The 72,089-nt window shown below is 39.2% G+C and overlaps 3 protein-coding genes across 3 annotated transcripts; 1 reads left to right on the forward strand and 2 right to left on the reverse strand.

Annotated features, from left to right (window-relative positions):
- Positions 1-10,054: 10,054 nt before the first annotated feature.
- Positions 10,055-16,771, forward strand: LOC147863048 (Phospholipid/glycerol acyltransferase family protein). The gene is made up of 5 exons (XM_087320653.1): positions 10,055-10,285; positions 11,040-11,164; positions 15,013-15,098; positions 15,285-15,422; positions 16,245-16,771. The coding sequence occupies exons 1-5, from the start codon at positions 10,119-10,121 to the stop codon at positions 16,563-16,565; spliced, it is 837 nt and encodes a 278-aa protein (XP_087176779.1). The 5' UTR covers positions 10,055-10,118; the 3' UTR covers positions 16,566-16,771.
- Positions 16,772-19,185: 2,414 nt separating this feature from the next.
- On the reverse strand, positions 19,186-42,670 carry ALDH5F1 (aldehyde dehydrogenase 5F1). Its single transcript, XM_087321066.1, has 20 exons — positions 42,517-42,670; positions 40,240-40,365; positions 38,732-38,831; positions 38,125-38,173; positions 36,792-36,879; positions 35,469-35,579; positions 33,597-33,659; positions 33,344-33,454; positions 33,164-33,229; positions 32,846-32,923; positions 32,669-32,746; positions 25,762-25,828; positions 24,942-25,027; positions 22,152-22,184; positions 21,997-22,029; positions 21,556-21,656; positions 20,597-20,682; positions 20,006-20,112; positions 19,630-19,707; positions 19,186-19,547 (listed from the first exon to the last, which is right to left on the reverse strand). Exons 1-20 carry the CDS (start codon positions 42,586-42,588, stop codon positions 19,512-19,514), a joined length of 1,569 nt encoding a protein of 522 aa, XP_087177192.1. The 5' UTR covers positions 42,589-42,670; the 3' UTR covers positions 19,186-19,511.
- Positions 42,671-61,361: 18,691 nt separating this feature from the next.
- Positions 61,362-63,243, reverse strand: LOC147863050 (fasciclin-like arabinogalactan protein 21). The gene is made up of 2 exons (XM_087321579.1): positions 62,655-63,243; positions 61,362-61,651 (listed from the first exon to the last, which is right to left on the reverse strand). Exons 1-2 carry the CDS (start codon positions 63,205-63,207, stop codon positions 61,644-61,646), a joined length of 561 nt encoding a protein of 186 aa, XP_087177705.1. The 5' UTR covers positions 63,208-63,243; the 3' UTR covers positions 61,362-61,643.
- Positions 63,244-72,089: the final 8,846 nt, after the last annotated feature.

The raw sequence follows: 72,089 nt of genomic DNA on the forward strand, positions 1-72,089 counted from the left end.
AACTGGGCAACTACAAGCCATCAATTTGCTCATCAAGAATCTATTACGCCTCATGATGAGTTTAATGTAAGTATAATGTTCAAAGACACAGAGTATGAAGGTCAATGGTTCGAAATAGGAAATTTTCTAAAGACTCAAGAAGCCAACCCATCATGGTCGAAGAAACAATTAAATGAATTTCGAAGACGAGCATTCAAGTTTTTTTTACATGAAGGGCATTTATGGAGGCGTCCAAAAAGGCCAACCGAAAATCCTCTTCGAGTCATTTGTAAGGATGACATTAAGAGAAAATTAATTAATGAATTCCATGATAGTTTGTGGGCAGGACATAGAGGCATATGGGCGACATTTATGAAGTTGAAAGAAAAGTATTGGTGGCCACATATGTATAAAGATGTAACGAAATTTGTGGAAACCTGTGAGGTTTGCCAGAGGTATTCAACTATCCGGTATCGAGATGAGCTAAAACCAACATATTCATCATCAATGCATTATAAATGGATGGTCGATCTAGTGACAATGCCACTTGGGGAAGGTCAAATGCGATATTTAGTACTAGCAAGAGAAGACCTTACAAGCCAAGTAGAAGGAAGACCACTACGACAAAAAACAACTAGAGCTGTATGTAAATTTTTGTTAGAAGATGTAATATGTCGTTATGGGTGTGTTGGTAAAATAATTGCAGATAGAGGAGAACTCGACTCTGATGAAGCTAGAGAATTCTTCAGCCGAATAGGGGTCAAATTATCACTTACAACTGCATATAATCCAGAAGCCAATGGAAAGATTGAAAGAGGACATAGCCCAATAGTTAAGGCGATCGTGAAAAGCTGTAAAGGTAAAATAAGAGATTGGCCACGCATGCTACCTTATGCACTATGGGCGGATCGAACAACTCATAGTTCAGTAACAGGGTACATGCTAGCTGAATTGATACTTGGCCAAAAGCCCATCATGCCGATAGAAGAATCAATTATGTCATGGATATCTATTCCATGGAGAGAAGAGGTGAGCAGAGAAGAATTGCTTGCTTTGCGAATTCAACAATTAGAGCGTCGACCTGAAGATATAGAAATAGCAGCCCAACGATTGAAGGAGGCTCGACTAAAGAATAAAATCCGTTTTGATAAAAGTCATAGAATTCGACCTAAGAAAATAGAAGAAGGAGATTGGGTGCTCGTGTATGATAGCAGTTTAGATAATCAACATAGCACCGTCCGCAAGTTCGCTGAAAGATGGTTTGGGCCTTATATAGTAAGAAAAGTATATGATAACTTTACTTATAAGCTTAGTGAATTGGATGGGACACTAATCCTAAACGTGGTAGCTGGAAAGAGGATAAAAGTATTTAAGAAAAGGTTTGAGCTTGAACCTCCTCCAATAGATCAACATGAAGATGAAAGATAGTGGCACATGCCGGAGGATGTGCAGGTCTAGAGGGGGTGGATGTCGTGAAGTACAAAAGCTTCACATTAAAAGTCTACAATAAGATAAATACATAACTAAAATAACATTTGATAATGTTTTATATAATATTAACAACACATATGATAATATTATATATATGTAAAAAAAAAAAATATATAGATAAATATATTATATTACACGAACAAGAGAGGACTTGAACCAATAACCCCACCCTATGACTCTCAAACCTTACCATTTACTATATACTAGTAATATACATAAAATAAAGCATACTTTATATATACTTTATATTACATAAAGGATTTGCTTCATGATATAAAAATAAAGTTGTATGTTGTATTCAATAGCATTTTGAGACTCGAACCCACAACCTCATACACTAAAGTTGACACACCTACCATTAGGATAGGCCCTTTCTCTTTAAAATTATGTTTTCATGTTTATTGTTATTGCATATATTGTTTCATACATAAAAGCTCAAATGAGCGAGATGTTTATCATGCATCACATGCATTTCATGCACTACATGCATGATTTGTACCCTCCAATGCATCATATGCATGGGGGCACCTATTTAAATGGTGAAAGAGAAGATCAAAGGGGAGATATGTATGAGATATCAATCAAATATATATTACATAAGAGATACCATAAAATAGAGAAAGAAAGGAAGAAGTTCAAGATAAGGGTGGAGCTCTAGCCTGGCGGTCGTGGTGTTCAACTCTTAACAAGAGGGAGGCGGTTCGAGCCTTATCTTCATCAAAATATTGAAGTGAAGATTGTAGTGGTCTACGATCAAGAAAGAGAAGAGCGATTACCTTGCAAGACAAAGTTTGGAGGTTCAACGACGTGTATAACCACTTTTGTAACTCTTTCATCAAATAATTATAAATCTCTTTTATTGCTTCAAATATCCTTCTATATCCTATCTTGTCATATCTTGTTGATCACTATTGATCTATCTCTACTCTTTCGTCTCTTCCGTCCATAATCCCAGTGATTCCTTCCTCACTTTCACGATATCTTTTGTCTACGCAACGCTACGCTTCTAGGCGAGCCACGTCACGACAGCGGAGGAAAAATCGAAGATGGGATTGGAGCGGATCCAGTTCATTGTCCAGGCATGGAGGAACAAGAACAAACGCTTGATTGACGAAAGCTCCGCGCAATGGTGGGACAAATGGGCAAAGCACACAGCCGAGCTCTAGTTGCTACGGGCGGACGCGGAAAACCGGCAGAGGGATGGCGACGACTGCTACATGCTAATGAAGGAGGACTTCACCGCCGTAAGAGATGAGTTAGCCGAAGATTTTGTAACTCTGGCGAATGAACAATCAACAGTGGTCCGGCAACTTGTAGCACAGCTAGATGATGATCGACTGGATGCTCAAATCCAGTTTGAGAGCTATGAGCAGACCAGGCTACGGAGAGGAGAAGCAAATGAGCGGCGACCGTCAACCTCAGCAATGAGGAGCCATCACCAGAGCAAGGACCGGACGAAGACAAGGTCGGGGCGAGTCAACCGGAGTCAAATCCGGCGGAGCAGCTAACGGAGGAATCACTGCCACAACCGCCGGTACCGGGAGCTGAACAGACACCCTCTCAAGATCAACAGTCGGAAGAGCCGCAACAACAACAACAACAACAACAGAGTTCCGAACAACCATTGGATACCCTGGAGCAGAGTATTCTGGATATCTTGGATGAAGGCTAAGGGCCGGATAGTGGGATTCGACGTACAAGGTACTGTCCCACGGGCGTGCCATGTGTTACCCGGCCGACAAAGGAGCAGAGACTAGAATGTGAAAGGGATGGTTATTCGGAATATATTTTAATTAAGTAAAGTAGATTATAATTATGTAGTGAACGGACGGACCGGAATCGGTATGCCGATTCGGATTTGGACCGGTTCCGAACAAGTGCCGGTTGGCACCGTTTTGTACGCAGCACCGGTGACCTATATAAAGGCCTGGTTACAATGTAGAACTTTGACGGAGAATTAATATAAGCTTCTTGTTTTATCTTCACATATTGATTACTGTTCTGCATTAATTGTTATATCTTACGCGTGTATTAAGTGAATGCCTTATTGCTAAGTAGCCCATTAAGTCAGATTAATCGTTGTGTCTTAAGTTATCTCGCTGTAACACCCCTTTGGTGAAGTGTCTTCCGGAGACACCCTATGTTAGGCCATTGTCCGGCCCTAAGGATTAACACATTATTTGTATCATTGCATTGAAGTCATGTTGTCATGCTACCGAACATATGCATTGGTAAGTTATAGTATTAAGATTGTTTAAATATGTTGCAAAAACATTACAATGTAACAATGGTAACATTGCATGTGTGAATTTGACAAGATCAAAACGAATATTACACGTAGGTCAGGCGAACAAATGGTTAGTGCAATTGAGCTTTTTTGTGTTGGTTACTACGACTCAATCACAAAGAAGAAGGTGTGGGCACATGTGAATGAAAGGAGCGTTGTCAATTATATCATGTGCCCTGCCGTGACAAAAAAGTTACACCATATATCCGGCGACAAGAGTTTGGTTAACCCTTACCAAAAAACGCAAAGATTGATCAACCGCCTGATTGAGCTCTTCTCCAACCCAAATGATTGGGTGCTAGATTTGTTCTCTAGCATAACTATAGTGTATAAGTTTAATGGCATATGTTTGGATTATAGTATATGGAAGTTATTGTGGTTTGTGTTAAAGGCTAGGGAACGTAATTTGACCTGCTTTATGATTTTAGGTACTACGACAACATGTGCGCTAAAGATGTTCAGGAACTCCTTTGCACTAGAGAAGAACTCTGAACAAGTCAAAATCATCAAAATGCGGATCCAAGGTATCTGGAATTGTCCTGATCAAGACCAAAAAGTTGGAGCTAAGCATATAAATGAAATTGAAAGATTCCAATTGGCATCCCGAGAACCAATGGAGCCAATTGATGAAGAAGTAGGGGATCTTGCCCGGATCTTGTTGACTTGGAAGACGTATCAGAGTCTGAAAAAATCTTAAATTAGACTACGTGTACCGAAGACGCCAATGAGGATGATCTACAACAACCAACTAGTGTAGAAGAGCCCGTCGTTCCAGACTTATTGACAGATTGATTGCATATGGCTTAATGTAATTGAAATTGATGAATTTGGAACTCATTGACTTAATTAGTGCAAGCTATGATTTTTGTACTTAACTCTTTCTTTCGAATATATAGTCGAGTTTGATGTTAATTTAAGTTGTGATGTATATTTCTTAAGTACATATGTTGTTGCTTAGCTTTATATGGATACATGTATGAGTCAATCGTTCGATAAATGCATAAATTGTTGGTACATATGTTACAATGTTTGTGTTTAACAATCAATAGGAAGGATAGGAAGGCAAAATGTACAATTCTTTATTGTATCAATTCTTGACCTTTACCTCCCTTGGAGTCTAGTATATATATTGTTTGAATCATTGAGAAATGTATATAGTTACATATTAATTGTTGAACTTTGTCACTCCTCGAATCTTCGATAGTTGCATGACTTGATCATAGTTGTTGAATTTTGACACTCTAAGAATCTTCGATAGTAGTGTGACTTGAGACCAAAAGCATAGTCAGAGGAACTTTACGATCTTAGACTCTCTTGGAATCTTAGGTAGCATGACTTAATCTTAGATAGTATGAACTTTAGACATAAAGTATAAGTTGTGCAACTTCGAGTTTAACAGAATAACAAGTTTATGTAATATAGTCTCCATTCAATTTTCTTGGAATCATTTGTTTGTAATGATTGAACAACAATTAGAATGCAAGAGTTTCTAACGACATTTTAGGTGTCATGTGTTTCACCCTGAACCGAGGTAGCATGACTTAATCTTAGATAGTATGAACTTTAGACATAAAGTATAAGTTGTGCAACTTCGAGTTTAACAAAATAACAAGTTTATGTAATATAGTCTCCATTCAATTTTCTTGGAATAATTTGTTTGTAATGATTGGATAGTGACTAGAATGCGCGAGTTTCTAACGACATTTTAGGTGTCATGTGTTTCTTCCTGAACCGAGCTAGCATGACTTAATCTTAGATAGTATGAACTTTAGACATAAAGTATAAGTTGTGCAACTTCAAGTTTAACAAAATAACAAGTTTATGTAATATAGTCTCCATTCAATTTTTTTGGAATCATTTGTTTGTAATGATTGGATAGTGACTAGAATGTGAGAGTTTCTAACAACATTTTAGGTGTCATGTGTTTCACCTTGAACCGAAAGAACCCTTGTTTTAGATGTCTTTCATATTCAGAACCTCTAGAAATGCACTCACAGATGTAGAATTAGGCTAAATCCAATTAATGTTGCATGGATTTTTACTTATTACCGAAGAGTTGGGTAGAAAAACGTGACTGACAGAATATAAGACTATTGGTTTTATTGTCATGAAATGTTACACTTAAGAAATCCAACATATTTTAAGAATAGATGTACGCATTTGCATACCTTTCTGTAAATGTCAAACAAAATTAGGCAATTCTTAATGACTCAACTGGGTATGAAAATGAGAATACGACATATTACTTGTTTCAAATGTACCGGTGTTCATCTTTGCTTAGAGAAAAAATTAGCAAATGGTTCTCCACTTCATTTGCATACATCTTAGCTTTTTCGTAGCAAGGTCGGATGATACATCTCTTTTCATCTTTCACTCCATGGCATCTATTGGTGAAATGTGGAATTGCAAGACCTAAGTACAATGGCTTGTGGTCTGAGTCTGGAGATAGAGAACCAACTCTAAAAACATTCACCAATGATAGATCACATGCCAACATTAATGCGTAATCAACTACACTTCCTCCACCCGAGGATGGTAAACATGTCAACACATTTGTCAACAGGAACACCTTTATACCATTTAGGATAATCAAGTTTGTGCAATTTAGCATATGTATCAAAAGTTTTCCATAATTTGGCATGGCACAATCCTCTACATCATGCAATAGACAATGTTCTACTACATTTTCTTCAAATGTCTCCAAATTTTGGAAATTTCCAACTCTTGCATTGAAGTCTCCCATAATTAAAACTTTACCAAGCTTCTCAAATGAAAGGATATCATGGAATAATTCTGTAAAAGGATCGTCACAATCTAACCCAAACCTACTATAGTAGTTTGAGTCTTTGTGACGAATCTAACATGCAACTATATACAACTTCTCTTTCCCCAAATTAACCTCTATCCATATGTATCTCTTATAGCTATTATGTACTATAATAGTGAGTCCCGAGGAGCATGCTGTCCAACCAACCATGTGTCATTCGAACTTTTGAGGATAAAGAGGAGTGTAGAATGTGCAACGTGTTTGGAAGAGTTGAAGCAAGGCCCACGAGGATAGAGCATCGAAGTTGCAAATCGAACACACAAGAGTGTATAATTGTCCTACTTGATGGCCAACTCAACCACAACACCTAATTGACAAGGAAGGAAGGTGTAGGTATGGCATGATGGTGAGTTGGCTTCTTGCGAATGGTCTAGACATTAATAACCTACCTCCCCTTAGGTACAACCACACGATTGATAACACTTTAATCTCTCATGAGGACCGCAATAAAGTAATACACCAAGAAATATGACAAATTTACACTCGGTATAAATGGATCACCCCACTAGAGCCACTCCCATCTAAAATGTTGTACTATAAGGAACACTTCATGCACTTCTCTAAGTCAAGTTTTATCACGCGAACAAAATATCTAGATGTATTCTTACCACATGCACTAAGGGTTGCCATTGGACAACTTAGAATATCATCTCACCAACTTGAGATTGAGAATGGTTGTACTAATGGAGTCCCTAGGGAGGAAAGGATATGCAGGTTATGCCACATAGAGATAGAGGATGAGTATCACTTTATATGCAAGTGTCCAACCTACGCCGAGATAAGGGCAAAATACCAAGACATACTTGGTTCCTCTCCCACCCTCCCCAAACTATTAGATACTCAAGATATAAAGAAATTAGGCAAATACATTCTAGAGCTAAAACAACACAAAGAAAATACGTTACAAAATGTTGACAATAATGTTGCTAATGTTCACCAACATGTAGTTACAAATGAAGTTTTTCAGGAACATGGGGAGACAACGAATGTCGACACACCTGCACCACGCGACATTTCCCTTGATGAGGCAGAAAACCAAAGAAGAACCAGACGTCCTCGGGTGCCGGGTTTCAAAGCAACTCGACGTGGTGTAGAAGCAATAATGAAAATAAGGGAACGTGAGCTACATCGCCTAGAAGCCATGGCTAGGGCACTCTCTACATTGGGACCACATGTCACACCCATACCAAGACCCTTTGACCTCCCTCTTCTTTTCGTGAGGCTTGGGTGGAAATAAAATTAGGCTTAGTGTAAAGTCACTTCCTTTATCGAGTATACCATGTTTTGTACACTACTAGAACTCTTTTAGCTTAAGTTCTATTTTTACTTTATTTTATTTTAGTTATGATGACTGGATAACTACTCATTTTGTTGTAAACCAATTGTCTCATGGGCCAATTTTGGCCTTAGAAGACGTTAATATATCTCTTTCTTTCTCCCTCTCTCTCTCTCTCTCACACACACAAGGGTGTGCACATGAGTTGTTTGTTGAACATTTTATACAATCCTCATGAAAGATAGGACCATTCTAAGCATGGATTTGTTGTTTCATAAAGAAAGAACTCACATTACATATTCGCCTCAACAACACCGATGCATCTTACAAGTGACCAACAAGTGAACTTTAGCATAGAGCATGAGCTCAAAATGTTGTCTAATTGCTCTAGCAAAGAACTATTGCCTACGATACACACACATGCTTTAGCAAAGAGCACGTGTGTGCATCACATTAGCCACTTGGTGTAGCAAAGAGAATGCATTCACACCATATCACCCACCTAGTCTAACATAGATAAAGTGCTCACTAATCACTGAGCATATACTACAGCAAAGTGTGTGCGCCCATGCCCACATCATGTTGCGCACTTGTGCTCTCGCATTAAGCATGTGTTCCCCACACAAAACCATACATGTTCTAGCAAAGGCCAAAGATGCTCCCCCTCCCCCCCCTTGGCCCAAAAAATAAAAAATAAAAAATAAAAAAATCAATCTCAAAGGACCTCGATCCTTGTATGAATATCGAGTTCTAGCTACAAGAGGTTGACCACAAGTCCACATGCCACCACTTGATGATGCCAACACAGTTCATTCATCGTTGTGTGATGACAACAACAAGCACAAGCACAAAGAGAACGATATCTTCAACATGTCATCATTAGGTACTCCATCTTCTCCAACGTTCAACCATGCCTTGCCACAATCTTTAAACCACCACGTGTGGGCCTCGACGAAGGAATACATGGAGAGGATCATGGCATTCGTCATCAAACAAAACATCAACCTACATGATATTGACCTCCACGTGATTATCCACATTCTCCAACTACTATGGATCCTCCTAAGTGACTACACTCAAGGCACCCCACTATCACAAGTGCAACTATCTTTATTGGGGTTTAGACTCCAATCTAATGTCAAGCACTCATCTCTTAAACCATTTCATAATGTCAAGCACCCAACTAGATGAGAGGATTTTTCTCTTTATTCATTTTTTGTACTTTACATCCTATGTTCCAAGCTTGTATCGACAATCTATAATCTTGCATATTCTTGACTTTTGTGATATACTTGTATACTCTTCGCATGGCTAATACCTCTATGGACCGAGCATTTGTTCCTAAAAGCATGACAATATGAGAATGTTGAGGATTTTACCCCCAATTGTCTACATTGGAACATTTTTTTGATTTTCTCTATTTCAGTCCATGCACTAAGTGAGACAGTCAACCTACACTTCCACTACATAAAGTAACAGTTGGACCACGATAGCATTGAATAACATAAGTCTCACTTCCCATCCTTGAGTATCAATTTCGCTGCTTTGATTCTCAAACATATAAGAACTACTCCAACCCAGTTGAAGTCAAGACTCATAACATACATTCCACCAACTTGTCGGGAATTAATACCAACATATACGAAGCTTTGTAACACTTGTATGTGTTGGTCCCCCGTTATATGTAAAAGTGGGGCAATGTCTTTGGTTTCATTTTTGGTTTGTTAGAGAGAGAGAGAGAGAGAGCCCAAATGGATGTAGCTCAGTTGGTAAGGTTGCCCAATGGAGACCAGGTGGTCATGGGTTCAACCCCTACATTCTACAGTGGCATCTAGTGAATTAAGAGATATATATGAAGTATATAATAGAGAGGTGAGGAAATTGGGTTTCAAACCCAAGACACAGTGCTTATAGTGTTATCGACTTACCACTAGGGTAAGCTAATTACGAGATAAAGATATATTCAGGTCTCCTAAGACCAAATTTGGCCCATGATACAATTGGTTACAACTTAAAACAAAATGGGATGTGTACTCAATCATCGAAAATAAACAAAATGAGAGAGAGAGGGAGATGCAAGCTCAATGTGGGATTTGTTTCTTCATGTGATTATTCAACTTTTATGATGGCACCTAAACCCTAAAACCCTAGAAACCCTAAAACTGTTTCTGCTACGACAGAGCGTCGTCGTCGTCGTCGGCACAGAGATAGGAGAGAGAGAGAGAGAGAGAGAGAGAATGTGCGAGTGAAGGGGGAAGATGGAGGTGCAGAGGCGTGTGGTGCTGCTGAGCGTGGGAGGCCTGTCGAAGCTGGTGACATCGCTGCTCAACAACTCTGCCGCCCATAACCTGGACACCCTCATCCACCTCGTCCACTCCCGCCCTCCTCTCACCCCTCTCATCACCGTCAGCAATCACATGACCACGTAAGTTCGCCTCCATTTCTCTGCTCCCCCCCCCAATTCTTGTTTTCATAACTGTTTTCTCTAATGCCGTTTTGCTTCTGATTGCTATGGGTAATCCCCTAAAACAAAATTTCAACATGTCCCTCAGTTCCTCTTCTGTTTTTTTTTTCAAATGCATTTATTTATTAGTTGTTATGGAAAATATCTGCAAATTCGACTTTATATCTTTTTGTGTTTTTTTAAATTTTACAGTACATTTTTTTTATTTTTATAGAAAATCTCAAAGGAGAGCACTATTTCCCCTACTACTCTTTTTCTTTATCCTGTGACTCGGGAGGAGAAAAAATGGCCCTGAATTGAGTGATGCTGCAAGTCATTCCATTTTTCTCCTGAGAAAATGTTCCCTTGTTATGGGATGCTGGATTCGTGTGGATGGTCGGATACATACTTATTAAGTCTTAATCACCATTATAAAAACATTTAAATTTAAAATGCACGATATCTTGGTACATCAGTTCTTTGAATGATATGTTAGAGACAGTCATGTGTCAGTGAAATCAAGGACTCAAATCTCATATTTAATATGCGAAGAGACTTACTAGATTTCTATTATAATGCTTTTTTTATAATGCCATTAAGATCCACATTACCCTCCTCACAACTATAATTCCCTGCAATGATTCGAAAGTTCTTGGATCCTCTCTATGTTTTCCCCACTTTTCCTCAACTATTTGGTGTTTGGTAAACTACCTAAAATTATCATGTTCCTTTACAGACTTGATGATCCGTTGATGTGGGGCATAAAAGGTTTCAAATGTGATCCAAAAAAGGCACGTTGGACTCTGGCTGCCGAAGACATTTGCTTTACGAACCCTGTCTTTTCATACTTCTTTCGATTGGGTCAGGAATTCGGAAGTGTCATCATCTTCCCCTTTGTCTGTGAGAGAGAGAGAAAGAGAGAGTCTGCATGTGAGAGAGATGATCAATGTTAACAATTCGCTAAGGCTATTCTCTGTGCAACAGTAGACACGTAATGGGCAAGATCATGTAGTTCAAGAGAAAGGGGGAGGAGGAGACACACCACACCTATGGAGCAGCCATAAAAACCTAAATTTTATTTTCTATTTGACTTAACCTACCTAGTTAGTAATTTATATAGTGCTGATACCTAGTATTAGCAGTTAGAAGTTTATAACTTTACATAACCGCTTCAAGGTTGACCTATACTAGCTAACGTCGTTACTATGGTAGCTATTTCCCATGGTAGTTGCTGTGAACAATCACAGTTACTGAAAGTAAAAAAACTGCTTTTGTTGAGCTTGTTTCCTAACAATCAGCTCATGAATGCTCTCAACAGATGATGCGAGATGCAATCAATGTTCTATGAGGTGCTCCACCGTATGGATCGTGCTTGATCTCGAATAATGATACCATGTATCCTCTGATGTTAACTATGTGCTCCATGTGATAGTGATCATGTCCTCACGTTGCCAAATAAAGTTCTTGGTCAAGAAATCAATCTCTGCAAGGTGCTGGTTGTGTTTTCTTTTGAGGTGTCTTGGCACTGCATCCATTCTCTGCATTTGAACATGCCCTGCTGGCTAGCTACTCTTCAGGAGAGATACACTCTAGTGGAAACTTCTCCAAGCATATCTATGATCATAAAAGTCCTTGACTGGGGATGATTGCCCAATTTCACTGTGAAGAGGCAGTGGAAGCATCCTCTGATCTCATATTAAACTATGCAACAGCATAGGGAGTGCTCCTCATACTTGCCTCAGTATGACTTTATGGATTACCTGCTGCACTGGAGATATACCCTTACCGACCTATCTTCTTTTTCCAACTGATGAGGTGTGGATCTGTCCAATTTGCATCTCAATCTGTGAGACAGTTGGATATTCAGATACACTCTATCTCGTTCTCCTACTGATGAGGTGCAGATCTTTCCAATGCTGCATCTCAATCCGTGAGACGGTTGGATATTCAGATACCCATGCATCTCTTTCTCCAACTGATGAGATGCAGATCCGTCCAATGGTGCATCTCAATCCTTGAGATAGTTGGATATTCAGATACTCATCTATCTCTTTCTCCATCTGATGAGGTGCGGATCTTTCCAATGGTGCATCTCCATCCATGAGACAGATGGATATCCAGATCTCCAGAAAGCAGTATAAACCTACCCCCAATTATGTGGAGAAGATAGTCTCGATAAAAGGCCATCTTCAATTGCCACATTGGTTTTATCCATTATTCATACTAAAAACCGAACCAAACAGTTAAAAATTTATGAAGCCATTTAAACCGAACCGTTTAGAGCCAAACCGTTTAAAAAATAGGAGAAACCAAATCGTTTACGGAAAATTTAGAACCAAACCAAACCAAACCATTTTTGACAGATATTGATCATCATACTTATTATAAATTTGTGTGAGAAAATCATCATAAATTTGGTCATCATACTTATAAAAAGTTTGGTCATTATAAATCAAAAGGAGACTTTGCATATAATGCATATAAAATTTAATAAGTTAAAACTAGGGTTTTAAATTAAAGTTGAAAGTTAGAGCCTATAGGGAAAATTTAGGAGTGTTTTTTAACCTATAAGCCTATAAACCTTTAAACCAAAACTGATAAACAGCTAAACCATGAAATTCAAAACCGAACTAAACGGAAACCAAATGGAACAGTAACATTTGAAACCAAACCAAACTGTTTATTTATCTTCGAACCAATAAACCATTAAGAAGCGGTTTAATAGTTTTGTTCGGTTTGAGCCGAAACTGGACCCATTGCTATCCACACATCCAGGGGGTTGTATAAATCTATCCCCAGTGATGTGGAGAAGATGGTCTCAAGATGAGGCTATATTCATGTGTAGCTACCTCTCTTCCCTTGGGCAATAATCTCCCTACACTCATCATCATACAGATCTTTTGATGGTATATACCTGAATGTAATCTCCTTGTTTGGGTAGGATGTGCTGATGTAGAGTCTGCGTAAAAATCTGTGTCAACTTTGTGAGATGTCATTGGGGATCCTCTCCATTGAACATTTTGTAGATTACCATTTACATCTGTCTCCCTGCAGGTAGTATACCTCAGAAAGATCACCAGTGTAGTTAAGGGTTTTGGTTGTATACACTGATAGCTCATGTATTCAAGGCATTAGTGTGCTGGGAACAATAGTATAACCAACTGGGCTAGTGTCTAGTTGTTATTTATGGAGACCATTCAAAATGGCCAGTCCATGTGTAGATCCCATCACCAAAAGAGATCTTTCATACTCAGTGAAGTCTTCAAAATTTGCAATCTCTGTCTCAAGCTGAACTGCGATGAATCAAGCTCTCCCAATATCTCCTCTGAAGTATCAAAGGAAGAGGACTTGTAGTATGCTGCCCTAGTGTGAAAATCTCTAAGCATGTTCGTATCTCCATTTCTTCATATATTGAGACCCTGCTTTTGTAGTCCTTGATTAACTTGTAGCACAAGGGTTGATGGAGCTAAAGAAAGTTGCATTGGTTCTTTGTTTATGAGCTGCTGTAGTTGTATTATTGTCCTTCCACAACTTCTATTTATGTCTCTTGAGTTCTAGCAAGAACTCCCAAGCACCATTGGTCTTTGTATTCCATTACCTTGCATTGTGGGCCAAAGCCTTATAAGAAGAGGTAGTGGTATATCCCTCTCATCTCATAAAACACTATGGCCGACATAATGTTCTTCTGATTCCTTCTGCCAATGGTACAATTAGCAAATCTGTCCTTCCATAGATTAGCATGCATAACTTCCTATCGCATTTTCTAACCGATGGGAAGAGGTCGAGAGTTGCCTTATCACATGCAAAACACATGAAGTAGATGCATATCCATACAATCAGGCATAATGATAAATGCATCTTGCAGTGTAGAGTGCTTTACAGTCGGCCATCTTCATACCAAGAGATGTTGTTGGGTGCTTTTATTATCCAATTTAATGATATCAGTCCGGATCATTGTATTCTTTTCCACTTTGGTCAATTCGAAGAGGGTGAGCAATCCCACCACTTCATTGTCTCTAAGAGGCCAAAATACTGTTAAAGAGGGATCAATAATGCTGCTGAACTCATTCATAATAAACTAAGAAACTGATCATTAAAAAATATAAATTCCTTGGAGTTAAAAAGTTTCACCTTTGTTGTATAAATCATTTTGAATAGTTATTATACAAACTCTTAAGAGATGTCGAATCAATGAGGATTTCAGATGTCCCTAATAGTCCTAGAACATCCTCTCTTTTTGTTTTTTAGAAGTTAAAAGGCCTATCCAGCCAAAATTCTAGCTACAGTTTTGCGAACTGTCCTGCTCTAACATAGTTTTGTTGTCAGATTATTTTCCCCAAAAGTAATTTTGGTCTAGTTGCCTCATTTTTTTGCACACAATTTTAAATGCATAACATATTGCTTGAGTTTGATGTGTTTTGGCCCTCCAGAATGAAAAAATAAAAGTCATAAGAGAAGAACAATTTGGCTAGATTTGTGTTGATATATTACATTTTATAGCATTTAGTTTTATGTGAACTTTAGTGAAATAAGACTAGTAAAATTCTTATATAAAATTTGGCAGATATGGTTGTATCTTTCAAAAAATGTTGAACCTAAAAAAGGCCGAAACATTTTCAAGAATCTTGCTGAATCAACTAATTTGCCAAATATTTGCTTAATTATTAAGGTTTTGCGATGAAAAAATGGTGTTGATGTTGGTTGTTCAGGAAAGTGTATTCCTATTACGCGCGGTGCTGGTATCAATCAACCGCACATGTATGAAGCCCTTGATAGGCTTAATGAGGGTGAATGGGTAAACGTTACCTTCTTACCTTTTTTCCATCCCATTGAAGTTCACACAAAAATCCACTGATATGGATATAGATTTTTTATAGATTTTGCTGTTTTTTTGCATCATCAGATGCTGTCCAGTCATTCCTTTGTTATTATATTCTTTCATCTGTATTCATATTACATTTTGTTTTTTTCTCATTTGCAGTTGCACACTTTTCCTGAAGGTAAAATCTGTCAAGATAATGCCCCCATAGGCCGTCTGAAGTGGGGGGTTGCAAGTTTGATTGCGAAGGCAAGAGTCCCGCCCATAGTTCTACCTATTTGTCACAGTGGATTTGAGAAAGTAAGTATTTTTGTTCCAGTGAGCATCATTTCAATGTCTATTTACACATTGAGCTCATTGATTATCGTACAATATCTATTTGCTTTCATAGATATCTCACATTGATAAAAAGGTCATATATTCGAGTTATACTGAAGTTGCTGGTTGGGTCTAGAGACTTTTTAGTTTTCTAATCTGTGGATGTGTGTAATTTCTCTCCCGTTTTGTTAGTGATAGAATGATGTGAAAAGCAGTAGTCATTAAGAAAATTATCTTTAAAATAATTTCTCATCAATTAAGTTTCTTCTTTTCCATCCCAGCACTCAATTGAGTTTTTTGCAGCAACATTTTGTGGAAAAAGTTTGGTTTTAAATGGCTTTTTTTTATGTGAAGAGATTATAAGTTTTTTCAGAAGGTAAAACTAGGAGAAAATGGAGAAAAAAGAGATGAAGAAAAATGGAAGATTGCAAAATTCAAATAGTAAAATAATGATATATAAGATGAGCTGGATGAGTATAATGGTTTTTTTTAAGGACTCCTATATATACAATGATATATAAAGGTTATTCAATGAGTTGTTTTATTATGTCTCGTTAGTAGTCATATCCATGATTTAATATGTACTGGATTTTGTGACAGATGCAGTGAGTTTATTAACTTCTGTTCTTGACACTTCAGAGTTTTCTTTTTCAATGTTTGAAGTAATAATAAACAAAACCTTGGGTTTTTATTATTTTTGTTTCATGAGCCAAAAACATTTTTTACGAATTATCCCTGTTTAAAAATAATAATTTCAATCTCAGGTTCAAACCAATTTGAGTGTTTATTTCTTCTTCATTATAGGTCATGCCAGAGAAATATTTGTTTGGAAGGAGACCATTACTACCATTATGTTTCAAAAACATCACCATTGTAGTTGGCAAACCTATGTCCTTTGACATACCAACTTTGCGACACACTGCTCAAGAATTTGTGAAGACGTCATACGATGGTGAAAATCCACGGTTCTCGGCAACCTCAGGGTCTCCTTCGGATTTGAAGCATACTTTGGTAGAAGACAGAGTGTCACTATGGCTATATGCACATGTGGCGGATCAGATTCGCATAGCCATGCAAGAAGTTCTGTGCCAGGCGAAAATCCTCAATAAAAAGATGAGCTCGTAACAAGGTTGTATAAGTTTTCTTACCATTCTCACATCATGCATTTTTTATCATTGTAATTTTTATTGTGGATATCATTTTTGTGGTGCTTCCATGCTATTGATGAATGAATGAGGGCTTGAGTTTAAGCTGCCATTGGTGAGGTTATTGAGAGCCATCATATGGCACTACAAAATAAATACCATTTCTCCTTGTGTTATTTGTGCATAGATTTTTCAACTTTTGTCATGATAAAACGAAAAATCCTGATTTTTGGCATTTCTTTTAACATCTTATTCAGTACATAATTAATAATAGTTTTCTGCATAAAGATTTGGTTACAGTTGAGCGAACGTCTAGTTAAAATTATGGGTCTGAAGATATGAGGTGTCTATAATGTAGGCCATAGAAGCCACTTTGACCTTATTGAAAAACAGGTGCAGATATTTCAATCTATGTATTTATAAGAGTAAAAGTCCTGGTTTTTGGCATTTCGTTTTTCTTAACATCTTATTGAGTACGTAATAAATAATAGTTTTCTGCAGAAAGATTTTGTTACAGTTGAGCGTCTGTCTAGTTAAAAGTATGGATCTGAAGATACGTGGGTGGGGTCTATAATGTAGACATAAAAAGCTACATTTACCTCATTGAAAAACAGTTGCAGATATTTCAATATATGTATTTATGAGAGATGGTTGATTGGGAGCTTTGCAAAATTTCACTTAAGCAGCAATCCACAAAATGAGTTCACCATAATTATGTTTTTCCATTTAGATTTTCTGGTTTTCAGAAGGTTTTAAAGTTGGAATTAGAGATATATCAATATAGGATTCTTTCATTTAATTGGTGTTTTTGTTTTGACTCTTGAGAGGTTCTAAATCAAGGTTAATGGAGTTGTTGAAAGTACCAAGTTTTTTCATGAGATAAAGAAGGCAGTGCGAGTTGAGATGCTTTAATTTCCTAATGTATTGTTGATTTGCATTGAGAATCAGGATTTAGCAGTTATGGGTTGATGAGCAGGCCCTGTGGCACCAACTGAGTACAATTCTAACATCACATGTATAGGGAAAACATAAAATGCCAATGCCAAATTTCTAGGTACATTAACCACCTTTATAAAGAGCTTAAAGGGGATAAGAACACAGAAGGGTTCATATAAAATTGCTTGGGAAAATATCATTAATACTAGTAGTTTATAGAGCTAATCAGTTATGATGTTGCTTAATTATGTTATGGAATTGAATTTGATCTATGGTCATTATGATGTCATTTGTTTTCCCTTTTGTAGTTGGGAATCCCATCATTATCTGCCTTATTAAATTCTAGGTTTAGTAATAAAGAAGATACCTTATCTTTCAATGGCTATATGATTACTGTAAATTAATATTCATGAAATAAATACTATGCTAATGTTTGATATAGCCCATATATGACGAGTCAGTAATTCTTGGATATTTATTTTTATTAATCTGATTAGTTCTGGTCGTTATTGTATAGATATCTCAATTATGTAAAGCCTGAGATTCTTATTAGGATCTCTGTGTTTATTCATAAGATTGGCTTGTGTTTTTCAATTGCATCCATAAATGTGTATTCATGCATGTACATAATATATATTATTGAAACCGATGATACACATTAAAGTAGTCCATAGTAACATTGTTGTCCATCGGTACCATTAAACCAGAAGTGAAATCATAATTTCATCCATGTAAATGTGATGCTCTTGTTGCCAACAACGCAGGAGTTCATGGTTTTTTACCAGTCCATAATAGGTTTTAGGTTTCACAAGTCTATTATTGGGTTTGGACCTTGTTATCCAGCATGCAATTAGTGCATATCCCATTGCTATCTCTAGGCTGGATGTAACAGAGCCACTCAACCCAAACAGGCACCATGATGTGCAGTGTATCCTATCTTCCAAACATTTGTGTCTTGCTTGCATTGATATGAAACTCATGTCTTTGGAACCTTGTTTATTGGCTTCCCCTGCAATTCTAAGAGAGGATATGAGAACTGAGCTAGAACATGGCCAACATTTGGAAGCATCCAAGGCTTGACTCATTGACTCAAGCACAGCAACACATTGACATGAGAGAAGAAAGTGTTTTGAAAGATGTCCTTAGTAAATGCAATTTCCACCTTTATTTAGGGTTTGTCAATTTTAGATTGGCGCAAGAGGCAACTGATCATCTCCTTCACTCTTAAGGGGGTTTCAAAGTCTGTTAATACAATGTTAAATTGACCATGAATAAAATTAAACATTCTCAATCTCTAGAATTTTCAATTATTCATGGTCAATTTAACAAGAGGCAATGATTATGATTCATTCAATTTCATTGGAGGACACCAGAGTTGTAGACACTCAAAATTAAAGGTTCTTGATTTTCAATATGTAGATCTAAAGAAATTGTTTGATATTTAATTGACATCTCATTTTTTATAACAATATGTGTCTGGATTTTCATTAAATTATACCATTAACAAGCAAAATGAAGATTTGTGGACACCCACTATGGACAGTGGGTAATTGAAGGTTCCTGTTGCAACTATATTTTTCAATTATATACTGAAACTATTGTTGCAAAACATAGTAATAGACAACATGGGAGTTCACTAAGCAAAGGCATTAGTTGTTTGAACATCTATAAATATGGACTCCCAATATTTGTTTCATTCTTTAAATTATCAAATCTACATTCAATTCTTACAAATAAGAATACAACCATCTGGAAATGAGTATCTTGGACAATTGTATTTTATTCAAAGTTATTACCATTTTATTTTGATTGCTTGAGGAGTACTATAGAGATGAGCTGGCTTCGATAATCTTCTAATACAAAATTCTAAAGTTCGTGAATCCAAACCTCTGATGAGAGATGGTCTCTTGTAAGCAATTTTTGGCAATACAGTCAATGATGTGAGTCTAAAAACAACAAATTAGGGTTGTCAAAGAAACAAATCACCAACTTACTTCCTTATGTTCCCGAGACATATATATTTCGCCTGCATCAATCCACCGCCGTATTATTAAAAGATGAGGGAAATATGATAATATAATGAAAAAACAGTTAAAAAGGGTACCCACTTCTATATACTCCTCAATGCCATATTTTGATCCTTCTCGTCCAAGGCCTGACTGCTTTATACCACCAAAAGGAGCCACCTATCACAGGAAAAAATGTTGTCATAAATAACATTTTGATTTTTAACATGTTCATCACAGAAGATTACGACTAGGCTACAAACGTAGAATGAAAAAGAAAAAGAAACTGTACGAGTCCAGCCTGTCACTTGTAAATCCATATTTAATGTGTATTTACATATTTCAACATAACATAGTTCATTTACTCAAGTTTGTGAGGTCATTTATATATTTCAACACAACATACATGCATTTGTTACTGTGTTCAGGTATGCTGTGAAGTTAAATTAATGAACGGAGTAGAAGTTTGAAATGGTACCTCTGTAGAGATAATGCCTTCATTTACACCAACCATTCCATATTCTAAAGATTCTGACACACGCCATGCTCGTGACAGATTTTCCGTGAACACATATGTGGCCAAACCTGAAAACCAGTATATCAGTATTTGCCCGTTTATTAGGTGGCCAAACCTGAAAGGTATTTTATTATACTGATAAAAACCTATTGCCAAGAATATGAAAATGACTTTTTTTAAGTGTTTAACCTAGAAACCTATATCAGTAGGCATTTGATACAAGTTTCACAAATTTCCTTCGTTACTAACGCCACAAAATTGATATTTTTTGCTTCAAAGGTAAATAAAAATTACTCCAACAAGAGGTATACAAATTTCCTTCATTACTAAACGCCACAAAATTTATATTTTTAGCTTCAAAAATAAATAAAAATTACTCTGACAAGAGGTATTGAAATAGTTTAGAACATTAGTCTAGAGAGTACAAACTTCATTGTATATACATCTTAGGATGATTAGTTAAAAGTATTACATGAAGTATTATTTCATGCTTTCTATGCCAGACAGTACATTGACAAAAAGTACAGCGGCTAAGAAACTGCTTTCCCTTACCAAAAACTGTATCATTCGCCATTTTTATAGCCTCCTCTTCTGTGTTGAATCGAATCAAAGGAGCAACAGGTCCAAAAACTTCCTCTCTGCACCAAATATAAAAAAAGAAAGAATAAATTTATTGCTTTCGGATCCTTTCTTTTTATAGCCAAAATCTTCAAATAGTAATACATGGCTTCCAGGAAATGCAATAATGGAGAGAACTCTGATCCATGCTTAATAGGAATTTACAAGACACAAAAATAGAGACTTACTAGAGCCAACCTATGATACTCTAATTGATACCATAAATATTAATATATCGCTTCTTCTCTGCTCTGAAACTCCTAATTCCAAACCCTAATATCAGCCCTATAATTGTTCTGATATCCTAAAATCAACCAGCCATTCGGTTTGATGCCAAAATCCTGTTGGAAGGTCATCTAAGAGAACATGGGTGTGAGGCTTTGACGACTACAAAAGGGTATTTATAAAAAATACATAAGTACAAGTTATATGCCATGATAAACTGGGATATGCAAAGCCCAGATAAAGGTAAGAATGGGCTCAAAAATTAGATAGAAAGCAGGGTGGGCAAGGAGATTCTGAAAGAAAGGTCTACCAAATGTAGGCCATTGTACAAAGTGGCCCAACTGGCTTGACATAAATTTCTTATTTCAAATCTTGCATAAAAGGATTTTCTTCTGATGGATGGCTTCTTGCTTGAATGTTTGGCAGCTAGGCAGATTTGTCTGAAATCACTTACGTTTTTACATTGTTTATTTTCTCTATAGCCCTAAACACTGCAGCAGTAGTGGACCATGATTATTGAAATCCAGCTTGCACCAGCAGTGGACCCTGAGATCGGGTTCATATGATTGCAAACAGCAATTCATAATCGAAACAGTTAAAACAATTACAACTGAAGGAACGCCAATCATTTTGCTACAGCTAAAGATTAGGAGGGGAGAATAATTTACCTGAAAATAAGCATATGATTCTTGGCATCTCCAAGAACAGTTGGCTCATAAAAGGTACCACCCAAACTATGTCTCTTTCCACCAAGTAGCACATTAGCTCCCTGTAGCAAAAAGAAACTCAGCATAATCTATTTGAGACAGAACTTTGCACATAAACATGACAATCATAAAAGAAGTCCAACAAAAACAAACCTATTACGAATAAAGACAAATAGATCAGAGATGGTCGATATAGCATAAAAATAGACAAAGAAATTCACTATGACATAAGAAGCACTTATTTAAAGCAAAGATATCATCAAACACTTATTTAAACCGTATGGAAAATGTGTGTCTTGTGAACTGGTTGCAATAAGTAGTTCCATCTCTTAGCAGACATGACAATTAGCTCACCCTGATATAGACATAGATATAGATATAGCTCAACCTCCTAATTCATACCTTCTCTACAGCATCTGTAATGTGAGTCTCAACCTGAAAAGCCAAATAGTTGAAATCATAAGCATACAATTACCACAATTACTTTAATTTTACCCACTCCATTCTCTGAAATAATAGCTCCTGCCCCCATCCCCAAATTACAGCAGCATGATCACCTTCTTTATTGCAGCTTCGTTGATCAAAGGTCCCTGTAATGAAAACCTTTTTTTTCTCTTTTTCACAAACAAACCAAGGCATGTGTCTTTGTGAACTACATCATAAGACTATAAAATTGGTTCACTCACAACCCATCGATACTAAGCTTCCACAAAAGTTTTAAAAGGAGTTGATTCTTTAGTTGATTTCACATAATATGAAAGCCACTAACATTAACAGTCTATTGATTGCTGACAACAATGTGTGGCATGTAGCTTATAGAAAGGAAATCATCTTCTATCTTCTATTCCAGATGTACAACCATTTTCTGGATCTGTTTTTTGAATTAGACTGGAAAATACTATTTTTAGCTTCATCAGAGGAAATTGCCTTAGTCATATAAACTTCAATGAAAGGAAATCGTTCCTGTTGAGAATGATTAAAGTTATAGCCGAACTAGCCCAATGGGTAGCCAGCCCCAACAGCTAGTTATCCCAACAGCCAGATCTTGGCCTTTAAGAGGGATCTTCTCCTCATGGTAAAAGTGATCTCTGTGTTTTTCTCTCTTCTGTTGTGCAATATATGTATATGTTTTTCTCATTTTTCAATATGGTACCAGAGCTTCGACTTGCCATCAAGTCCCATGTCCCGACTTGCCTCGACTTCTGAAATACCTATAGAACTTCCAAACCCAGAAATCACCGGTGAGATGATTTGCTCTCCTTCTCCTATAGTGGTTAGGAGGACCTCTCGCAGTAATGCTGGAGTCCCTCCTGATCGTTATGGTTTTCCTCATGATATTGCTCAGTTTATCTCTTATTCTAACATATCAGCTACACATAGAGCATTCATTGCATCATTCGATTCTGTCACTTTACCCAAGTGTTGGCAGGTTGCTAAAGAAGATCCAAAGTGGAAAGCAGCTATGCAAGAAGAACTTGGAGCTCTTGAGAAGAACAAAACTTGGGAGATTGTATCACTACCACCAGGAAAGAAGGCGGTTGAGTACAAATGGGTGTTTACAATAAAACAGACTCTAGAGGGCAAAATAGATCGTTACAAAGCACGATTAGTAGCTAAGGGATATAGTCAGTCACATGGCATTGATTATGATGAGACTTTTGCACTTGTAGCAAAGATGAGGATTGTTAAAACGCTTATTTCCTTAGCAGTGAATAAGGATTGGAAATTACATCAGTTTGATGTAAAAAATGCATTTCTTCATGGAGAGTTGATGGAGGCAGTGTACATGGATATCCCCCAAGGTTTTGGTACAATTCAAACAGTAGGCAAGGTTTGCAGTCTAAGGAAGTTGCTTTATGGACTGGAGCAATCTCCTCAAGCCTGGTTCAACAGGTTAAGAAGGGCTATGGTGGGTATGGGATACCGCCAGATCAATGCGGACCATATAGTGTTTTTCCGACAACGCAAGGAGCATACTACATTACTTGCTGTGTATGTGGATGATATAATTATCACAGGTAATGATGAAGGAGAAATTGCCCAACTGAAGGTACAACTAGGTAAAGAGTTTGAGGTGAACGATCTAGGATGGCTACGATACTTTCTTGGATTTGAGGTAGCTTGTGGGGCAGAAGGAGTGAAAGACATTACAGTGACAAAGATAGTGTTCTTCGGATTCTACTCCTTGATGACACAATTGGCAAATTCTTTCTTCTAGAGGTATCCATGTATATCTGCCTATCTCAATCTCTAACTGATGTGATGAAGTTTGTAGCTGCTCTATTAAACTGTGCAGCACATAGGATAGATGTATGTATTACATGTATGTCAAAGAAAACAATACACTATGAAGTTAAACTTGTGTATCATGACAGGTATGATAGTAGAAAATATGTAACAATGACTAGCTCCATCCACGTGAAACATGTGGACATTGGTGCATGTAGTAGTACATAGATGGCGAAGTATGTGAGACCTCACATATACCTCTCTTCTCAATGCTTTATTCATGCTAGGTGCATAATCCTCAGATATCTCAATAAGTAATCAAAATGTCTGAAACCCAGAAACTCTTAGTACATGTTCTGTGTCTTGATCTTCACAAAAGTGTTAGTTGGGTTTAAGGGGGTTTGTTGATGTCCCAAAGTGGAGGGTCAACTCTCATGAAATGTTGGATGAACCATAGTGAATGCACTCTCTGTGATAACTCTGCATGGAAAATGGTGTCTTGGATCCCTGTAAGAAATTTGCCCAATGTATTATGGATCATTGGCCTCCATAATCTCTACATGGAAGATCTCTGAGGTGCCATCATATTATCATATCTATCTCTGATATATCCTCATATGGACGGCATCTACAAACATAATGCTCCTTACTATGATCTCTAAATGGCAGAGTCTGCATATCTGTTCCTTCCTAGATAACTCTGGCCGCAGGACAGATCTCCATATCAGCTATGTATACACCTATGTAGCAAGCACTGTCTTTAAATCCCTATGCTCAGATGTTATGTAAATTCTTTTTTAACAATGCTCACTTTCACAAACCATGTCTCAGCTGGAAGGAGAAGTATGAAAGAGTTCATGGGGCACTTGATGTTCTATTACACTACACTTCCCTCAGTTTTAGGTTTGATAGCTTTCTTCAGGTTATATATGACACCTGGTATATTCATCGATGAAAATTTTGACCACACCCTCATTTTAACATTTGTAGTCATTGGATTACTTTTCAATTCCTTTCCTTTCTTCTCCCCCCTCTCTCTAAATCATTGCAAAGCATCATTTGAGTACATAGACAAAAATTATAAACTTGAGACGAAAAGAGAGGGTGAGAAGAATCACCAAAGAAACACCCTTCTCAAAGCCGTTACCAACTTTTAAACCCTCACACGCCTTAACAAAAGCATCTGCAAATTTCTCATAAATTCCTGAAATGGTAAAGTACAGCACGTTGTATTTATTTTCAAAATCTGCAGTGGTGCCTACAAAAATGCTAGGATGAAAATATGGTTTGAAATAAAATGAAGAGTGGTCAGGACATATAACTTAAATTATACATGGATTAAATTAGAATGGGACTGTAACTAAGCACAAAGATTCCCCATTAAAAGTCTCTTCTTTCGCATCTTTCCATATGGTTTCACTGTGCAATGCAGTATATGGAGACACATGTTACACGCTCTTGAAACAATGAGGGAAACCAAAACCTCATCACATCAACAGAGGATTACGATATGGCACTATGTAGAGCTTTTGAGACTGGTACACTGCAATGCAGTATATGGAGATGCATGTTACATGCTCTTAAAACAATGAGAGAAACCAGAACCTCAATACATCAACTGATGATTACGATATGACACTGTATGGCTTTTAAAGATCACACATACTGGAAGTTGAATATGAGAAACGCTATTTATCATTAAGAAGCGGCTAAAGTTCAAAATAAATTAATAGACAAGCTTCCACTATATGAAAAATATTTATCCCTAAACAAACCACATGCTTTATTCCTATTCCCACCATTATATATATGACTTTATATTTGCTATTCACTATTGAGATATTTTTTCAATTATCACATCATCATGATACAGGCCATAATCAATTTGGTAATTAAGCACAAATTATTTAAGCAAAAGAAAGTGTAGCATAATCTTACCACTTTGAACAAAAATCCGATTGACAGCTACACATGCTTGGCCAGTGTTGCGAAATTTTGCATTTATCTACAAGCCAAGAAATAATGGTAGTCTTATTTAGAAAAAGGATGATAATACCTTTTACCTCAAACTGATACCACCTTCCAATCATATATACAATATATATACACTCTTATTTTCTATGATATATAAAGCAAAGACGAATCACAACTACAAAAAAACAAGGACATTCTCCTATATATTCTTCTTTCTCAACTGAAATGGGATTACCTACAATAAAGAAATTAATTCATGCTGAAATGGGGCATCTGTAATAGTTCCCGAACCTTAGTTTGAGTTGTAGCTTCTACACAGCAGATTTGAAAGCTACCAAGTCAAAGATATATAGGACTGGCACTTATGACATCAGACGATTTAGCTGAAAAGGAAATACCCATCCACGAGGAGAAGAATAAGGTGATCTGAATAAGTCATCAAAGTGGATATCACGGGGACATCAATTGGTCCCGCGGCACCACTTCTTGGGAAAGTTTTGTTTCCACAACCATTTGATGGATTTATCACCATGCAATTTATAGTGTGATGGGAACATCAAAACCTTTTCACATCATCAATTAGTGATTGAGACAGGCCAATAAACATAGAGAACTATGCAGGAACAGATATTATATTGTATTCCATTTTATTTTATTATGAATTAGGGGAGATACCACAGCCCCTTCACTCATGACTCTGATCACTATGCATAAAATGGAATCTAAACACCAAGGATACTTGGGATAGATTAGATTACATATTTTTTAATGTCCGTAGAGAGGCCAATATTGACCCATTGGACTGTTCTCGCTGGAAATCAAAGAAATAGAGATATATTGTTAGAAGAAAGAAAACCTTGCTAGTGGTCTAAACTCATGGTTAATGAGGCAATGCTATCTTCCTCTTATTTTATAAAAAACAGTATACTGACAAACATAGTGTTCTCCAGATTCCTCTCTCTGATGACACAATTGAAAATTTCTTTCTTCTAGAGGTATGTGTACATATCTTCCTACCTCAATCTTTAACTCATGTGAAGAGGTTCGCAGCTGCTCTACCATACTGTGCTGCACATAGGATAGATCTATCTCTATATAATAGGGCCTGATTGTATGAATCCATCCTCCAATGCGTTTAAAAAGTGTGCCTTATAGTTGACTATCCAAGAGATGTAGGGCTCATCCATGTTCTTCTATTATACAAATTGATAATATCAATTTGGATCACTATTCTTTTCTGCTTTGGCCATGCTTAGATGGGGACAGTCCAAGCTATGCTGGGAAGGGGGTAGTTCATTTATGCCTATGCATTTATCCAAGATATGTGGAGCTTATCCATGTTCTTCTATTATACAATTTGATAATATCAATTCAGATCACTCTATTCTTTTCTGGTAAGGCCATGTTTAGATGGGGACAATCCAAGCTATGTTGGGAAGGGGGTAGTGCATTTATGCCTATGTAAAACGCATAGAATAGATGTATCTCTATATAGAAGGGCCTGATGATGAATCCATCCTCCAATGTGTAAAAAATGTGCCTTATAGTGGGTCATCTTCCTACCAAGACATGTGGGGTTCATCCATGTTCATCTATAATCCAAGTTGATAAAATCAGTCTGGATCACTCTATTCTTTTCTACTTTGGTCATGTTTAGATGAGTACAATCCAAGCAATATTGGGATGGGGATTTTGCATGTAAAGAATCTAACTCTAGTAGAGTTGAGTATTCAGAAGTGTAGTGTGTGTGTATGAGAGTGAGTGTATAAGCAAGAGAAGGAATCAAAGAGAATAACCAGAAAATAAGAAAACACACAGTAGGGGGATGACAGCTTATGCACTGAAGATCATCAACTAAATAAAATGGGCAAAGGTGGTTTAATAAACAAGTCCTCAAGGGACTGCCATATAAAATGTGTTGGTGGAATCTAACCAAGATATCCACTTGAGTACGATTTTGTCATAAGAACACTCGACAACTACACGGATTACAATAACGTGTGCTCACACACGTTTTCACACATTGTCCTTTTCTTCATAAGCACATGTTCACACAAGTTGAGCTTGATTCTCAACACGCCCCCTCAAGGTCAATTGTGTGTCCTCTAAGCTTGGTTGTCTTGATGTAGTTGAAGACCCGCCTACAATTGGTCGGACTACTAGACCGTGGTTTTCCCATTGTTCCGATGTACTCGATCTTGATCTAGCAAGGTCGATCTTGCCGATCCAAAATTTTGAGCTTGTCAAGGGTGCCAACAAGGTCAGGTTTATGTCTAACTTCAAAAATTCTAGGCTTTGAAAAGTCTTCCTCTAACTTGCCAGGTCAAGTCGGGTTAGATGTGCCAGCCTTACTTTGCTGATGCCGGTCTCACTCTTCCTCTTTTATGGTGCTGATTCTCGATGTTTTCCTTTGTCTTTGTACTTGTACTCCCCCCCAAGCTCAGCATATTGAGTGGTCCAAGGCCTAGATCCACTAAGAATTGTTGTCACTTGTCAAGACCTAGTGCCTTAGTGAAAATATCAGCCACCTGCCCGTTGGTGCCAACGTATTGAAGGTCAAAGTCGCCGGTCAATATGTGGTTAGGGATGTAATGATAGTGCACCTCAATGTGCTTAGTCTGGGCGTGAAACACCGGATTCTTGCGAGCTGGATGCTGGTGAGATTATCGTAGTGGATCAGTATTGGCTTGTTCACCAATTCGTTGAAGTCTTTCAGCAGTCTTTTAAGGCATACAGCTTCGTAGGCAGCTACAATTGCGGCCCTACTTTGCCTCTGTGCTCGATAGAGCCACTGTTGGTTGTTTCTTGCTGCTCCAGGAGATTGCTCCATTACCGAGTGAAAACATAAATCCCGAAGTGGATCTCCTATCAAATGATTTGCCCGCCCAATCAGCATCCGTGAAGCCTTCGAGTCGAAGTGGTACTCCACACTTATAGAAGATACCACTTGCTTAGCGGAACACTTGCTTAGCACAATCCATGTGAATGTCGTGAGGGGGTGGCATGAACTAGCTAAGAAGGGGGGTGGCATGAACTAGCTAAGAAGCCGGACCGGATAGCTGAGGTCTGATCGGGTGATAGTTAAGTAGATAAGACTCCCGATTCTTTGGCGATACTATGTCGGCTCGCAGAATTTTGGGATTGTTCTGGATATACAATGAGTTATCAGATTTTGACATCCGGAAGCCAATGTCATGAAGATATGATGTGATCTTTGAATGCCATGCTCTTGGGGCTTACTTCAATCCATAGAGCGGCTTCTTCAATCGGCAAACTGCATGTGGATGTTTGCTCGATTCGAAGCCAGGTGATTGCATCATGTAAACTTCCTCGAGCTCACCTTGGAGGAATGCATTCTTCACATCCATTTGATGAAATGCCACCCATTTGCTGCTGTGAGTGCAATTACCGTCCTCACAGTGGTCATTTTTGCCACCAAGGCAAATGTTTCCTCATAGTCTATGCCATGGGTTTGAGCATACCCTTTGGCGACTAGCTGAGCCTTAAACCGATTGACCGTGCCATCCGTATTATGCTTTATCTTGAACACCCAGCGGCAGCCAATTGGCTTTTTCTTGATTTCAGATGATGGGACTAAATCCCAAGTATCGTTGTCAAACAACCCGCGCATCTCCTCCCTCATTGCCTTGATCCACCGGGGATCTTGGGCAGCTTCTTTATAAGTCTCGGGTTCTTGGTCTACTGCGAGTCCCATAGATTGACATATTCGCATTCGTGGGGTTTCCCATTCAAATGCAAACGAATACACATATGAATGCATGGTCAAGTATTCGTTTAACCCAAAAAAAAAAAAAAACTCCCTCTTTTTTTAGTTCCTAGGATACAAAAAAAGGGACTTGGACAATAAAAAGGGACATTAAATCTTTGTGATTGTCGGGACATATAATACATCCTTCATGTAGCCCTTGTTGTCATGATTGTTAAGGGCCACATCTCCAATGTGCTCAATTGTGTGTGGAGTCATCAGTGGTCTCCACCACGCCGAGTCTCTCGGGTTCCCTCAAATTCATGAACCATTCTTGATGACTTGTCATGTGATTTGAGCACCCGAGTCCACGAACCAGACATCATTAGGTTGGTAAACACTTGTTATGATGCTATTTGCCCGGTGTCGCATAACGAACATCGGCCATTTGTTATCTAGGTCAGCCATCACAGCATAGTTTGTTTGCTGCCGGGGTGAGGCAGCCGAGTCATTCTTCTTCCACACTCGGCTTCAAAGTGGCCAGGCTTTCCACAATACCAGCACTCAGTTTGCTGGTTCTGCCTGGTTGATGCAGGCTGGTGGAAGCTCCCCTTTTTGCCGGAATTCCCTCGGCTGTTTTGACCTTCTTGCTGCCTAGAATTAAATTGTTGTGAACCTCGCCCACGTCTTCCTCGGCCATTCCTCCCCCTATTTCCATGACATGACCATGACCTCGACTGAGATCATCCTGTTTATATAGCATCTGCCCATCAAATGTTGTGCTTTTCGACTGTGTATGGCTCTCCTCAACCATTAGCATGGATTGCAAGTCGAAATGCGCCATATTTTAGTGCGAGGCCGCCAAGGCAGATATGCACCATCTCGTCATCATCAACTGTGACATTGATGGAGCCAAGTGAATCGCGTAAGTCTTTGATCCGGAGGGTATAGTCTGTCACGGACATATCCCCCTGCCGAATATTGTTCAACTCCTACCGGAGTTGAAGTTTTCTCGCTATCGTTGAAGCCGCAAAAATCTTCTTCAAGTTTTTCCATGCTTCCGTCGGGGCTTTCGCATCTTGAATATAGTTTAACATGTGATCTTGCACACATGTTGCCTTGCTGCCATGTGGGGTAGTTAGGATTTATAATATCGGGGGCTATTTCTTGAGCTCCCTCAATATAATTCCAATACCCTTGCCTGACTAAGTACTAATGTATCTTATATTCCCAAGAAGCGTAGTTGTGCATGTTCAACTTCTCTGTTGGAAGTGCGCTGCCCATCTATGCATTCATCTTTCTGATTTAGCTTGATTCGTATGCTCTTGTTAACGTGATCCTCTTGCCGTGCAACACTACAGCGATGATAGCCAGTTTGAAACAGCGTCTCTAGCTGCTCACACAGTTTCAATGGTAGAGCTCAATGAAGGATCTCTAACCCTCACGTTTTGATACCATGTAAAGAATCTAACTCTAGTGGAGTTGAGTATTCAGAAGCGTAGTGTGTGTGTGAGAGAGAGAGCGTGTATAAGCAAGAGAAGGAATCAAAGAGAATATCCAGAAAATAAGAAAACACACAATAGGGGGATGATAGCTTATGCACTAAAGAGCGCTATATTAATTAACTAAAGATCATCAACAAAATAGAATGGGCAAAGGGGGTTTTATATACAAGTCCTCAAGGGACTGCCATATTAAATGTGTTGGTGGAATCTAACCAAGATATCCCCTTGAGTACGATTTTGTCATAAGAATATCTAATATTCTTTGATTGCATTAACACTCGACAACTACACAGATTACAATAAAGTGTGCTCACACACTTTTCCACACATCGTCCTTTTCTTCATTTTCTTCATAGGCACATGTTCACACAAGTTGAGTTTGATTCTCAACACTACATTTATACTTATGCCATATGATTTGCCTTTCCGCATACCAACAACAATTATCTCGTGTTCAGCAAGTTGTTTTGATGACATAAGATAAGTGCCAACCTTTACCTTCATTTAGGGAGCTCCCAAAGCTGTTGAATGTCGGTCACTCATGGGAATACTGCTTCGGTGCTAGTTCTATATGATAATTTATTTAGGATATCATTCTTGTAATGTTCTATCTATCCTTGAACTTTATATCTCCTTCTCTTGATAACTGCTATGATGAGTCAAGTATCCATCATGGGTGCCTATGCTGGGGAGTTCCTATGATCTCTGCAGAAAGCTTGGGAAGGGCATCAGAGACCACTTGTATCCTCGTAATAATTTCATATTGTATTGATTGCTTGCTCCTGATCACACCTGTTATGATAATCACCGAGGGTTTCTACTTTGTCGTCTTGTCCCAAGCAAAATTTCTTCAAACTTGGTAAAGTGATTGTATTGGTTCCAGGCCTGATCACCCTTCACATCAACAAACCACGGCAATTATTGCCCAGCACAGAAGGTGATTTCCAGCTTCTGAGACCTCTTCATCTTGGACCAGCCCAGAGCTAAGAACTTCTAAAGACAGAAGCTTCAGTCCAGCTTAAGTTCACAATGGTATATGCTTAGTTGAAGGCAAATGTCGGCATTTTTCTCAAGATTACGAAACATTTATGTGCATATCCTCAGCCAAATGCTTGAGGAATAAACAGAGTACCTCAGGAAGGCTTACACATTTATATTTATAGTTAGTTTTCCTGTTTCCAAGATTTGAAAACAAGGCCATTTTGGCGTTTAAGGGACATTAGCAATATTGTTATTTCTTCTTGATTTCAACAAAAGAAACATTTTGTATCTAGAGTTAAAACATCATCTGTCAAGTCAATTTAGCTGTCATCACCCTGATAGCCTCAAGCATTCCAATACAACAATTTTGGTAAGCAAATCCGGCCCCCAAAATTCATTTAGATTGCAGTGGAAGGATACAATTACCTCTAGAGTTTTTGTTTTCAAATAAAGCAGGGTCCAATTTTAAACCTATTGTCATTTTATATAGCATACTGCTTTTGGCATTCTGTTGTAGAATTGAGTGCAACAGAGGAATAAATGGTTGTAATTTGTGCTCCTCTGTATCTTAATTTCACATTATTCAAATAATTTTATAAAATGCTTTCAGAGACAAGAACCACATCCAAGACAAAGAGAAGAGTGAAGGTCAATTAAACATCGAAATTAAAAATCCTACCGTGCCTTTGACTGCTACATCAACATCTGCATCGTCAAAAATTATGCAAGGTGCATTTCCTCCCAATTCCAAGGAAACCTAATTATCATCACAACTCACAACATTTTTTATATGAAATGATTTACCAAAGAAGACAGAAAGTCATATTTATCACCGATCTAAGCATTACTAAAATACCCTCTTTACTGTCCCTGCAGCAGCAGCCATGAGTTTCTTTCCAACAGCAGTTGAACCTGTAAAGGTGATTTTCCGAACCTGGATATACAAAGAAATTGAGGAGACATCATGCTTGAGAAGGGATTTGGTTTTAATAAAGGTATCTCAATTACGCGTCTATAATAAGAAAATACCTCGTTAGTGACATTTATACATAGAAGAATCAGCTCTTTAACAAGTGGAACAGTCTTACATATGGGGTTAGCCATAGAATATGTTCCCATTTGGCAAGTAAAACACCTCAGATAGTCAAAAAGAATTGCTGAAACTTTAACAAACCTCATTGCTTTCCATTAGTGCGTCCCCAATCTGAGGAGCATCTCCCATCACAATATTTAAAACACCCTGCCATATAAGTGTACAAAATAAAGTTCAGAGAACATATCGATGATGATATATTTATACGAATTCAACTGAAAAAATAGCTGCACAGCAATGGAGATGTATAGTGATGAATACAGGAGGAACGCCTGCTTGAAGTGCAAGCTCCGCTGCCGCCAGAGCTGTCAGAGGTGTAAGTTCAGAAGGCTTCACTACAGCAGTGCAGCCAGCTGCAAGTCCTGCAGCAACCTAAGAGAATAATGATGTAATCAACAGTATGAATGTAAACTTAAATATCTTGAATATATGAGAATCATAATAGATGATACTGACGTTTAAATATGGGCAAATCAGAATTTCACATATAGAAAGAACATTAACTCCATTATACCTTGCGTGTGATCATAGCAAGTGGAAAATTCCAGGGTGTTATTGCACCAACTACACCAACAGGCTGCAAAAATGTATAAAATGAGTCACGACAATATTGGGCTCAGCATAATGAAAACGCAATACATTTAATTATCAAACAATACAAGGAAAGTACATCATTACCAAGCAGCAAAAAGAACCTATATTAGATCAATTTCAAATGGACAACAAGATCATATTTGTTTCCACAACACAGCTTAAACTGTGTAAAAAAGGTTCATATGGGTCAATGTCATATTTCTTATTCCTCTTCCCGACTGTTTAGATAATGGGCAAGCAGGCGTTCAAGCAGTGACTGTTCACTAATTGTGTAGATTTACAATCTTCTAAACGGCAGGCGACAGCAGTGCCCCTATAAAGCATATGTCAGACTCCTTGTTCCCTGCCTAACCGCCAATTCAGAAACGCTCGTAACAGTTTCCCGCCATATGGTTCCCCACATCCCATCACGTGGGGGTTCAGGAATACAAGCTCCCCTGCCCTCTTTTCATCGTGTCGTGACGATGCCCATGCAGCCAGCAACTGCCACAAATTGGAAAGCCTTGTTTACCGGGAGCAAAAGATTCATATCACCTATCTGTTTCCAATAACTGACTATATAGAATATTCCTCTACAAAATGTTTTCTTTCTACCTGGGGCTTACTACACCCACAGCGATACTGTATGATAGATGAACCTCAAGAGTATGAGACCCTCATTCATCAATTTATAGTCTCTTCTCAGAGGTAAGCAGACAGTAGGGCCTCTATATATCAGATTTCAGAGTTCTTCAGAAACCCATGCCAACTTATGAAGGAGTAAAAGATTCATATTATCTACCCGTTTCCAACAACTGATGATATTCCTTTAAAAATGTCTATTTCTACCTGGTGCTTAGCACACCCAAAATGATATTGTCCCATAGATGAAACCCCCTTATGATCATGAGACAGCATTTATGATTATTAACACCTTGATCTTGCAAACAAGTACAATACGAGAAAGGATTTTCAAGTGCAATAGGTAATTCATTTCTAATGCATTGCAGAAAATAAAATACGTAGAGAGCTGAAAACAGTGCAAGACACATCAATTCATGCGGACTTCTAATGCAACATGTGTATCTAGTTCCATGCGCTCATTGAAAACATGACTATGTGTTTTTAATGCTAGCAGATACAAGAACTACGAAAACTAAAGAATATCCACAACCCCAAATAACTGTAAAGACCTCTCTAGATTCCCTCATTTCTTCTCTTTTCATCTTATTTACTTTTATATTTACTGTGTAGTATTTATTTTATTTTGATTTGTTCTCAAAGACGAGACAACACTCAAGATGTAATCTCTTATTTGGTCTTATAGGCCATTTTGGCCTCTTAAAAGATGTTAATATATCTTTCTTTCTTTCTTTCTTCTAGATCATTGAAGAAGCCTTGGAAAGTATCCCACTGTCCATTTCCATTGCTAATATTATCACTCAAATTGCTGGGTAACTTTGAAGACTGAGATGACACTCCACCTCTATAATTTTTTTCACCTAGCTTTCTAGACACCGTTTCCTGGTCACCTGTCAAAAGCTAGCGCACATCGCTGCTCTATAATTTCTTGCACCTAGCTTCTAGATGCTTCATGTCATTATTATAAATGTTTTTATACATTAATAAATTTATATTAAGGATAACAACTCTTGTCTATCTCTTATCATCAAGATTTCTAGAAGTTAGTGTAATATCCAATTTTGAATGCGCTTTTACCTTGCATACCATTGGAAAAATATCATAAACTTCAAACACTAAGGCTAATCCAAAATAATTTTATGAACATTGAATTGACAATCTTGAGTTACACCTGCTTCACAACCAACAATCGTCTACCAGTGAATGGAGCTGGAATAATGTCCCCATATATACGTTTTGCTTCCTCCGCAAAAAATTCCACAAAGTTTGCCCCATAGACAACCTGAAGATGAAAATTATTTTGACAAAAATGTATATATTGTTTAATAAAAAATTAAACATAGGAATTATGGTATATAGATATTCTGGAAATATTCAAGAAAATACCACTTTAACCTCTCAAAAGTATTGTTTGAGCATATCAAATTAGCTAGTGTATCCATAGACATGTCAATTTAAAATTCATGTTTAAACAGAATAGAATCATACATTAACATGATATTTTGGGTGATTAAAATTTCAGAAAACCCATAAGAAGAAGCAAAATGTATCAATTTTAAATTTTAAATCATCAAAAGTCGCACAAGTATTGCAGGATCATACAAGAACCAAATTAATGGATTTAAAATTGATTGGAATTACCTGATACCTTGAGTATCAGGGAAGAACTAAGGGGAATATAAACAAATCATGGATTTTATCTAGGAACATAATCTGTATAGCTTTAAAATCATGCATTTGAGCTATATAACTTGATAATGCCTTGCTTGCATAAAACTGAGAATAAGAAATGTAGTTAGCTTCCCTTGAGTGGTGTGGAAACCGCTAGCAACATCACTTGTTGCTGTACATACAATAAATGAGCCATTAAGCCAATGGAGGGTTTTAAGAAAACATGTCCCACCTAGGCAGCTCCAGGACCATCAGACAATGAAGTTGTTAAAATTCACAAAATCAATTGTAACAGAAACAGAAGCTCAGAAAAAGAAGTAGAAGAATAACCAGAGAAAAAGAAGTGTGGGGGAGATGCATTCCACTATACAGCAAATTGTACAGTGTACTCACATAGAATAATTGTGCATGACACATTACGCCATCAATAAAAGGAGAGAGTGAAAGATAACAGGAAGACAATTCGGTAAAATATTCCTCTGATCATGCTATAATTTGACATTAGGATATGAGATATAAAAAAGTTTGCTTATTCAGACCTATTAGATTATTCATATACAGCACTAACAATGGACAAGTAGTCACAAAAAACACAGTTTTCCAATTCAGATTGAACGTTCTTGATCCTGTTTAATGTAAGCATTTAAAGCAATGACAACGTATTCACTGTAATAGTGAAAAAGCATGTGCTGAATGTACTGAAGAATACACTAGAAGTTAATAATATCGATAAAGATGTGAATATTCTTCTGAAAATAAACGTTGAAAAGTGGTACACAGATACACCTGCATATCTGAAAATTGATTATCATTGTACAATTACCTCTCCAAGTGATTCGCCCAAGGGTTTCCCTTGTTCTAATGTAATCAACTGTGCCAGAAGTTGTTTATTCACAGTAAGGAGATCAAACCTTCAAAAATAAAATGGAAAATAAGCAGACTATGGTCAGTACACTCTTCAGCATGCATTCTTCAAGAATCAAAATTCATGGATGCAAAATAAGCTTCAATCATTAACTATTCAAGATTATTACTCAGATCATGCTTATAGATATTATCATTTGATGATTGCTGTTGATTATTCCTGACAAACTACACTAACTCTCACAAAAGCTTGTGATGCCAAACATGTAAAGTTTAAGGCCGCTGCTGCATAAGACCTTGAAATTTGTAGCGGGGCAGGCTCTGTAAAGAGAGCAATGGTATATATTCTGGTGATGGAAGGACCTGATGATAAAAAAGGAGTTGGGTGCAATTATGGTACTGCAGAGCTCAGTCAAACTTGTTTTGCTACACTTTGAACCAGGATTTCTCTGAGAATTCTCTAGACCAATGATCACTTCAATAAAATTACTTTTTTGTTCATTTTCATGCATAGCGAGGTTCAAGGTTCTAATACAAGATATAATATATTCGTGTATTTGTGTGTACATTATACCGCATGTAAGCACAGTATCTTGATGAACCAAGAATTAAACCACCTGGGAAAGACACCATATGAACTGAATTCAAAGGATTGATCCTCTTGAAACTTGGACTCATTTCTCGTTTTCAACTTTCATTTGTGGCATACCAGGCTTCAACTGATTGACGCAGACCTTTCCACAGTGAAGACATTGATGATACAAAATCACACCTATTTTTCATAGGTTTAAGAGTTGATGATTTAAATATAAAGAGGTACTGGCAGCACATGATGAACAATGAGGTTTAGTTTTTTATTTTTGGCAGCATTTCATGCATCATTTTCTTTTATCTTCATGATCAGTTCATAGAATGAACTTGAAAGTTTTGTTGCTTGTACTTTTTTGCTTTAATTTTGTACAGAAACATGCCATGTTTTGGAGCTTTACATTTGAAACAGTTTATTTTCTCTCTATTATCCAATCTTTCACTGCACTTTAATGATCACCAAGGCGTAATGAGAGGGTTCATACTGCTTTAAGGCATTGACGAACATAATAGTCTATCACCTTGCGCACAATATTTCTAATCGCTTCATTATCTTTCGATATCCACAGTGGTGTTAACTCTACTCTTTCTGTTATCTCCTTGAATGAACATCATAAATCTACTTAAAACCACTGTAGTTTCTAAATCTCTAATTTTCCAATTGAACTTGTTCCAAACAAAAACTGTCCATGCAAGGAACTTGCCATTTGCGTAGTATCTTGCTTCGTTCAGAGCCAGTTAATTCACGCCAACCTGAAGTTAACAGAATGAAAGTTTCGTCATCAAATATGCACACGCATTCAAGGTAGCAATATGAAATGCCTCAATAAATCATTCCCTCATTCTCATCAATAAAGATGTATTCCAGATAGACTTTAAAGGAAAACCATAAAAAGGCTCTAGCTCTGAAACTCAGTCACTATGCAAAACAGAGGAGATCCATGTTTTTATGAAAACTGGATTATATAACATCATATATAATTGTGATGTGGATACAGATGCTTCTTTGTTTCTAGCAGTGTGGATCAGGACTCCATTATCAAGAGAATTCTCTCACTATGACCCTTTGCATAGAAACAGATCGTGGTAAGTATTCCTGGTTTCCTTACAAAGTGCATGGGGAAATTCCATGATGTTCAGAGGTGAACCAAGAGAATTGATACTTGAAGCATCCATCTCCATTTAACAATTGAAAAACCTAAGGGTGGACCAATCATCATCTTCCCATCAAAATAGCCAGAAGCCTAACACTCTTATGTAGTATTTCTTTCATTAAAATAGCTTTATATAGAAACCCTCTCAAGATCTTACTTAACAATGCTTCCGATGCTGAGTTGATAGCAGCTTTTGTCTCCATGATACCCATATATGGAACATCTCCAAGAAGTTCACCTGTTGCTGGGTTGTATACCTGCATTAATGACAATACAGAATTATCAAACTAAATGTTTGAATTTATAACCGATGAATGCAGTTAAATTCAAACCCCACAATGAAACAAAATAGCAAGAGGAACTCCAAACAATGTTTTCCCTTCTTCTACGATTTGGAATTACATTTATACTCAATTGGAAGACCACTAGGAATAATATAAACAAAGTTTCCCTGTTGGAGAAAAGATAAAAGCAATACAAACGGATAGATCTGATTGTGTGTTTAGATTTATCACGTGCCATCCCACCAACTATCCAAACTAGCATCACTATCAATTTTTTTCACAGTAATCCTAACCACGACCAGAGATCATAATCCCAACTTCATAACAACACTCTACATTAGTAGTGTTCAGCCCTTGCCAAAAAGGATGTTTCTCTTGGTTTATGGGGAATTCTCATGTACCTTCCTGGCAGCCTGCTTCTCATTCTTTTGTTAAACTATTTTTCTCATTCCTTCCAATTATGTTTGTTTCACACTTTGATTTCTTGCATTTCCCTCTTGTAGACATCATCAACTAGCATAAAATCATAGAGAACTGTAGGTCCATATATTTACTATCATCAACTGTTGATGTAGTGTTCAGCCCTTACCACAAAGAATTCTTTCCCTTGGTTTACGGGCAATTCTCATGTACCTTCATGGCAGCCTGCTTCTCATTCTTTTATTAAACTGTCTCTCATTCCTTCCAATTATGTTTGTTCACACTTTGATTTCTTGCATCTCCCTCTTGTAGACATCATCAACTAGCATAAAATCATAAAGAACTGTAGCTACACATCTTTACTATCACAACTGATGATTTGGCAAATTATTCTAGTTATTCTTTAGATTCTTCTAGTAGCTCATGCAACTTTCCATGTATTCTTCTACCAACTTCATTATGCCCACCACTAATATTGATTTTGATTTCTCATTGAGACCCTGCTCCAACCTTATCATCTTCCATGCCTTTGATGTTTGAATAGACTGAATTCTTATGCATAAATTGGTCATTTTGTGCCTCTAGTTAATTATATCCTGTATTTACACACGTATGCCTACCTGGACTTGATTTATCATTCTTCCAGTTATACCTTGTCTTTGTGAAAAACTGCCATAGTTTACCCATTAGTAAGAATATGCATCAGCAGCGGTGTACCAGTGCCGACATTGAGTGATAAATATTCACTGTTTTCCAAGCATAGAGAAGAAATCGAAGGTCATTGAAGGCACTTATTTTTAACACTTGCTCCTAACTTGAAATACTTAACTTCCTACAAGTCAGAGCACTATTACACTGACATTAAAAACAGTATCTAAACCTAGGGAGAGGAAGAAGGAGAAGAAAAGCTCCTAATGAAGTTGGGATAAGTTGACAAATTCCATATTTTATGAAGACTCACTGGTAGAGTCTTTCCATCATCTGCGCCAACCCACTTTCCTCCAATTAAACCTTTCGATTGTAGCAACCCTGCCTCTTTGATTTTGTGTATGACAGCCTCATCTGATGGGGTTGAGAGATATCGTAACTGTAAAAAATATCAATATTAGAGATAGTATAAGTTGACAGATGTGCAAATGAAGGTTGAGCATAAGTAACACTAAAGCAAAAGAGATAATAATGGCTCTGTTAAGTAAACAGACAAGGGAAAATTCAGGATAGAAATGCATTACATGCCCACAGCAGTGTATAAAATGTGTTTACTTACTAGTATCATGTGTTTTACCATACTTCCTAGTTTGAGTTACTTTTACAAACAATAATGAATTTCCAAGAAAAGAATCTTCTGCTCTAAAAAAACAGTCTCAGCATAAGTATAGCAGAAAAATAAGAATAATATGAAAAAACCAATCGATTGATTAAGGAGGTCATGGAAGTAGATAACTAGAAACTATAAGGATAAATCTGCGGTCTGAAGAAGTTTACCTCAATGAGCAAGACTTTTCAACCATTCTATGTATATTGCCAAGAGTATGTAAAGGTTTATATATGTCAAACATTCCTAAATAGTAACGCTAAATACATGAGACACCACTGCACTCACAAACGAAAAAGTCTAGCACCACGTAAGAAAAAGGTCTTATTTATTAATTTATAGGTATATGTAATAAAATAGATTGTTAAGATTCTCAAAGAATTATCCAAATATTCTCATGCGATCAAATTAATTCTACAGAAAATGGTGATACAATCATGAATGAATAATGTTTACTTCTCATTGGTTACCTCGATCGGTTATTACATGGATAGTACTACAAGCATCAAGCAGCTACATACAGATATGCTTCACAACTATAAATTTTATGTACGCCCGTGCACCCATCATTCACTTCAGAAGCAGTATATATAGGCATATAATGGTAGAATTTCAGACCAAATATGCATTTAACAAATTCTCACAGTGACCCTAAAGTATAGAAATTATGAAATGATATGAGCTCTTATTAAGGGTCACCCATTCAGAAGAGAAAAATACAAGCAGATGTTGCTGCACATGCAACAGATATGTCACTTGGCGGAAGTATAAACTGAATCTGGTGATGTTAGCTCTCTATAAAAAGTGGAAAATATAAGCAATATCTGGGGAGAAATCCATTGTGACATGTGTAATAAACTGAGGAGCATGACAACAACGGAGAAGATACAGTAGAAACTGAGGAGAAACCAGAGACACAACTCATGGAGTGCATCTATGAAAAAAGAGCTATCAGGAAAGATATGTGTGGTTTATTTTAGGTTTTGCTTCATTTCTTTAATTCTTTTTTCTGGAAGCATATGCACAAGAAAACCCTGAGGAAAATAAAAGGTCAAAATCCAAACTATTTGAAGGCTGATAATGAAGAGAAACCAGGTCTGACAATCATGAATTGCATAGGAAAACGACCTTGATTCTTCTTTCACTTGCATAGCATTTCATAGAAAGCTCTTCGGAAGAGGAAGTTCAGTGGCACAGAAATGAATGCACTACCAAATGTTTATATTAAGAGAATTTTGGTTCAGATATGCGTTCCCATATATATTAAAGATCTCAGTTTTACCAAAGAATTAAATGCATGTTGCTGATGATTAGAACCAAATATATGACTGTTTCTTTGTTCCATAAACTCTGTGTGAAAGCAAGACAGAAGCAGATAGCATGCGTACAGATGAGAGGACAGAAGATTGTGATAAAAGAGATACATTTTCCTGCACAATTGATTGAAATACATAAGAGTGACATGAAATTGACCATATCTAGCAGAATGTTCCTTACCACACACACACACACACACACACACACACACACACACCAATTCTTGTCATTGCATCTAGAAGAGAGAAATGTAGGCAGCTCCTGGAGCAAAATTCGGACCAGAAACCTCTTTCCACATGCACGGAAAGAAGACGGTTTGCAAAAGCATGGAGATACATGAGATGTTTGTTGTTTCTTTTCTGGTGCCCATAACACGTTGAGTGCCAAAAGTTCTTCAAATGTGGAAATCGCGAATAAAATCTAGAGGTAATTTGAAACCAAGAAATGCATGTGGATTGCATAATTGAGAGAAAGTGCATACATACAATTTAGAGTGATCATAGAAGGGAGTAGTTTCCACACTCATAGCAAAGCATACGTAGAGTGATGATATATGAGGATACTTTTTCCACCATAGCTACGCATGCATGATGATAGGCAAGTTACCTGTGCAAAGCCTGTTTTGATCGCCATAGAAGCATGGTGAAGAGTTCGGAGCTTGGAGAGGGATGCCTGCATGACGATGGAACTGAGGGGGGGTGAGGAGGAAGGATTGACAGCGGGAACTGCTGCTGCTGCTGCAGGGAAGAAAGAAGAAGAAGGAGAAGAATTAGGTCAGCAGGGGGGCGACACAAGCGCCTGCGCAGTAGAATGGGCAGGAGCAACAGTAGAAGAAGAAGAAGAAGAAGAAGAAATCCATGAGCGAGCGAGCGAGCGAATGAGTGAATGAGTGAAGGTGTGTATGTGTGATGTGTGATGTGATGCTTGCTTGAAAAAGGAAGGATTTGTACGTAAGAATAGTAGAGCAGCAGGCGGCGTCGTCGGCGTCATCATATTTTTTGGTTTCTTCTCCGTCGTTTCCTTCTTCTCTCGTTTTTTCACTTCACCGGTTAATATTATTATTATTAGTATTATTAAAAGTCACTTGCCGGCCGCTACTTATCTATCTCTATCTATGTATGTCCTCTCTACTTACCATTATGTAACTTCTTTTACATTTCAATCCAAGCCCTACCCTACAGAACCTAAAAATAGTCCCCTCTATTACCTACTTTCTGGGCCCAGTGCCCACCCACATGAATAGAATACCCCCCCCCCCCATCAACAGTCAATTCAACCGTCGCATGTCCCATTCGCCCTATTGGCCCTCCATCCTTACATCCATCCCGCTCTTCTCTTCGTGCAACTCCTCGACTTCCGACAGCCTCCTCGTCCACAACGCTTCGATCCTCCTGGGGTTCGTCAGTTAATATTATTAAGTCTCGCCCGCAAGGAATCTGTATGGATCTCGCATGTGTGCAAAACCAATCATGAGCGGCAGACACCACAATCTGTGCATGAGGTCTAATGTTTCTTGGGATTTGCAAATTTTTACCCGGAATTCATCAAGAATTACTCGAAGATGGTTTTGCCTATCACACAATTAGCACAAAAAATCAACCATTCATATGGAATTTAGGTGCAATCAAGGCATTTGCAAGCTTAAACGTGCATTCATGTCTGCCCCTATTCTGATCCATGTTGACCAAGCCAAACCTTTTATTTTAGAAGTTGATGCGTCAATTTCGCACTCAGGAGTGTTCTCTTACAACTTAAAGACAGGTGCACTTACATCTAGTTGTTTTTCATTCATGAAAATTTGAAAGCTACAGAAATTCATTAGGAGATTCACAACAAGGAGCTTTTGGCTATCATGGACTCTTTTGAGCATTGGCACCATTACTTGGAAAGTTCTCCCCATCAAATCATTGTCTATGATAATCACAAGAACCTAACATATTTCCAAAATCCTCGAGTCTTGAGTTGTTGATAGGCTCATTGGGCACAATTTCTTATGCACTATGATTTTTGATTGCGTATTGGCCCAGAATATATCAAGGAAAGGGAGATGCTCTATCTCGGCGTCCCTACGTTGCACATTGTTTAGGGAAACTTGCTTTTGACCATCAAAAACAAGTCCTTCTTGATCATGATCATTCATAGGTGATGGCAATCAATGCCTTTAAGGTGCCAATAGATTCAACACTTATTAGTTAAAATTGTAATGATCATGAAGCATATGAATTTGGACAAGATGTCTTGAATCATATCATTCTAGATCTTCCTTCTTGTTCAAGATCTACGAGTCTCGTAAAGATTATAATCAATTCACTTGGCATAATAATCAATACTTTATGTCCTTGATGGTCGTTCTTGACTCCTAATTTTACAACACAATTCCACGACACGCCAATGGTTGGATATTTTGGACTTCACAAACCTTTGGAATTAATTTCTAGATGTTTTTGGTGGTCGCATCTTCGTAATTATGTTGAGGACTACATTTATAGTTGTGATGCATGTTGTCGGTCCAAGTGTCCTTGGTATCAACCATATGGGTTAGTCCAAACTTTACTAGTTCTTGATGGTCCGTGGAAGTTCGTATCTTTGGATTTCATTATTGAATTTCCATCTTCCAAACGTTTTGATATCATCCTTAATATTGTAGATTGGTTAACTAATATGACACATTTTCTACCATACATAAACAATACTAATAGTCGAGAGACAACATATTTGGTTATGCATGAAGTATTTATTTCGGCATCATGATCTTCCTAATGACATCATTAGTGATTGAAGCACACAATTCATCTCAAAATTCTGGAAACACTTGCTTGGACTACTCTAGATTGATTGTAAACTCTTTTCGATCTATCATCTAGAGACTAATGGTCAAACCGAACGTACCAATCAAACCTTTGAACAATACGTTCAGGGTTTGATCAACGATCAATAGGACGATCAGGTTGACAATTTGCATTTTGCAGAGTTTGCTTACCATAACTCAATTCATTCTTCTACCAAATTTACTCCCTTCTTTGCCAACACGGGTGGCCATCCCCATCGGACAAAGCTTGAGCATCCAATAATCTTGAAAACTTCTATTGCAAAGGATTGTCTACACCGTCTTTAGGAGATCCAAGTTGCTTTTTCTCGTCATTTACATCATGCTCAAGCCACCCATAAGAATTTTGCATATCATCATCATCTTGACTCATCATTAGAAAGACCCAAATTTCGAGTTGGAGATTGTGTATGTATCTTTCTACGTAATGTAAATATCAACATGCCTTGCAACAAGTTGGATTATCAAAATCTTGGTCCATATGTAATCAATCACTAGCTAGATAAATGACATTGCTTTTTGTCTCGATGTCCCTCTTCATATGCTTCTTCATCCAATGTTCCATGTGTGATTCTTGGAACCTTATGCTTTGAGCTCTATTCCAAACCGTGTTGTTCCTCCACCTCCTATTGAGCTTGATGAAGGTCTAGAACATGAGTTGAAAACCATTTTAGACTCCAAAGTTATGCACAACAAATTGTATTATTTTGTTGATTGGTTGGGTTATGTTGAGAATCAAGCTCAACTTGGTCTAGTGTGTGAACTCACCTTGAGAGTGAATAGACACTCCAACGGTCAAGAGTCACCATTATGTCACCTCTTTGTATTCTAGCATTTAGTATGAGTCATAGAATCATATTCTATGACACATAACTTATGAGCTTTCACATTCCCCATGCTCCATGAGTCTTGTAGTTAATGAAGAGAGAGGGTGTCTATATAAAGCACCCTCCTCCCACCTTGTATCAAGTTGACTCTTTCTCCTTTGTTAATATACTTTTACCTTGCGTATTCTCTGTGTATTGTTCCTTGTCTCTCTCACTCACTCTCTCTCTCTCTCTCTCATATACACACACAGTTCACACCTATTCCGCTACACAAGAATCATACCCGATTCTTTACATGGTATCAAAGCGATTTGGTAGCTCGATCTAGCCCATTTGCCTCATCGTGATCGTGTGTTGTCCTCCACGCCGATGACCAAGAACCGACTCATCGCTATCGTAGCTTCGCTACATAGCTCACATTCGAAGAGAGAAGAAGAAGAAGAAGAATCGACATAATGAATACTCAAATGAGGAGCGCTCTCCCTACCCATAAGTTGGATCGAAACAACTTCACATCTTGGGAGTACAAGATGCACCAATACCTTGTCAAACAAGGCTATTGGAGCTACATCAAAGGAGCGCATGAAGACTGACCCTCCGAAACGGCTCCTGGATGTGCGACATGGGAGAAAGCCGCAAGCCGCGTGATGTATTGCTTGGCGACATGTGTTCACAATCACATGCTCGGCTACATTCGCGAAGCCAAGACGCCGAAGGAGGCATGGGAAAATCTACAAAAGATTTTCGCAACGAACACAACCGCAAGAAGGCTTCAACTCCGCCAAGAGTTGAACAACAATCAACAAAGGGACATGTCCATTATGACATACACCTCGAAGATCAAGGAGCTTTGCAATTCGCTCGGCTCGATAAGCATAAATATTGATGATGATGAGATGGTGCAAATATGCCTCAGCGGCCTCGCACCACGGTTCGGCGTGATGCGAACTATCGTTCTAACACGAGAGAAATCTCCCTCCTTCTTTGAGCTCCAATCAATGCTATTGGTCGAAGAAAACCACGTGCGTATAAGGAGCAATGAGTCGGAAGGCCACATGCACTACACGCACTCGAACGGAGGAAGAGGACGTGGACGAGTGAGAGGCCGATTTGGCCAAGGACAAGGCGGACGAGGGCCGACCTACGACAACAACTCCCAATTTCGGCCGCAAAACAGAAGCCAACGAGGAACCTTCACAAGAAGGGGGAGCTTCCACTCCGGCCTGAGCCGTCAAAACGCAACCGAATGCGGATATTGTTGAAAGCTCGGCCACCACGAAGAAGAGTGTCGAAGGAAGATGCGTGAATCGGTTTCCACAAGCCGACAACTCACGAATTACGTGCACAATTCCGACTACGAAGAGTATAGCGGAATGTACGGGCACAACTCCAACTACAAAGATCGTGGCAGAATGTACGCACACAACTCCGACCGTGGCGGAATGTTCATGATGAAACATAGAGCAAACTCTATGTCGGCCTCTACCTCAACTAGTGCCCTCAATCCGGAGGACGTTGTCGTGCCTTTCGGCTCCGGATCGTTTGCGTGAGTCGGGTGGGAACCACTGGGGTTTTGGACTAGGAAGAGGAAGAATTTGAGGCGATTTTAATTATGTATAGATTATTAGAAGCTTGTGAATCCCACAAGTAGAGTTGTTTTAGTTTGTACTAATCATAGTAATAAATTGAAATAGTTTAGAATAGTTTAGAGTAGAAATAGAAAAGAGATCAAACCTTGCGAATCCCACAAGTATTACATTAATCAATAATTATGTAAGAATATGAATTTAGATTGAAAGAGATAGATTATATAAAACTTCGTGAATCCCACGATTATATTAATTGGTGTTTTAGGAAATATATCCAATTTCCCAAATATTTTTCACACACCTATTACATTGTGCTCCCCATCCTTATGTAGTGATGAGGGAGTCCATGCTTTTTTTTTTCTAACTATAGACTCCATGCTTTTCCTATAGATAGACTATATGCTTTATCTAAAGTGATCATGCTTTTTCTAACTTGTGCGTTTTTTTTTATCAACTATAGCGTTCATGCACGCTAGATGTGCATGTGTAGCTTTTTCTTTTAGCATGCGTTTTCTTTTAACTAAAGTTTATCCTAGGTGAACTAAGCTTTCTATGTGGAACATCTATTTTTAAACACAAATGAAATGCTAGTGTAATGGTAAGACATTACATTATTAACATGGAGGTGCAAGGTTCGAATCATGCCCTATGCATGTTATATAAATTTTAATATTTTCTACTATTTATTCATATTTATTAAATTGGTACTTTATAAGTTTTTCACATAGTGTACAAAATACACTACGACAACGTGTGGTTTGTTGACTCCGGAGCCTCAAACCATATGACATCTCATAAAGAATGGTTTCTCGAACTTCGAGAGCCGAAGCGACCTGGTTATGTCGAAATCGGAGATGACACTACGCACCCGATTCGGCACATCGGAAATGTTCCGTTTGGAAAAGAAGGTAAGCAAAATTACATTAAAAATGTTTTGCATGTACCGACCATTACGAAGAATTTGGTCTCCGTCGGCCAAATTGTAGAGCAAGGGATGCAAGTTCGATTTAATCAAGGCGGTTGCTTCATCGAAAAAGAGGGCCGACTCATCGCACGCGGATGAAGAGAGGGCTGAATGTTCATTCTCGACTCACACGAGATGAAATCGGCCATGTTCGCAAAGGGCATGAAAGCCGACTCCGACATAGAGTTATGGCACAAGCGGATTGGCCATATAAATCTCCAAAAACTCAAAGCAATGAAATCGAAAGGAGTCGTCATTGGACTTCCAACATTCAAAGAGAAGGAGATTGAAGGTGTATGCGAAGCGTGCCAATTTGGCAAGCAACACCGACACCCATTCCCGAAAGAACGGAACATGAGCAAAGGTCTACTCGACGTAGTCCATTCCGACGTATGGGGACCGGCGCAGACGGCTACATTTGGCGGATGCCGATATTACGTTGTCGAGCCCTTCGGCTCCGGATCGTTGCGTGAGTCGGGTGGGAACCGCCGAGGTTTTGGACTAGGAGGAAGAGGAATACAACTTAAGGCTAGATATGAATAGTGGAAAGAGAAGTAAGATAGCAATCTCGTGAATCCCACGAGTTTAGTGTAATTAAAACAATATTTAGATTATAAGAGCAATTAGATGGCAAAATTCGTGAATCCCACGAATATATTAGATTGATCAATTCTTCTATATTAATCAACAACCATATACATATTTTTCTCCTCCTTATATAAAAATGGAAGAGGCTAAGCATGGCTTCATGCTTTTTCACCTAAAGTGCCCATGCACACTAAATGTGCATGTGATGTTTTGTCATTTCCTAAATATAGGGCTCGTGCACGCTAGATGTGCATGAGTCACTTTTAATGTCACGTGTAAATAAAATATTCACACTCTAAAGAATACATGATTTTTACCTTTTAATAAAGGTATGTGTAAATAAAGGTCTTATATGTATTAAATCTATATTTATAACACTAAAGATAAGTTATTACAATGGTAAAGTTGGGGTTTATCTACGTGGAGGTGCATGGTTTGAATCTTGCTCTATGCACGTGATAAATTCTTTTGATATATTATTTATTTATTTATATGTATCTAAATTCGGATATATTATTTTATGGTTTTCACGTAGTGTGTGGAATACACTACGACAACGTGCTCTTCATCGACGACTTTTCTAGGCACACTTGGATCTACCCGATGCGGCAAAAGAGCGAAGTGTTTGGACACTTCCAAAATTTCAAGAATGAAGTCGAGAAAGCCACGGGCCGACATGTACGATGCCTTCGATCGGATGGCGGCAAGGAGTACTTCTCGAACGATTTCACGGCGTATCTCCGAAAGGAAGGAATTCGGCGAGAATTCACTTGCCGACACACTCCGCAACAAAACAGGGTAGTCGAGTGCAAAAATCGGCACATCCTCGAAGTAGCATGGGCCATGATGAACGAGAAGCATATGCCCAAGTCATATTGGGCCGAAGCTGCAAATACGGTCGTCTACCTAATGAACCGGTGCACAACATCCAGCGTGCACGAGGTCACTCTACACGAAAAATACTTCAGAAAGAAGCCGGACTTATCGCACATCCGCATATTCGGCGCGATAGCGTACGTGCACATCCCCGACGAGAAGCGTCAAAAGCTTGACCCGAAGTCGGAGAAATGTATCCTCGTAGGATATTCACAGGAGCAAAAGGGGTACAAGTGCTACAACCCCTCAACTCGAAAATCTCGAGTAAGTCGAGACGTCATTTTTTACGAGTCCACATCCTAGTACGCACCAGACACAACTTCGACTCCGACTCCGCTGGACCCGGAATCCGCCGAACAAGAGATAGAGGATGAAGATCGCCTTATGCGCATGTTCGAAGAAAGTCCGATCACGACCCGACTGAGCGGACCACAAGAGCCTTTGAGCGATCAAAGCACATCACGGCCTAGCCCGAAGATGGACAAAGGCAAGGCGAAAATGGCAGATTACGCAGACGATCACTTCGACGACGATGAGTCGACTCACTCACTCGACAGTGAGTTCGGCGGTTTCGAGGTACCAATCGGAGCTAAGAAAGCCCTCATCTCTGCAAATGAAAAGCTTCGCCGATCCACCTGTGAGAAGAACCCCGTAAGACGATTCGGCTACAACGATTACATGGCGTACCATTACACATTTATGATGAAGGTAGCGACAGTACGGGAGCCGGAAACCTTCTCCGAAGCCGCGAAGGACCCGCGATGGATCGAAGCAATGAACGAGGAGATGCAGGCACTACGGAAGAACGAGACGTGGGATCTCGTTCCCACCTCACCACACAAAAACGCGATCGGATGTAGATGGATTTACAAAGTGAAGTACAACGCCGGCGGTTCCGTCAACTGCTACAAAGTGTGACTCGTAGCGAAAGGCTACGCACAAACGCACGGAGTTGACTACGAAGAGACCTTTGCCCAGGTGGAAAAGATGATGACGGTACGAACTGTAATTGCGCTTGCCACGGCGAAAGGGTGGCACCTCCATCAAATGGACGTCAAGAATGCCTTTCTACAAGGCGAATTAGAAGAGGAGGTGTACATGATCCAACCACCCGGCTTCAACTCGAGCACCCATCCAAAAGCTGTATGTCGACTCAAGAAGCCTCTCTATGGCCTCAAGCAAGCACCACATGCTTGGCATTCGAAGATAACGCAATATCTTCATCAAATCGGCTTCCGTATGTCAAAATCGGACAACTCCCTCTACATACGAAGCGATTCCGCAAGTCCGATCGTCATCATCTTATATGTGGATGACTGTTGAGAGACAAGCTCAACATCGGCTGGATTGGCTAAGCAAGCCGAGGACTGGATCGGTTGGGACCGATCGGTTAGGCCGGACCAGTGCGTAAAACGGATGCGTAAACCGGTACGCAAACTGGTGTGTAACGAGAGGCCGTATCGGTGCGTAAACTGAAAGGCCGTTAGAGAGATATTCCTCGGAAAGGAATAATTTTGGGAGTGAGTGTTGAGGTTCATTTATGAGCACTCAAGTATTGTCAGTACTTGTGTCAGCCCGATTGTCAGGGCTTGATAAAAGGTGCTCACTGAGCATGATGTATGTACAGATTGAGTATTATTTTTGAATTAAGTTCGTGTGTTTTACTCTCTCTCTATCTCTCCCGTGTGTACTGTGCAAACTTAAGCTTTCCATTAAACCTGCGTTTTCTGCTGGTTGGTTTCCCATATTGCTTTCGCACGCCATTCTTTTCATGGTATCAGAGCGCGAGGGTTGAGAACCTCTGCAGCCGACTTTGCTTGAAGGAAAAACCAACGAAGAAGAACAAGAAAACCGATGGATAGAGGAATGACTAGCTCGCTTCCGACGGAGAAGCTCGACAAAACCAACTACGCATCTTGGTCCTACAACATGCACTTGTACCTACTCGGACACGGTTACTAGAGCTATGTCGATGGAGCAAATGACATTGCACCTGATTCGACACACAAAGACTTCTCGGCGTGGGAACAATTGGCGAGTAGAGTGTTGTATTGTTTCGCATCTTGTGTGGGCGAACAACTATTAAGCTACGTTCGGGATGCAAAAACGCCGACGGGTGCGTGGGAAAATCTAAAGAAGATCTTCGCCGCGAGCACCACAACCAGGAAGCTTTAGCTCCGACAGGAGTTGAGCAACCTACGACAACGCAATTTGTCGGTGGTAGACTATACCTCGAAGATCAAGGACATATGCGACTCCTTAGCCTCCATCGATGTGAACATCGAGGAAAGCGAGATGGTCCAGGTCCGTCACGGGGGTTTGGCGTCAAAGTTCGGAGCGTTCCGAACTGCTGTGTGTACCCGGGAGAATACGCCGTTGTTTTTCGACTTACAGTCGATGCTCCTTATAGAGGAGAACCACGCGGGTGCGTCGACAAGCACGCTGTCGTGAAGATTTTCGGCAATAGTGTGAAAATCCTATAAAACGTACGAAATCAAGTATGAATCACGTAGTACAATAACTGTGAAGATAACATTTTAAATAGATTTAATATCTAAGTACAAAATGATGGAGGTTTCGAATGTACTTTATTACACGAGAAACGGACAACTAAATGTCAAGATATGAGGGTATAAAGTTTGTGAAAAGAAAAGAGAAAATTGTGAGATATCCCACATAGGCACGACAAATACGGCTCTCATCATATATAAGGTGGAGCAAAAGATATTATCTTTGTGTCTATGTGTGGAGCATAGAGAGTTCAAGGTAACTTGAACTAAGAGTGGAGGTGGCTAGCTACTCGTAAAGGGTTTTGGCCAACCAAAACCGGACCGACGATGGAGCCGGTGATCCGACGGCATCCGACCGCAATCCGGCGTCGTGATCCGGCGGCGGCACCGGTATCCGGCGACGGCATCCGGCGGCGGCACCGGTAGTCCCTGAATTCGGAGTTATGACACATCTCCGGGAAAGACAACGCCATGGCCGACATGCTTTCGAGACCATAGTTCGACGACGAGGGCGACATGGTATCAGAGGACGAGGAAGTCGGCGTAGACTTCTTCGAGTCGGCTTATGTGACGACAAGGGCAGAGAGCACTCTGGCGCTTAACGGGTTCGACGAAGGCGAGTACAATAGGGAATGGCTCCAAATCGGTAGGTTCTTGAAGACAATGACCCCGGACGCAGTGTGGACGAGAGACGAAGCTAACGATCCAAAAGAAGGCGTATTGGTTCTTCCTGCGAGACGGGAACATATGGAAGCACCCGAAAAAGCGAGGCGGCGTTCCACTCCGCGTAGTGGCAGGAAAGGATGAGCGGAAGGCATTGTTGACAGCGTACCATGAGAGTCCTTGGGCCAGACATCGCGGGACATGGGCCACATTCGAGAAGCTAAAGGAGAAGTATTGGTGGTCGGGGCTATACTGGGACGTGCATCAGTTCGTGACGACATGTGAGAGTTGCCAAATGCACCCCACGATCCGACATCGAGCCGACCTACCCGCCGACCGTCCATTTGAAATGGATGGTAGACTTAGTGACGATGCCGATGGGGGTGGGCATATGCGGTACCTGGTGCTTGCGCGAGAGGACTTGACGAACCAAGTGGAGGGTCACACACTACAGAATAAGACGACTGCGATTGTGTGCCGCTTTTTGATCGAGGAGATGGTATGCCGGTACAGGTGTGTGGGAAAGATTGTAGCTGACTGGGGAGAGCTGGATGCATAGGAAGCCGAAGAGTTCTTCGCCCAGTTAGGGGTCAAGCTCTCCCTCACAACGACGTACAATCCGAAGGCTAACGAGAAGATAGAGTGCGGGCACGGGCCAATCGTGAAGGCGTTAGTACGGGCATGTGAAGGGCAAGTCGGGAATTGGCCGTGGCTCCTACCTTACGCATTGTGGGCGGACCGAACTACACATAGTTCGGTAACCAAGTTCATGTCAGCCGAGATGATGTACGGGCAAAAGATGGTCATCCGATGGAGCGGACGATCTCCTCATGGGCCGGGGTGGACTAGAGAGACGAGATGAGCCGGGAATAGCTGTTGGCGGCGCGAATTCGCTAGCTCGAGCGAAGACCGGAGGACGTGGAATGGGCGAAGACAAAGCGGCACGCGGAGAGGGTGAAGAATAAAGGCTGGTTTGACCGCACGCACCGGCTACGACCGAAGAAGATCGAGGAAGGCGACTAGGTTTTGGTTTATGACAACAACCTCGACAATCAGCACAAGGCAACGCATAAGTTCGCGAGACGGTGGTTTGGGCCCTACGTCGTAACGAGCACGAACAACAACGGCACCTACCACCTCGCGGAGCTCGACAGAACGCGGATAGCAGTACCGGTAGCCGATAAGAGGGACAAAGCATTCAAGAAACAACACGAAGACGAACCGGAAAACGACGGGTGAAAACGAGCCGGTTTTCTTCGGTATTTGTCTCTCTTGGCACAGACATGTGGATGTGTGGTTTGGTGGGGGTGGATGTCATGAAGAAAACCGGCCTAAAGAGGAATTAAGGGATAACACACGTGAACCGTCCCCTTTTTACATGGGGACGCATACATTAATAACTTTGCACATGACTAGGAGTAGGTTGGCGTGATGTAAATATACTAGGAAGAATATATTTATTAGCTAGAAAATCGAAGTGTATCTTTGCCCGAAGAGACTGAGAATAACGATGATGTAAACCGGATGTGACAATCCCTCCCCAACAACGTATAAAAGGAAGGGGAGAAGGCTGAAATGGCATCACATTTTGGGGCGAGGACGAAGTGCTGTCAGACTGGGAACTGAGGACAAAGTGCTATTGGAGCCAGTCGAGCACGTGTCTCTATTCTTTTTTTTTTGTACGCAGTTGTGTTATTCATTTACCCAGTGAGCACTACGTGCCTGTGACAAGCACTCGCCGACCTCGTATAATTACTTGCCGGCCCATCGCTTCCGCTCTCTTCTCTTTTCGTCTCTATGCACTCCTTAGTCTAGGGCCCCCGTAGTCCGACCTTAGTTTCCTACGCGCAAGCGAAACAACACAACAACGCCAATCTTAAGCCTCATAGCTATTTTGTACTTACTCTTTACATAATATATCATCTATTATCATCATCCTCTCTCTCTCTCTCTCTCTCTCTCTCTCTCTCTCTCTCTCTCTCTCTCTCGTGAGTCTTACGCAGTCCGTCGTCTTAGTACTAATAGTACTTCCCTTCTCTAGTACTAATTCTCTCTCTGTTTTAGTACTATTCCTGACACCTTCAGTGCGCACATCGAATACTCAAGTATGTTAGCGGCACTAAGGACAGGGGATTGTTATACCAACACGGTCTAACTGAAAAGCTAGTTGGATATACAGATGTTGACTAGGCCGATGACACATCAGATCGTCGGTCCACTTCCGGTTACATGTTTTCTCAGGGTAGCATTGCTATTGCGTGGAGCACCAAAAAGAAGCCGACAGTGACTCTCTGGAGCACTAAGGCTGAGCATCGGGGCGCTACCATCGCCACTTGTGAAGCCATATGGCTTTCACGGCTGTTGCAAGACCTCTGGATCGAAGTACTGACTCCGATCCCGATCTACGGCGAGAACATGAGCAACATGCAGTTGACCAAGAACCTTGTGTTCCTTGCTCAAACAAAGCACATTGAAGTGCACAACCACTTTGTGTGCGAGCAGGTCCTCAGCAGTGAAGTCGAACTTCGGTATTTTAGAAGAGATCAATAGGTTGCCGACATCTTCATGAAGGCACTTGGAACCGACAAGTCGCAACATTTTTTGGAGATTCTCGGATTACAACATCTCGACATGCCGCACTTGAGGGGGAGAACCAGAACCAGAACAGAAACTGACAAAATAGGTAATGGAACCGGACACGCAGCCAGAGAGAAGGAAACTGAAACAGGGGGAGACAAGGACGAAAATGTAGTTGAATCCGAAGAAGTCGGAACAAGCGGCGACGGCTGTAGAGTCAAGAAGGACAAAGCCGACTGGAAGAAGAAGGCCAAGACCCGAATATGGTCTAATGTGGTAAAGGGCCCGAAGATTGAGGATGAATTGAAGACAACCAATTCAGACAAAAGATGAAACGAATCGAAGGCACCCGATTGGGAAGAGGTGTTCGATTCGGAGGAGTCAAATCAACTCAAGGCCAAGCGGACAAGAAGGTGACAAAAGTCGACACCGACACGAAGGAACCAGTGGGTCGAGAAGCGCCGAAGTCACAACATCGAAGGAGCTGAAATGGGCACGTTGAGCAAACATGTCGACCGAGAAGGTCGAGAAGCGTGGAACCAAACGTGTCGTGGAAAGTGGGACTGGACCATTCGAGGAGTGCGAGCACGGCGGGAAGACGCTAGGAGGAGCCGGAGGAAAAGACCAGTGAATATTGACACCACAATCCGACCTCACGTTGAGCTTGAGGGGGAGTGTTGAGCGGACAAGCTCAACCGAATCCGGATGGAGTACCAGATAGGTATCCAAAAAGCTGGATCGGAGAATAACCAGTAGGCCGTTAGAGGCCTATGAATCTAGCCTAGTACATAGGCATATGAGAGTCTATGTCAGTCGCCCATATGAGCATTGAAGTACATGTTATTACTTCTGTCAGTCCTTTTAAGGACTTGTATAAAAAGTGTTCTGTAGGACATTGTATGTACATAGTGATATTTTGAAATTGATTTTATGTTGTTCCGCTCTCTCTATCTCTCCCATGTACTCTCTGTGTGTTTTGAAGCTTCCATTAAACTTGTGTATATTTTCTGTTAACATCCGGTGAAGTCGGTTAGGTCTTCAAGCTTCCACGCGTAATTCTTTTCAATTTATATCTTCTTTATTTATGTTTAATAGTCCATTTAAACTAATAACAACATTCTTTTAACCCCTTAACATGATGCCATTTTAGACTCCAATTAGGAACCTCTACAAAAGTAGTTATTCTTGTGGCTTACATATCATATGGTTAGGTATCATGATGATGACAATATATAAAATAAAAACACTAAATTATATTGTTATTACTTTCACGAATGCAAAATATTATATGATTATTATGTGGTTAATTTCTTTTTTATCTTGAGTTCTATAATTTGTAATATAATTGAATACACAGAATATTTTTTCACTTCTACAATTCATTTGAATATCTGTTATTGAGTTCATATAATTACATAATGTTAATGCTTGTTTTTGTAAAAACAAATTGACCTAATGGTAAAACAATAAGAGCTGGCATTTGCAATATGGTATACAATGGCACTTGTTTTTTAACAAAATTAAATGGAATATTTCAAATTTTACTTTATATATGGAACAATATCACATGTCCAAATACACTTATAATCACTTTCCTTTTCTACTAACAATGAGATAGTTTTTATCATTATCATCAAAGGTAAAACAAAGCTATGGAAATACTAGGTTTAAGTGTTTCGAAAAACTCATTATACTAGTAGCCTTCATATATAACTATTTTAACTAGACCACAAGTGGGTTAGCATAGTTGTGTTACCCGGATAACATTTGTTTTAAAAGAGTACGTTGGGATAAGTAGAGACGGGGTAAAATGGGGTTTATTTCAGTTTAGTTGGGGATAAGTGTCGTGTGAGTTTCGCTAGGTTTTCTTTTTGTTGGCTTTGGAGTTGTTTCTCTATGTTGTATATATTAATCCCACTGTGGATTCAAGTTGAACTTTGTTGTATTTTGTTTGCTAACTAAGGTGACGTAGCGTTTTTTTGGTTTAAAAAAAACAAGTTAACTTTTCCAAAACACAACCAACCATGATTGTGCTGCAATTGTTGACATTATTTACATATTCCTACTTATGTAAACATTTGCCCAATTTGTGTACATGATTAAACATATAAGTTATCTAAGTACATGTTTCTTTCATCGCCCATTTGAAGTTTCTAGTTGGAAAGAGAGCTTATAATGTTTCTTGGAAAACATCCTATTCCAGGGAAACTTTTGTGCATATGTGTGTTTTTGTGTAGGTTAAGATCTCACAAGGAGAAAATGTGATGTAGCCAAATATCACTCTAATGGGCATCAAACATAAGTCGTTTCAACCTGAAGATATCCTTGTATGTATACATGCATACATATACATCTATATATCCATCGTGTTTGGTGGATGGATGGATGGATGGGTCTTGCTTATTCTTGTAGAAAGGAGGGAAGGCACCAACCCAAGGAAGGAGCATTGTTAACATGACATGGCTTTGAAGATAATTGATGTCTTAGAATTCAAATCCAACTTGACTTAATCTCAGTATGGCTTTTTTTCCAACAAGCAATTGTCGTGTTTTTTAGGGCTTGATTATTGCCACAATTTTATGGAATCTATCTTGAGAGTATTAATGTTAACCAATATTAAAATACAACTTAGTAGTGAGACATCATATTAGAAACCTACCCTAAGTGTTAGAACAAAACTAGTGGCATATACAACTCAGTGAGATAAAAGTCAACTCAAGGTAAATAAATGTTTCTTTTTCTTCATAATCTAATGAAATAAGGGAGGAAGTCATTAAAAATACCTAGTAGCGTGGTCAACTATCTAGGAACATGGGAATAATGCTCAAGAGGTAAGGGCATGAGGACAATGTGTGAATGAACCTTGTTGATTCTTGGTAATAGATATGAAGAGGCATATTAGAAACCCCATATTATATCAATGGTACAATAAACCAATCATTAATCAATCTTCTTGGAATTTCCCCATGTTATTCTTTTCCTTCTTGAAGTCTTCTTCACTAAATCCTATCATGGGGATGGAAACACTCAAGCCCCCAACTCTCTAAAGTTCATGTTAATAAATTACTCAAAAAGAAGAAGAACTAAATACGCCAATCAGTAAAAACTTTTACATGTTCCATGTTAAATTTCATATGTTTAAGATTATATCTATTATGACTCAAAATGTTGTCTTTGCAACTTGTATACAACTATTATGATGTCAACAACAAAAAGCCCCAAATGTATATTTGAATTCATGATAATATGCTAAGAACCAGATAGTGTTCAACATGGAAACTAGCAGACGAGAAACCATTCTTAGATACTCTTAGAGTGGGCAATCACAAGATCACACCCTTTATAAAACATAATAGATTCTTTAAATTTATGGATCCAAAGGATGCAATGCAAAAAATGCCCTCACATTGTGTGGAAACGTTTTCTCATTATTTGTGTTGAATCAGCCTTAGTAGACCTAATCGATAGTGAAACATCATTACAAATAGTAATAGCACTATATAAGAATACTTTTAGATTCAATGTTTGGTACACAATTACATTTGGTTAGGTGGGGAGAATCATGTACCCCGGGCAAGGTGACGTGGCGTGTCCTCATTTCACCCAAGTTGAGAATAGGGATGGGGCAAATCAATCCCCTCTCACAGCCCAAATCACTACTTGCCAAATTTGTGTTGTAGGGACTCCAACCAGGGGATGATTGTTGGAAAGTGCTATTGAGACTACCCTTTGCTTACTTTAAGCCAAAGGCATGTGCTAATTGGGCCCTCACATGGAGTGGAATCTAAACATGGATCTCAAAGCAATGTTCTCACACCAAATGGAGGATATATTTAGTGCATCCATGTGGAAGGCATGGTGTGACATAAGATGAGCGCTCTAATGCAGTCAACCTAGCTCCGAACCTACTTGGCTCAATCAATGCATCTTTTGGAACCCATGCATAAGAGATGAATCAGGTAAACCAATTGGATCAAGTATGGGGCTATAACGGGGAAGCATTGCAGAAGGTCCAACAAAGAGCATACAATGTTAGAGACGGTTCATGTCATTGCCATTACAGGATCAAGGCAACATACTACATGGAATCAGGGTGGATGGACTATTAGATCAGAAATTGTGAATGCTCTATTACTTGGGGAAGCTGCTAGTTCAAGGACGATAATGAAGACGTAGATAGGGAACGAGGAGGGATCCTTGATTCCAAAAGGTATGGAACCATTGTATAGGATACAAGGCCACGATCTGCAAGTTAATGAGGAACCAACAACAATGAACATGGCAGTTTGAGTGCTCGCATACACATGTAGTAAGTGGATTGTAGTTCCCAATCCGATCAAAGTACAATTAGAGTGGCACATATGTGTTTGTGAAAACACATGACTACGTAAGGTCAATTGGGACCCTTTGCAATGGACATGGTGTGGTCCATATGAGGGACAAGGAACCAAAGTTATCCCCTTCTTCCAATTCATGACCAAATTGGGTGGCCACATCCTAACTGCTCAAACCAATAGAGAATTGGGTGTTGCAAAGATATGGTGTAGATATCATGTTCCCCCCATGACTATGACAAGTTTTTACAACAATTATGGAAATAGCCACAAGCTAGGAGAATCATCACATTTCAATGGCTATTAATGGATAGGTCACTGTCGATCGGAGCGTGGTAACGCGTGATACTTTGATCTCCTAATTCTGTAGTTTGCCCCAATGAAATAGAATAAATTTGACACGCTCTGTGGGACTGCCGAGAGACTCATCGAATATAGAGGGGGGTTGGCCGAATATTGCATTTATGCAAGTGGGGAAATGCATGTTGGTTATCCTAACAGACCCTAATTGACAAACACGAAAATCAAGAGGGAATGGCATTGGTGGTGCGAAGGGCACAAGAGATTTTGTTTTCCACCACCGATAATGTCAACTCAACCCACATCAATGCCAAAGATCAAGTCGTGATGGAATTAAACAACCTAATAACACCATGGACCATCTAGAAGAGGCATTGTAGGTAGGTCTTCTCCAATCAAATAGTTCACCAGATGATGTAATTGAAGGAGTTATGGAGTGACGTTGTAGTCACGCTAAAGAACCAATACGATGGCATCACAGGCGGATCCGAAGGAGCCAAAATACAACACTTACTCTTCATCAATAATGGTTGTCCTCTCCCTTCCTTGAATCAATGGGCCTCTACATATGATGGAACTATCGAGGCCCTTTTGTGGTATGTATATAACATTCATGGTTGTAAACTTTTATAGCTAATGCGAGTTTTTTGTTTTGGAAAAAGAAAGAAAAAGAATACGTTGAAATTTCGCGGCAATTATAATAACACTAAGAAAAAATAAGCATCACTTTTTTTGTGTATCTACCTACTTTTAATCATTCCTACCCATATCAAACATGTTCTTCAAGTTTCAATGTGCTAAAGCTTATACAATTGTTTTTTTTGTTTGCTAGAGGAATAAAATTATTAGTCCACAACTATTTCAAATATGCATTGATTATTATTATATTCCAATGTATAGCAAACAGACAATATCAAATGGTCCAAAACAATTTCAAATATGTGTCGATTAGATGTGGCGTATAATAATATATGGATAAATCCAATTACTCAACTAGATTATAGGGATTGCTTGATTGGATTTTAACATCTAGCAAGCTTTGCCTTCTTCATATGATTGATCATGATCATTTGGAAGAGTTAGTAGAGACATGTGATTCATGATCTCCAAGTATATGAAAGGTCGAGCATTAATTGCTACAAAAAAGATGATGACAATATAATGTGATGGTTTGTGGATCATTTTTGTAGTCTCTTTATATTTGTAAGAGAATTGGATTAATAATATGCCAATATATTTGTAATCTCTTTATATTTCAAATATGTCATGCATGTTTCTCATATTTTGTTCGAAGCATAAAACATAATCACAATTCCTTACGATCCAAAGATATGGATGTATTATGGGGATTGGAATTGCATGCACAATAATGATAGTCATTTCATACTATTTAGACTATAAATTTAAGATCGAGAGATATAGAAGAAAATGACAACAGAAACCTTCTAGACATTGCCACATGCCACAAAAAATGGGTTGCTGCAATCGTATTTACTCATGTTACAATACATCTCAAATATCTCAAGGCATTGAATGTAAATCATCTCGCCCCAACATGTAATTACAATTTTGACTAATTTGGGACAAGAATATTCTTCCATTGTTGATTTTGAATTCATTCACGATGCTCGATGCAAAATGTAATCCTCTAAGATTCACAAATGCTGCAACTTGAAGCTCAAGAATCTGCACTAGGATGGAGACAAGATTAATAATTCGTTTCTTGGGAGACTTGAGAACAAGTGAAAGTGTAAGGGCAAACCTGACAAGAAGCAAGTAGCCATTGTGTTGAAAAACATCGAGAACAAGCTATTGAATGTGCACTTGCAACTAGTCTATGATTGGCAAAGTATTTTTGTGTCCACCAAGGAAGCGAAAGTATGAGAAAATTTTAAGAGTAAGTATAATTGCTCATGTAGGCTAAGGAATGCAATACAATGTGGTTGCAACTACTCTATGATAAAAAAACTTTGATTGTGTCCCCTACATGTAAAATATGTGACATTGGCTTACAACCAATGGTCACGTCAAAGTAAAAACAACTTTTATTGAAGAAGCTTCATGGTCATTTTCTCAATTTGCTAATGATCTATAATAAGTTTTATGAATTGTTTCACAGATGAAAATGTGGCTGGTTTTGAACTCATGTATGATAACATAAGATTGTCTCTTCTATATCAAAATATGACAATGACTTAAAGATAGAAACATTTTTAGTATGGTGTAGTCAATTTACTAAAATGCTTCTTCCATAGTTAATGATCATCTCCATACATGGTTCATGATCATGAAGAAAGTTTAGGTATTTCACATATGAGAAAGGACAAATTTGCCCTAAGTGCTCAACACACACATGGAATGTGGCAAATCGTAGCTACATCATATATGTTCAAATGGAATGTGGGAATTGTACGCACTTACTAGTAGAACATTATTTTATGCTATATGGCAATTCACACACACACACACACACCTATCATAAATAGCGCACTCTCACTTGTATCTCTTGAATTTTTACCTTTTCATACTACCTATTTCCCTCATTCCCTTAAAAATATGTGCTTTCCAAGGAAGGCTTTTGTGCAAAGGGTATCCAACTCTCATGACAAAGGGAGTGTAAATTGTGGGCTAGTGAAAATTCACATATAAAACTTCATGTTTGCATTTAATTTAGAGAAGAAATCAAGACCTGGAATTGGGGAGATTTTTGAAGCATCCGATGACCGAGACATATAGAAGAAGTCTGGGTCGAGGGCCCTAGAGATGCCATGGATGACAATATTTTCATCGGAATAAAGATCTGGAGCCACGATTTCATGTTCATCGGCAAGAACAGCCATGCCAGAGTTGTTTATTCTAACAGTGCGACCAAGGAGCAAGGTTTGAAGGTCACCCTTGTTGATCAAGAGGAGGTCTTTGAATGTGTATCGAGAAGTAACAATGTGGTAAGCCACTCTATCCAAATCATGAGAAGAGGGGAATGCAACAGCTATGGAGTGGTTTAGAGGTAAAAATATTGTTGCAGAGGAAGGTAGGTTGAGATGATTTGTGAGAAGAATGAGATTGATGAGCAAGACTTGTGCAGGAGGCATGGGAGGGGATGAGAGAGGGAGAAAAGAATAATTTGGGGACGATTTGGAAGAAGAAGAAGAATGCAAAGATTTTGCAAGGCAATGAATGAAAGAGAAGGGGAGAAAGACAAGGCTCCATAGCCATGCCCTTGTAGACATCATCATCCTCATATTTTGAAAACCCAAGAAATTCACAAAAAGATTGCATGGGACTACTTCTATATAATATATAAACCTTTCCTTAAAGCATTTACTATACATTGTTATAGAACACCTAACCTTTTACCCATTTGACAATTGCATACTAATACAAAGCTTATTTCATTTTTGTGAGGGGGAGGGGAAGATGATGGTATATGAATGGAGACATGGAAGAAAGAGAGAGATCCATTGATGTGCTCATCCTTGCCACAACATTCTTGATACAAGCATGCATTCATGTAGAAGAGAAGATCAACCCTCTCCAAAAAAAAAAAAAAAAAAAACAGGACAAAGGTTTCTGTGTTTTTGATGCGATTGTATTAAGATGGCACATATGCAACTAGTTTTAACCAAATGACATTTCCTAGAAGAAAACATGTATTATTTTCACAAACTCAATCTTCATATTTTGATTGCTAATTATATACCCCAAACTATGAGCAATTACTTAACATCTTTGGAAAAGAGGCCCAACAGAAAATACCTGTATTAAGCTCATCGACATGTAATGTGCCAAACGTGGGAGTTAGATGCATGCGTCCTACCACATAAAAGAAATAATGTTTGCATGACAATATCTTAATGGTATTGCAATGGATACTCCATGAGTCCTAAACATTGGAAGAAACTTTTATCATTATCAGAAGGAATTTTCTTGTTTGGAGGTGTTTTTCGTCAGCAAAAAAGAGTGCTTCCTTGTGGAGAAAATGGAAATTTCCTACATTAATCTATGTGTGTATATGTATATGAAAGATAAACCAGATACATAGGTGGCCTACCACACAGGATTTAAAATGCTTGTGTTTCAAACACCTACTAAAATTTTGAACACCTAAAGTAATTTATCAACAAGCTAAGTGTAGGGTTCGACTTGATTGTGTTGTTGATAGTGGAGCATTTTATTTTGTGTAGGATTTTCGGAAAACCAAAAGACATGGTGGGGCAAAGAAGGCCTCCCCAGGTAAAAATGAAAAAAAGTGAAGCATTCAACCAACTATTTGTTGTGAGGTGGAATACTACTAATCATCTATCTTACTTTAAAGAAATGAGATGTTACATTAAGAGTGCACAACTCTCGCATTGCATTAGTGTATTATTCATAAGGATTTCTTATTTCAAGATGCAAACTCGCAACCCTTTCACAAAAGACTATACCATGTTTTGATTTACCAAGTCAATTAGTTGAATTAAGAAAAGACCAAACAAAAACTCCAAGATTGCAACAATGTTATTCATCTAAGCTAAAGCAAAATATTACATGAGTAATTAAAAGGCATTGCATGCACATTTATCATATTGTAAACATGATGCTACCTCTACTAGGTCATGATTACATGGAGCAAACACTTGCTAGGAATTTTGTCAAGTTTATGGGAAAGATGAATATTCATCATAAACAACTATCCTAATTCTCATCAAGTTATTATTGTTGGACTCATTGGCAAGTAAAATGCATGGAGTGCTTGTCCCTAGAATCAACAAACACTATCTTTTTACAATATGAACCCACTATTCACCTAATTGTTCAGACAAGTTTGATGCGTCAATGAATAAGAGCTTGACTATGTGAATAAAGGGTGCCATATACTTTTTGTATATTCGAAAGAAAACTCACTTTATTTAGATAAATCTATTACCCTAGACAAACACAAACGTCCAGGTTCTCCTTTAAACTATAATTATTCAAAGGTAGGAAGCCTTCCCCCTTTGCAAATTAGGTGATAATTACTTTGTTCTTTGTTATGTATAGGGTTCATCCACAATACGGAAAATGGATTCCCTTTGCAAATATAGCCATAATTTCCTATATCTTCATAAAGAAACAATTGTATGCTAGCAAAATATGAGATATGTTAGGGTCACTATGTTAACCAACCATGTGAGCTAGAATAATGAGCACCTAGATGTCCGATTACTTCCTATAAAACCATGTGAGTTGGAAATTGTTATCTTTAAAAGGCATTTGATTGCGTGAAATAAAGTTTTGTGCTTCATATCTTGCCAACAAACCTATATATCTTTTCACTAATAATAAAGGAAGTCAATCATACATTTTACACGATTTACAACAAGTAATGTTTTGTGCCTACTTAACTTTTTCTCTAGAATTGTTACATTTTTAGGCAAAACAAGATGAATATGCACACAATGCCATTAGATCTTGTAGGTTTTCTTAGTAAACGTGGATTTCCTATTTTCCTTCTTCTATCCACATGATGATTGAATCACTTCATTATTTGTAGATTTCCTTGTCTTCCTCTACAATGAAATGGTTTCTATCATTTAGTTGTAAATATCTCTCCTACTATCACATATAATGAATGCCTTCTTATGTGCACTATCATTGTTTTTCATGGTTCGTAATGCAAGAAAATGTAAACGTCATAGTTGCAAAAAACACATTTTAGAAGCAAACTCAATGCGTGCATTATTCCAAACAAAAATTACCAAGAGTATTTTAATGAACACATAATTGAACCCATTGCAAGTGATTGAAGCACACAACCTTACTACCACAAGACCAAGCTTAAAAAATTCAAGGTTGAGCCTTGAAATTTGAAGAAGTAGCCTTGTGGTAGATGTAATTATTAAGGCTCTTAATCGAGAAAATTGTGAGCTCTAAGAATGGCGTAATTAAATATGCAATCATGATCATAGTTGAAGAGAAATGTTAGGTTCATTTAAATATATAAACAAAGAATAAGTTATAATATAATGTGATACAATTAGTGAATCTCAACAATAAACTCATGTGATTATGTCATTTAGTGAGTGATTACAAGATCAAGTGATAACCAATGCGTAAGAAGATGATTAATGAACTAAGAAAGATGTTAAAATAAAATAAGGAGGGTGTGCATGCGTGAAAAGAAGATGGTAGATATAACGTTAGAATGGGCTTGTAAACCTTGACAATTCATATTCTAATCCTCAAAAATTAGAGACTCAAGATGGAAGTTATCATAAGCACAAATAGGAAGATGATTTTTCCCTCCAACCCTTGTCTTTCCTACTGCAAGACGTTATTGATCCCACTCAAATTTCACAGTCACTCATGAATTATTGCAACATACTTTTTAAGCATTGACCCACCAATCAAGGGTGGACTTAAAGGGGAAGTAATTGATCATAAAAAAACATCCAATAATAGTCTTTTGCATGAAAGTCACCTGAATAGGTAGCTATAACTTTGCAATAGGTTCACTATACTAACAAAGCCATTGCCACCTCAACACGACAACCTTAAGCATGAATACAATCCTTAGTATGTGTACAAATGACATTGGAATGGGCATAGAGCTTGGAAGTCACACAAGTCAAAATTGACCCCTAATCCTAGGTTTTGACATTGATTTTACTTGAATGGCTATCCTTCGTCAGAATGAAGGGTAAATTTCTTCTGTGCTATAATTGAGTTCCATTTTCTACATTGAAATGAAAATGCTAATTCCTTTGCACATGGAAAGCATGACAAATGATAGAGTGCTAATTCCAACACCAAAGCACAAGTTTAGATTCAACTTGTTACCACTTGAACAAAATTTGAGCCTAAATTATTTTTTAGAATCTTGGCAACTCCACAATGTTTGTATGTAAACTTAGGCTATTTTTTTAAAGCAATTGTTACAAACAAAATAGGATGTATAGAGTGTTTATTACCTACTATGACCAATACGTGGTTAAAATTCACATAGTTACAAAATAGTAGCTCCAAGGGGGGAGTTACATATAAATATTCCATCCAACGGGATTGAATTTGGAGCACATTTCATCGGATTAACCTCTCTAACCACTAACCATTCAAATTCTAACCTCCAAAGCTCCAAGCAAATCCAAGCTAAAGGAATCTAACCTGCTCCAAAATAGGGAGAAAAGGAAAAGAGAGGAGGTGAATTCATTATTAGAATCTCAAAAATTAGGGAATCAAGCACCTAGGCTTTATCGATAAACATGATCATGGGGCACTGAATTACAAGGGCACGTGGGAAAATGCCATAAGGCTATACATACAAGATATACCACAAATCCCCTTTATTTTTCTAAATTCTAATGATGGACGAAAAAATAAATACTTTGGTGCTGAGTAAAACCACTCCACCGTATCAAAAAGTTGTCCATAAAATATACCTATGTCCTAGATGGCATGAAACTCCAAATGCTTAAGCTCCGCTTGGTGTATATTACCTTTTATACTATCCAACAAACCTTTGAGATTATGCACAATCTCTGTCCAAATTCCAGAAATTATTTGGGCAGGTCTTTTAGTCACATTTTGAAATACCTTCAAACATCGAGCCTTCCAAATATACCAAATTGTAATACTACTTACCAATCGCCAAATTTGAGGTTTATTAGCATGTATTTGTGGATTCAAAGGTATTAGTTTTTTTTCCATTGAACCATATCTCATCACAACCTCCAACTCCTCTTGTTCATATACCATAGGTTTATCATGTACCACCACCCATAATACCGTTGTCGTGAAGATTTTCGGCAATGGTGTGAAAATCGCATAGAACGTACAAAATCAAGTGTGGTTCTTCACACGAGACATGAAACAATAATAGAGAAGATACTATTTTAGATTAGCTTAATATCTTGGTATGGGAAGATGGAGGTCTTCAAGAGCTTTCGAATGCTTTTCACTACATAAGAAACGGACATCTAAGTGTCAAGTTATGTGGGTATAAAGTTTTGCAAAAGAAAAAAAGAGAAAAAAAAAACTGTGAAATATCCCACATAGATAGGAAAAGTTTAGGCTCCACCTATATAAGCAGATTGAGATCCATCATATTTCATCTATGTCTTAAGAGCACATAAGAAATAGTTGGACTTGAGCCACTTTTGTCTACTACGACAATGGGACATATGTGGCTAATCGGTGAAGAAACTCAAACCGGCCGAAGACAAAACTGGACACTGGATGGAGCTGGCAACCGGCGACCGGCAATGGAACCGGTGATTGGTGAACGGCAACCGACGGCGGAACCAATGATCGGTGACTCGGCATCCGGCAAGGTTTTGGCCAACCAAAACCGGCGGCAACTAGTGGCGGAACCGATTACCAGTGAGCGGCATCCGACGACGGATCCGGTGACAGAACCGATGACCCGACATCTGACGACCTCGGGATACGGACCAAACCGGCTCGGGATGTGGACCGAACCGGGCCAAACCGAACGAATGCAAATCGGTCGCAACGGTTGATCGCGGTGGATGGTGTTTTAAAGATATTTGGTTCAAAAGCCTAATAGTATTTTGTGCATAAAACAAAAAGATGTAAGCAAGACTCAAACTTAACACCTGCAAGATAGGAAGCAATAAACTTACCATTAAGCCAAACCATTTCTTTAGGGATTATATTTTTATCATTGTAGCTTTACATGTAAATTCTCATATGTGAGAGCTTAGACGATGACATGGCAAGCATGCATTGCGTGCATGTCTTACACCCTCACATGCACCATATGCATGGGGCATCTATAAAAGAGTGGAGGAATCAAGAAAAATGGGGGTATATTTTGTTAGGAAACAGGTCCTTCCGGATGGGAAGTGAGAAGAACAGTACTAATGAGCAAACTCGGCCGAGGCCGAAACCGGATGAGGAATACCTAGCCACGGAAGACCCGGTGAGAACCGGATGACGAGTACCCGGCTACGGAGAGCCGGATGGTGCAGACCCGGTGAGAACTGGATGAGGAGTACCCAGAAACGGAAGACCTGGTGAGAACCAGATGACGAGTACCCGGCAAGTGCCGGATGATGCAGGCCCGGTGAGGAGTGCTCACCGGATGAAGGGACATATCCGTAAATATGTTTTCTGAGAGTCCATCGGGGTTATATTTGTAAATAGCCAAAAAGTCATATTAGTATAAATATGACTTAGGGAAAACCTCAGAGGGTTGTCATTCTTGTTGGCGCAAGATTAGAGCGTGCAACTGTGTACAGAGAGAGTGAGAGAGAGGAAGAGGTCGTTGCCTCTGATTGTAACCGCCGCCTGTGGCGAAGATAGCAAGCTCGAGGTCGTGGCCTTGGTGCTTTCTTATTGTACATTCTGACATAGTGATAGTTCGCGGTCTGTGGGCTGCCGTGGTTTTTCCCAAGTTTGGGTTTTCCACGTAAACATTCTGTGTACTCTTCTCTCTATCGTGTTGTGTTTCATTCCCTATTTTTCTTTTCTTTTCTGTGTTTTATTCTAGGCTCGGTTGTGGCCGAGCGTTGAGTAAACGGAGCGTGTTGTTCCTGTCAAAGTGGTATCAGAGCAAAACGACACAGACAATGGACGATTCATTGGGAGGCATGTTCAAGCTCACCGGCTCCAACTATTCGGTGTGGAAGTCGAAGATGAGGGACATGCTCGTGGTTAAAGATCTTTGGTTGCCGGTTCAGTTCGGGGACAAGAGACCGGACAAGATCAACGCCACGATATGGGAGGTAATGCACATGAAGACAACGGCGTACATACGGTGCTTCATCGACATGAGCCTATACAACAACTTCAATGAAGAGAGCAAGGCTCATGAGCTCTGGGAGAAGATCGACATTATGTTTCAAAACAAAAACACCGTTAACCAGGTGTCGGTATTCCGGAAGCTAGTAAGACTCCGATACCAAGTTGGCTCCAGCATGGCGGAGCACATGAATACCTTCCAGGGGCTGATCCACCAAGCAACACCATTGAAAGTACCTCTCGCCGATGAGGTACTAGTGCTACTCCTGCTCGGTTCCCTCCCAGATAGCTGGGAGACGTTGGTTGTCACCTTGGGCAACGCCGGGCCGGAAGGGAAACGGTTATCGCTAGCAAGAGTAAAGTCGAGCTTGCTAGATGAGGAGGCACGTCGGAAAGATAAAGATACGAGCTCCGACTCCAAAGCGCTCCTTACCGAATCGGAACGCGGAAGACAAAGGAACCGTAGTCCCCAGAACCGGGAAAAGTCGGGGACACGGTCAAAGTCAAGGGTGAGGCCTACTTGCTTCTATTGCGGCAAGCCGGGACACTTCCAGAAGAATTGTAGGCATTTCCGAAAGGACAAGGAAACCGACGGTACCGATTCGAAGCGGACATCAGATCGGAACGGTAAAGACTGGAGGGGGCCGGATCACAAGGGAACGACGACAATCGCGGCAAGTGAAGAAGAGTTGATGCTCATCACCAAGGAGAGTGAGATAAACCTCGCTGACGACGAGATGACCTGGGTGGTCGACTCCGGAGCGTCATTCCACCTTACCCCGGACCGGAAATGCTTCTCATCCTACTCAGTCGTTGATCACGGCTGTGTCCGGATGGGGAATGAAGGTACATGCCGAATTGTCGGCATGGGAGACGTGTGGCTATCAACACCAACTGCATGCAAGATGCTGCTGAAGGATGTCCGACACGTGCCGGAGGTTCGTCTGAACCTGATATCAGCCGGTCGGCTAGATGATGAAGGCTACACGGGTAACATCTGGAACGGTGTTATGAAGTTCAGCAAAGGGAGCCTAATTGTGGCTCGGGCCTGGAAGGTAAACACGTTGTACCTGATGAATGTCCGATTATGTCCGGAGGAAGTGAACGTGGCATCCGATACTGCCGGTGAGCTGTGGCACAAGAGGTTGTGTCACATGAGCGAGAAGGGGATGAAGAGGCTTGCAGACGACAACCTCATTCCAGTGAAGAACATGCACTTGGAGAAGTGCATTGATTGTCTGGCCGGTAAACAAAACCGGACCTCTTTCCGATCGAGGCCACCGATGAGACGTAATGCACCACTGGAGTTGGTGCATACTGATGTGTGTCAAGTGGACACGAAGTCACATGCATGATCATAGTACTTCGTGACGTTCATAGATGACCACAACCGGAAGCTGTGGGCCACACCGTTGAAGACGAAGGATCAGGTGTTATCCGTCTTCAAAGAGCTCCACGCGAGAGTGGAAAGAGAGACCGGCCGGAAGCTGAAGGCGGTTCGAGCAGATAACGAAGGTGAATACCGGGGGCAGTTCGAGGAGTACTGTCGCTCGAAGGGAATCCGGCTCGAATTTACCATGCCGAAGACACCAGAACTAAACGGGCTAGCCGAGAGGATGACCCGGACCATAATGGAGAGGGTCCGGAGTATGCTAGCGCATGCAAAACTACCCAAAGAAGTTTTGGGCTGAGGCACTGTCGATGGCGACATATGTGATAAACAGATCACCCTCAGTACCCTTGGACGGAGACACGCCACAGAGAGTATGGACCGGTAAGGAAGTATCCTACCGACATTTGAAGGTATTTGGGTGTCTTGCGTATGTGCATGTAGCTAAGGACGAGAGAGAAAAACTAGATCCGAAGAACCGGCCATGCATATTCCTCGGTTACGACAACGATGAGTTCGGCTACCAAGTGTGGGACCTTGTCGACAAGAAGGTATTCCGGAGTCGAGATATTATCTTCATGGAGGACCAGACGCTCGCCGATTGGGAGTCGGAGAAGAAGATAATGAACTCCGAGTTGACCGGTAAGGATCGATTCTACGATGAGCAGACCCAACTGGCAGGAGATCGGTTAGCAGTCGAGGAACCAGCCGGTTACGGTGAGGATACCGAACCGACAGAAGAAGAAGTAGAGGAAGCTGAAACCAGAACCGGCCAAGACCCCGAATCGGATTCGGATGAAGAGAAAATGGAGGAGCCGGCTACCGAAGCCCAAAGACGGAGATATCCTCTCAGAGAGAGAAGAGCCCCTCAAAGATTTCTAGATGCAGAGCATGTGCTGCTAACCGATGAGGGGGGGCCAGAAAGCTTCGTAGAGGCGAAGGATGACACCCACATCCACAAATGGTTAAGTGCCATGCAGGATGAGATGGATTCCCTACATGAGAACCATA

The sequence above is a fragment of the Azolla caroliniana genome, unplaced genomic scaffold (genome assembly GCF_043228905.1).
Source record: "Azolla caroliniana isolate FFs.n. ecotype wild unplaced genomic scaffold, voAzoCaro1.0.p SCAF_6, whole genome shotgun sequence".
Classification (NCBI taxonomy): Eukaryota; Viridiplantae; Streptophyta; class Polypodiopsida; order Salviniales; family Salviniaceae; genus Azolla; species Azolla caroliniana.

What these genes read in the sequence shown, in the direction of transcription:
- LOC147863050 (XM_087321579.1), bottom strand. Translation starts at nt 63,207, where the DNA reads ATGAGGATGATGATGTCTACAAGGGCATGGCTATGGAGCCTTGTCTTT.
- LOC147863048 (XM_087320653.1), top strand. Translation starts at nt 10,119, where the DNA reads ATGGAGGTGCAGAGGCGTGTGGTGCTGCTGAGCGTGGGAGGCCTGTCG. An exon ending in GGCTTAATGAGGGTGAATGG is followed by an intron (nt 15,099 to 15,284) that starts GTAAACGTTACC and finishes TCTCATTTGCAG; the next exon opens with TTGCACACTTTTCCTGAAGG. An exon ending in GTCACAGTGGATTTGAGAAA is followed by an intron (nt 15,423 to 16,244) that starts GTAAGTATTTTT and finishes TCTTCATTATAG; the next exon opens with GTCATGCCAGAGAAATATTT.
- ALDH5F1 (XM_087321066.1), bottom strand. Translation starts at nt 42,588, where the DNA reads ATGCAGGCATCCCTCTCCAAGCTCCGAACTCTTCACCATGCTTCTATG. An exon ending in TTGCTATGATCACACGCAAG is followed by an intron (nt 33,455 to 33,596) that starts GTATAATGGAGT and finishes TTATTCTCTTAG; the next exon opens with GTTGCTGCAGGACTTGCAGC. An exon ending in ACGAAGCTGCAATAAAGAAG is followed by an intron (nt 22,030 to 22,151) that starts GTGATCATGCTG and finishes TTGGCTTTTCAG; the next exon opens with GTTGAGACTCACATTACAGA.